Raw genomic sequence first — 72,089 nt, 5'->3', positions numbered from 1 at the left:
TTCCTTTGAAGTGTCCACCCTCAGCACCGAGATCACCTGTTTGATTACCCCTTTAGTGCAGGTGTCGAGGGTGAGCTGGTAGGCTGAGGCTGAGGACTTAGAAGGGGTCTTACTGTCTGTCTTCTGTACAGGAGACACTGCCAAAGTGGCCTCAGTTACAGGAGATTCCTGCACAGTGGCCTCAGTTACAAGTAGTCCAGTTGCAGAAAGCTCGATTTGCACAGGAGTATTTTTTCCCTCAGTGAGATGGTGGGAGGTGAACAGCTTCCTTAGTTTGTCCAGGGTTTTGGTATAAATCTTCTGGGAACCTGAACTCACTTCCACCCAGAACATTTTGCGACCTGATTTCGTACGCTTGGAGGCCTTATTGACCTCATATACCTCAAGCAGGTCGGAAATAATTCCACCAAAGAGATCAGAGGATGCCTCCTCAATATTCTCTGAGGAAACATGGACAGATAGGATTTCCGACAGTTTCCCACAAGTGTCGGTTTTATCCAGCGCAGCAGTATATGTCACAGCTGCATCCTGAATGACCTGAGTGATGCATTGCTCAGCTTTGACAATATACTCCTCCACTGGTTGACCATGGAGGATGTCAACTTTATCAGCAGGGAGCTCCTTCTGAATACTCACATTCTCCTCTGATGGGCATGGGTTGTTGAAGATAATGCTCTCAGTGACCATCTTAGAGGAGGCGAGAGATGAGTCGAGAAGCAGAGATCTGTATATTGTCGAGGTGGACATCTCTGGGTGCTTTATCACAGCAGCCACCTCCAAAATGGCCGACGGGCCCCGGAGGATGTCAGAGATATCCATGTCCTCAATGGTCTCTACCAGAGACGATAGTAGGTCTCTGGCTGCCAGGTTGGTAGGTCTCTGGTTCTCGAGCTCTGTTTTGATTGCTTGACAGGCAGTTACCAGAGCAACAACAGAGCGAGAACACAACTGCTTCAAGGTGGAGTCAGAAAAAGATGATGACAGATCTGTCATGGACATGGTGGAGAGTTGACTCTCAGAGACAAACGGGCTGAGTTTGACAGACACCTGTCTGACCAAGTCCCCAGCAAGAGCTCTCATATCTATTGCTCCACTAGCTGAGTTGTGGGAGCAGGCACTCTGTGGCCTTGACGGGTTCCTGTTATCCAAAAATCCTGTTATCCAAAAAACCTCAAGTACAAGATCCACAACATCGGATGACACTTCTATCATTCTGTTGTCGGACAGAAATGTACTTGGATGAATGGTGCCTGCATTCACAGTCCAGTCGCAAATGGAGTTGTTGGACTGACTCTGGACTAGTGGAACTAGACATGTTTCACTTGGACCTTGGCCAAAGAGCTCTGCCATTTTGAGCAGAACTGATCTTAAGACCTTCGACTTGGAAATGTTCAGCAGTGGGTCGTTGTTGGACAGTCTGGTGGATGGTCTGCTAGCCGATCTGTGAACCACTAGGCTTTGTATTTCTGCCGAAATGGCAGTTAGAAAATAGGTCAAGGGGCTGGTCGCTCTCCCCTCATTTCCTCCGTTGGTTTTAGCCTTGATGATGCTATCTATGATGATGACTATGACCTGTCCAGCCAGAGGACCCAAGATGGCCTCAAGCTCCCTCTCTAACTCAAGGGGAGACTTGTGGCCGAGCGCAATATGCTCTATGGCATGGGAATACATCTTAGAAGTCGCCATGCTTAGCATCTCTTGGGCAAACTGTTGACTTGCTGAGATACTTCCAGTCAGCAGAACTAGAGTTCCCTGACTGACACTTCGCATTAGCTCAGCCCATCTGGAGTTGAGAAGGTTTATAACCAACTCGACAATACCCATCATAAACTTGCCGTCCGTTGACATTTTGCTAGGTCTGTATTTCTCCTGTCTACTCCGTTTGGGCGGCGGTACGATGTCACCCTGCGACTGGCCGCTCTGGACCATGTCGAAGACAGAGTCCTCAGAGATGCCAAACACAGATCTCAGTGGTGCTGAGTGTGGTCTGTGTCTCATCTCTCTATCGCCACCCTCAGGTGAGGAGACATATCGCTCATTGTCCTCACTCAGCAAAGAGGTCAAACACCTGCAGAATGCACAATAGAAATGAATAATACATGGTAACAAAATAAAAAAATATGATCCAAGAATTTGGGACACAAACTCAACCTTGTTATTGTTATTCAAAGGAAGCATTGTGAACCATCTCAAACCACACTCAGTCCAAACATTAACATTTAGAGTAAACTTTTTAGAGTGGTTGTGTAGTATCTAAGTAGTATTTCTCACTAAGTGGATCTGGAATGGATATTTGTACCTATAACAGGAAAGACCTGCAAAAAGAGGAGGGGATAGAGCTAGGTATCTGTGAGAGGAGGGGATAGGGCTAGGTACCTGTGAGAGGAGGGGATAGGGCTAGGTACCTGTGAGAGGAGGGGATAGGGCTAGGTACCTGTGAGAGGCATGGATAGGGCTAGGTACCTGTGAGAGGAGGGGATAGGGCTAGGTAGCTGTGAGAGGAGGGGAGAGGGGTAGGTACCTGTGAGAGGAGGGGATAGGGGTAGGTACCTGTGAGAGGAGGGGATAGGGCTAGGTACCTGTGAGAGGAGGGGAAAGGCGTGGGAGTGCGTGTGCTGCAGGCGGTTCTGGCGCTGGTGCACCTGCTGGGTCCTCCACTACAGCTGAATCTGACGCTGCGGCCAAGAGAGGTCACCTCTCCTGCCTCATTACTTCCTGATCCAGAAGAGCTTGGCGAATCAGAGAGCTCTATCTGCATGGTGAGGTCAAGGGCGGGAACAACCACAGTGGATGTAGACTCCATCACCCATGCTACAATATCCATGCACTTGGCACTAAACTCATGTCTGCTCATCTGCAATGTTAAAAGACCATCCAGAGTTAGTTTGTTAAAGGGGCTGCACTGATATAAAACGTAGAACCATTTACTCAAGCTAGTCAATTAAAGCAGTGGTTCAGGATTAAAGGTCCTGCAGGATTTCCACAAATGAATGTTTGGTCCATTTTACCAACATTAACTACTTTAGAGGTGACTATAACTCACCCCGGCACGCATATTCTCACTCAGCAGATTCCAATGGCTGAAAAGTAAATAAATGCAAGTACACAATGAACTACATGACATTACCTCTATTATCTTAGACTACGTTATGGATGGACATGACCTCTATTATCTTAGACTACGTTATGGATGGACATTACCTCTATTATTTTAGATTACGTTATGGATGGACATTACCTCTATTATTTTAGATTACGTTATGGATGGACATTACCTCTATTATTTTAGATTACGTTATGGATGGACATTACCTCTATTATCTTAGATTACGTTATGGATGGACATTACCTCTATTATCTTAGACTACGTTAAGGATGGACCTCTATGGAACTAGGCCACACCCAGACATCCCTGATTGGTTATTTGGTCCGTTGAGTCCTTTGTATTGGCCCGAGACTATGGGAGACTCTCAATCTCCTCACCTCCTCCTCAAAACCCATTGGATGAGAAGGTCAGAAGGGCGGGACCTCTGGCTTTCTCATCCAATGGGTTTTGAGAAGAGAGGACACGAGGAGTATGCAATTGAGATAGGGAACATATCTAGGGGATGCATGGGGAAGCCAAAGAGCAACTTACTCGTCCTTCATGTCCTGCACAAAGGTGTGTAGGTCTGGGTAGCTTCTCTTTCCCCTGCTGAGGGTGAGGCTGGTCTGGGAAGTTTCATCCTTATGGGTCACGGTAGTGAAGGTCACCACTGCAGCCTGATGGCGACAACAGAAAGCAGAGTTAGGCTGGAATTCAATTTTGCGTCATTAAAACACAAAATATCTCAATGAAATGTCATCCATGTAATAGAAAAATACATCATACCTCCTGTGACTGAGATGGGATGGCAACAGCCTCGTCCAACTCACTCTCTCCTTCAACCTCCTGTGACTGAGATGGGATGGCAACAGCCTCGTCCAAATCACTCTCTCCTTCAACCTCCTGCGACTGAGATGGGATGGCAACAGCCTCGTCCAACTCACTCTGTCCTTCAACCTCCTGCGACTGAGATGGGATGGCAACAGCCTCGTCCAACTCACTCTCTCCTTCAACCTCCTGTGACTGAGATGGGATGGCAACAGCCTCGTCCAAATCACTCTCTCCTTCAACCTTCTGCGACTGAGATGGGATGGCAACAGCCTCGTCCAACTCACTCTGTCCTTCAACCTCCTGCGACTGAGATGGGATGGCAACAGCCTCGTCCAACTCACTCTCTCCTTCAACCTCCTGCGACTGAGATGGGATGGCAACAGCCTCGTCCAACTCACTCTCTCCTTCAACCTCCTGTGACTGAGATGGGATGGCAACAGCCTCGTCCAACTCACTCTCTCCTTCAACCTCCTGTGACTGAGATGGGATGGCAACAGCCTCGTCCAAATCACTCTCTCCTTCAACCTCCTGCGACTGAGATGGGATGGCAACAGCCTCGTCCAACTCACTCTGTCCTTCAACCTCCTGCGACTGAGATGGGATGGCAACAGCCTCGTCCAACTCACCCTCTCCTTCAACCTCCTGCGACTGAGATGGGATGGCAACAGCCTCGTCCAACTCACTCTCTCCTTCAACCTCCTGCGACTGAGATGGGATGGCAACAGCCTCGTCCAAATCACTCTCTCCTTCAACCTCCTGCGACTGAGATGGGATGGCAACAGCCTCGTCCAACTCACTCTCTACTTCAACCTCCTGCGACCGAGATGGGATGGCAACAGCCTCGTCCAACTCACTCTCTCCTTCAACCTGCTGCGACCGAGATGGGATGGCAACAGCCTCGTCCAACTCACTCTCTCCTTCAACCTCCTGCGACCGAGATGGGATGGCAACAGCCTCGTCCAACTCACTCTCTCCTTCAACCTCCTGCGACTGAGATGGGATGGCAACAGCCTCGTCCAACTCACTCTCTCCTTCAACCTCCTGCGACTGAGATGGGATGGCAACAGCCTCGTCCAACTCACTCTCTCCTTCAACCTCCTGCGACTGAGATGGGATGGCAACAGCCTCGTCCAACTCACTCTCTCCTTCAACCTCCTGCGACTGAGATGGGATGGCAACAGCCTCGTCCAACTCACTATCTCCTTCATCGTCCTGCGACTCAGATGGGATGGCAACAGCCTCGTCCAACTCACTCTCTCCTTCAACCTCCTGCGACTGAGATGGGATGGCAACAGCCTCGTCCAACTCACTCTCTTCTTCAACCTCCTGTGACTGAGTTGGGGTATCTGTGTCTAGAACAGCCTCGTCCAACTTGGTCAGTCTCTCAGCCTCTCTGTGATCTTTATGGGATCTAGATAGAGAAAAGGAATCTCTCTTAGGTCACTGCTATAATGTGAGTGTGAGGATGTGTAATTATAGAATTAGAATCACAGAATTAGAATGAATCATTCTAGAATTAGAATAGAATCACTCAAATTATATGGCTCCAATACTCTTGAGATGACTCGGCCTATCCAGAGCCAAATATTTAGAGAATTCTGCCAACTTTTAAAAGGACTCCATGTTAGCGCCTTGGAGCCTTTCATTTATCCTTTCATTATAAGTAAATTCTAATTATAGATGTTCAGTTACATAGCATTGTTTAAAATGTCAACATTGCCCATGGGGAGCAAGCTGTCATATGGATATCTACTGTGTCATGTAATGTATACATAAACTCAGCAAAAAAAGAAAACGTCCCTTTTTCAGGATCTTTCAAAGATAATTCGTAAAAATCCAAATATCTTCACAGATCTTCATTGTAAAGGGTTTAAACACTGTTTCCCATGCTAGTCCCCTGTAGCTCAGTTGGTAGAGCATGGCGCTTGCAACGCCAGGGTTGTGGGTTTGTTTCCCACGGGGGGCCAGTATGAAAATGTATGCACTCACTAACTGTAAGTCGCTCTGGATAAGAGTGTCTGCTAAATGACTAAAATGTAAAATGTTGTTCAATGAACCATAAACAATTAATGAACATGCACCTGTGCAACGGTCATTAAGACACTAACAGCTTACAGACGGTAGTTATGAAAACGTAGGACCCTAAAGAGGCCTTTCTACTGACTCTGAAAAACACCAAAAGAAAAATGCCCAGGGTCCCTGCTCATCTGCGTGAACGTGCCTTAGGCATGCTGCAAGGAGGCATGAGGACTGCAGATGTGGCCAGGGCAATAAATTGCAATGTCCGTACTGTGAGACGCCTAAGACAGAGCTACAGGGAGACAGGACGGACAGCTGATCATCCTCGCAGTGGCAGACCACGTGTAACAACATCTGCACAGGATCGAAACATCCTGCGGGACAGGTACAGGATGGCAACAACAACTGCCCGAGTTACACCAGGAACGCACAATCCCTCCATCAGTGCTCAGACTGTCCGTAATAGGCTGAGAGAGGCTGGACTGAGGGCTTGTAGGCCTGTTGTAAGGCAAGTCCTCACCAGACATCACCGGCAACAACGTCGCCTATGGGCACAAACACACCGTCGCTGGACCAGACAGGACTGGCAAAAAAGTGCTCTTCACTGACGAGTCGCGGTTTTGTCTCACCAGGGGTGATGGTCGGATTCGTGTTTATCGTCGAAGGAATGAGCGATACACCAAGGCCTGTACTCTGGAGCGGGATCGATTTGGAGGTGGATGGTCCGTCATGGTCTTGGGCGGTGTGTCACAGCATCATCGGACTACGCTTGTTGTCATTGCAGGAAATCTCAACGCTGTGCGTTACAGGGAAGACATCCTCCTCCCTCATGTGGTACCCTTCCTGCAGGCTCATCCTGACATGACCCTCCAGCATGACAATGCCACCAGCCATACTGCTCGTTCTGTGCGTGATTTCCTGCAAGACAGGAATGTCAGTGTTCTGCCATGAAGAGCCTGGATCTGTTGGATCGGAGGGTGAGGGCTAGGATTTAGCCATTCCCCCCAGAAATGTCTGGGAACTTGCAGGTGCCTTGGTGGACGAGGGGGTAACATATCACAGCAAGAACTGGCAAATCTGGTGCAGTCCATGAGGAGGAGATGCACTGCAGTACTTAATGCAGCTGGTGGCCACACCAGATACTGTTACTTTAGATTTTGACCCCCCCCTTTGTTCTGTTAGTCACACGTCTGTGGAACTTGTTCAGTTTATGTCTCAGTTGTTGAATCTTGTTATGTTCATACAAATATTTACATTACATTTTTACATTTTAGTCATTTAGCAGACGCTCTTATAATAATAATAATATAATATGCCATTTAGCAGACGCTTTTATCCAAAGCGACTTACAGTCATGCGTTCATACATTTTTGTGTATGGGTGGTCCCGGGGATCGAACCCACTACCTTGGCGTTACAAAGCGCCGTGCTCTACCAGTTGAGCTACAGAGCGACTTACAGTTAGTGAGTGCATACATTGTTTTATTTGTTTATTTTATTTTTATTCTTTTTTTATATATATATATATATATTTTTTTCATACTGCCCCCCCGTGGGAATCGAACCCACAACCCTGGCGTTGCAAACGCCATGCTCTACCAACTGAGCTACATCCCTGCCGGCCATTCCCTCCCCTACCCTGGACGACGCTGTGCCAATTGTGCGCCGCCCCATGGGTCTCCCGGTCGCGGCCGGCTACGACAGAGCCTGGATTCGAACCAGGATCTCTAGTGGCACAGCTAGCACTGCAATGCAGTGCCTTAGAACACTGCGCCACTCGGGAGATGCGTTATTTACACGTTCAGTTTGCTGAAAATAAACGCAGTTGACAGTGAGAGGACGTTTCTTTTTTTGCTGAGTTTATATCTCAATGTCCCAACTCTCTAAATACATGGCTCTGGGCCTACCTCTCCATAGGCGGTGACCTTTGACCTACTACTGAATCTGTATCTGTAGGCCTATGTGATCCTGTAACCAGTCACAAATGTGTCATTAGTGTAAATCACTTACCTGACTTCCTTCATAACATCAGCTTCATTGATGGGGTCATCCAGGTCTATGAGGGTGAGGTCATTCCCATTGACCTCTGACCTCTGAAAGACAGCACAAAGTCATGTTTAGATGTCACCTACTGTGTCGCCTTTTGCCGTGTTCAAAACAACTGGGAAATCTCTGACTTCCGACTTCAGTGCGTTCAAGACAACTGGGAAATAGGAAAAAAAAACAAGCTCCGACTGGGAAAAATCGTTTTGAACAGTCATCCAACTCGGAATTCCAAGTCGGAAGCAGCGCGGCTTGGCGGGTCATGTTTTGGAGGACGCCTGACTCAACCTTCACCTCTCCCGAGCCCGCTGGGGAGTTGCAGCGATGAGACAAGATCGTAACAAGATCGTAACTACCAATTGGATATCACGAAAAATTGGGGAGAAAAAGGGGATAAAATAACCACCACAAAATGTAAAAAGGAATTCCAAGTCGGAAACTCTGGCATCTTTCTAGAGCTCCGACTTTCCGACCTGAAGATCACGGACGTCATGATTTGACCTAGTTATTTTTTTCGAGTTCCCAGTTGCCTTGAGAGCACCATTAACCCAACTCTCATTGTCACATCATAATGCATCATATTCAGAGAAATATAATCACCAGAACATCATATCAGGTGTGCAGTTCAGTTTACCAGTCAAATTGCCAAGGTCAGAGGCTCTATCCTTTCTAGTGATTCTATTTCTATGGTCACATAATAATGCATCATATCTATGCTTGTGTCCGAAATAGCACCCTAGTTCCAATATAGTGCACTTCTTTTGGCTGGAGCCCTATAGAGTCCCACAGTATGAGTCATAATACCCATAAAACCTAGTGGTCTGGCAGCCTCTGGAACTGCCGTTCTGCAGCCAACAAGGCAGAGTTAATCTCAGCCTATGCTACCCTCCAGTCCCTCGACTTCTTGGCGCTGACGGAAACATGGATTACCACAGAAAACACTGCTACTCCTACTGCTCTTTCCTCGTCTAACCATGTGTTCTCGCATACCCCGAGAGCATCTGGTCGGCGCGGCGGTGGCACAGGAATCCTCATCTCTCCAAAGTGGACATTCTCTCTTTTTCCCCTGACCCATCTGTCTATCTCCTCATTTGAATTCCATGCTGTCACATCACTAGCCCATTCAAGCTTAACATCCTTGTCATTTATCGCCCTCCAGGTTCCCTTGGAGAGTTCATCAATGAGCTTGACGCCTTGATAAGTTCCTTTCCTGAGGATGGCTCACCCCTCACAGTTCTGGGTGACTTTAACCTCCCTACGTCTCTGCCTCATTTCTCTCTGCCTCCTTCTTTCCACTCCTTTCCTCTTTTGACCTCACCCTCTCACCGTCCCCCCCTACTCACAAGGCAGGCAATACGCTTGACTTCATCTTTACTAGATGCTGTTCTTCTACTAATCTCACTGCAACTCCCCTCCAAGTCTCCGACCACTACTTTGTATCCTTTTCTCTCTCGCTCTCCTCCAACACTACTCACTCTGCCCCTACTCAGATGGTAATGTGCCATCACAACCTTCGCTCTCTCTCTCCCGCTACTCTCTCCTCTTCCATCCTATCATCTCTTCCCTCTGCTAAATCCTTCTCCCTCCGATCTCCTGATTCTGCCTCCTCAACCCTCCTCTCCTCCCTTTCTGCATCTTTTGACTCTCTATGTCCCCTATCCTCCCGGCCGGCTCGGTCCTCCCCTCCTGCTCCGTGGCTTGACGACTCATTGCGAGCTCACAGAAGAGGGCTCCGGGCAGCCGAGCGGAAATGGAGGAAAACTAGACTCCCTGCGGACCTGTCATCTTTTCACTCCCTCCTCTCTACATTCTCTTCCTCTGTTTCCGCTGCTAAAGCCACTTTCTACCACTCTAAATGTCAAGCCTATGCCTCTAACCCTAGGAAGCTCTTTGCCACCTTCTCCTCCCTGCTGAATCCTCCTCCCCCACCCTCCTCCCTCTCTGTGGATGACTTCGTCAACCATTTTGAAAAGAAGGTTGACGACATCCGATCCTCATTTATTAAGTGAAATGACACCGCTGGTCCTGCTCACACTGCCCTACCCTATGCTTTGACTTTTTTCTCCCCTCTCTCTCCAGATGAAATCTTGCGACTTGTGACGGCCGGCCGCCCAACAACCTGCCCGCTTGACCCTATCCCCTCCTCTCTTCTCCAGACCATTTCCGGAGACCTTCTCCCTTACCTCACCTCACCTCACCTCGCTCATCAACTCATCCTTGACCGCTGGCCATGTCCCTTCCGTCTTCAAGAGAGCGAGAGTTGCACCCCTCCTCAAAAAACCTACACTCGATCCCTCCGATGTCAACAACTACAGACAAGTAAGTATCCCTTCTTTCTTTTCTCTCCAAATCTCTTGAGCGTGCCGTCTCTAGCCAACTCTCCTGCTATCACTCTCAGAATGACCTTCTTGATCCAAACCAGTCAGGTTTCAAGACTGGTCATTCAACTGAGACTGCTCTTCTCTGTGTCATGGAGGCTCTCCGCACTGCTAAAGCTAACTCTCTCTCCTCTGCTCTTATCCTTCTAGACCTATCCGCTGCCTTTGATACTGTAAACCATCAGATCCTCCTCTCCACCCTCTCCGAGTTGGGCATCTCCGGCGCTGCTCACTCTTGGATTGCGTCCTACCTGACAAGTCGCTCCTACCAGGTAGCGTGGCGAGAATCTGTCTCCGCACCATGTGCTCTCACCACTGGTGTCCCCCAGGGCTCAGTTCTAGGCCCTCTCCTATTCTCTCTATACACCAAGTCACTTGGCTCTGTCATATCCTCACATGGTCTCTCCTATCATTACTACGCAGACGACATACAATTAATTTTCTCCTTTCCCCCTTCTGATAACCAGGTGGCGAATCGCATCTCTGCATGTCTGGCAGACATATCAGTGTGGATGTCGGATCACCACCTCAAGCTGAACCTCTGCAAGACGGAGCTGCTCTTCATCCCTGGGAAGGACTGCCCGTTCCATGATCTCGCCATCACGGTTGACAACTCCATTGTGTCCTCCTCCCAGAGTGCAAAGAGCCTTGGCGTGACCCTGGACAACACCCTGTCATTCTCTGCTAACATCAAAACGGTGACCCGATCCTGCAGGTTCATGCTCTACAACATTTGCAGAGTACGACCCTACCTTACACAGAAAGCGGCACAGTTCCTAATCCAGGCACATGTCATCTCCCGTCTTGATTACTGCAACTCGCTGTTGGCTGGGCTCCCTGCCTGTGCCATTAAACCCCTACAACTTATCCAGAACGCCGCAGCCCGTCTGGTGTTCGACCTTCCCAAGTTCTCTCATGTCACCCCGCTCAGTTGAGGCTCGCATCTACTACAAGACCATGGTGCTTGCCTACGGAGCTGTGAGGGGAACGGCACCTCCTTACCTTCAGGCTCTGGCACCCCAATGGTGGAACAAGCTCCCCCACGACGCCAGGACAGCGGAGTCACTGACCACCTTCCGGAGACACTTGAAACCCTACCTCTTTAAGGAATACCTGGAATAGTATAAAGTAATCCTTCTACCCCCCCCTCCCCCCCATAAAAAAAAAAAGAAGAAAAATAAGTGGTTGTCCCACTGGCTATCATAAGTTGAATGCACCAATTGTTGAATGCACCATTGTAAGTCGCTCTGGATAAGAGCGTCTGCTAAATGATATAAATGTAAAATGTAAATATACTGATAAAAGTCAACTTGTCCGAGAGAGATTTACATAGTTACAAAAACGTCACGCCAGGGTAAGCCTACACGAAATACAGCCCTTATTTTATGTGTTTCTAAAATCGGCTATGGGAAAAATGAATGGTGGAAAAACGATTGGAACCATGTCCCTGTTTGACCGCTAGGTTTTATGGGTATTATCACACCTCCACTGTGGGACTCTATAGAGGGGTTGGTTGTTAAGCAACAAAACTGGCATGCAACTATGGGGCAAAATAGACAGGGTTTGACTTAGACTGTTGACAACATGTAAACTATATTTAGTCTCTAAATGTTTAATGCAAACATAAATACATTTGAACAATGAACTCGTCTCAAATACATTGTTACAGTTGTTGTTGGTTAGCTAGGTAGCGAATTTGAGTCATTGCATAGACATGATATCAGTCAAAACACCTCAAAACAAGACATGGTATCAATAACACCATACAACAAGCTGAAACATGCCACAGAGCTACGATTCCCCACATGGCAGCTTGTTGTTAGCTGAGGTTCAGAATCATAACAAGATACACGACTTCCGGCCATCGATGCGCGAGCATCATTTTCGTGACGTCAGCCAACCCTTCTATGGCTCCTGGTCAAAAGTAGTACACTAGCCTACATAGGGAATAGGGTGCCATTTTGGACGAATTCATGAAGGTGCTGTCATAACCTTTGACCCCCATTTGACCCTACTGTACCTTTAGCCAACTCTCATGACTCCCCGGCCATAGACTTTCTAGTTTGATATTACAGCATGAATAGCACATTATTTCATTTGTTAAACAATATTTAATCCACAGTAATTAATATAATTGAAGATTTAAAAATAAATAACATGCCTACCTTGAACTCTTTATTCTCCATCTCCTTGCAAAATCAGCACATTTCCTTGCCAAAATGAACGCGCATCCAGAGCGAAAACAAACGCAATCCTCCAGCACTAGGGAGGTTTAGACTGAACTGCTCCAGCGGTTTTTCATCAGTTTCAACGTTTATCAGTGATGACGTAACAATGACCTGTACAGATTTGACGCACTTTCGATCTCGTGCTGATGCAACACTCTGTGTTGTTGAAAGCTCATGTATGGAAATCCTGCGAGTTGTAAACAAATGTAGGCTATTGTTGCCCTTAAAACTGTAATGTTGAGGACGCCATGAAAAATAAAATACATAACCCACACCGTTAGGCCAAGGTACATGCAATATTCATCACTTTGCCAATAGACTTCTTGTTCCTTGTTGTATGTAGCCTTTCTTTTGGGATTAGCACCACTGTCACCTAGAAATTGATACTGCGGTTGTCACATAAAACAGATAACCCATAGTTCATTATTAAATAACATAACTCATTTCTTTATTTTATTACTCATAAAATATACAGCAATCTTCAGATACTGAAAGAATTCATGGGAGTTTCGATTCAGTCACTATTTCATATGTACATGCTAGTTTCATCCTTTTAAAGAAAAAAAGGACACGAAAAAACCTGTGAACCTCCTGATCCTGATTTGACGAACATAGCATATGTATTGTACATATTTCCAGTTTAAATTATTTAAAAAAAGAGACAAAACCATTGGTTTACAGTGTTTCTCCTCTCCAAGGGAGGCATGTTTTCCCCCTCGTATGCCTCGGAATAGTATCAGTGCTTTTCACAAACGCTGGATAAGAGCGTCTGCTAAATAACTAAAAATGTAAAATGTAAAATTGTATTACTTAGTGTGCATCATTGTTTTCGCTCATACAGCTGCCCCTACTCTCCTAACCTCCCCTCAGTAACTAAAGAAGGCACAAAATGATGACATAAATATCACAAGAAAGAATATATGAATTAATAATTTACTTTCTAAAATATTTTCTAGAGGGCAAAGGACAGGTAGGTTTAATAACGCAAATGTAAAAAGTCCTGTCGCTCACATACAAATGCAAAATCTAAATGGCACCCTATTCTTTATAGAGTACACTACTTTTGACCAGAACCCTATGGCCCTGGTCAAAAGTAGTGTACTATAAAGGGAATAGGGTGCCATTGGGGATGGATATTCTTTGAAATTACTCATGAGAGCAAATACTACGATTTTTTGGTTCCCACAGAGGGTCAGGAGCTTAAGACATGAATGATTTTATTAAAATGTTTGTTCATAAAAAATAAATGATTTCCCCTCCTCCCACATGGATTACAGACAAGAGGCTAGGTGCGTTCTGACTGTCTTAGTGTGCGGATAAACATGACCATCACTCTCATAAAACTTAAATGAAACATCACTCCTTATGTTTTTTCTCAGGCCAAAACGCTCAATCCCATTTCTACTGTCAAAACAGGTTTTGAAAAGGCTTCTTCCACATCTTTTGGTCCATGTCTGTTTTTCACTCAGTGAAGTGCTACTATCCCCTTGGACTACAGGTTATTGCCGTCATAAGGTGTCCGTCTGTCTGTTGGCTGGACAGTTTCTACCGTTTAGGACCTTTGTGGGTAAAGGTAAAGGTGGGGTATAGCAGCAGCAGTTCCTCTGAAGTCCAGTATCTGCTGGAAGGACACCTGGTGGTACGAGAGGATGAGTGTGGCCAGCCAGCCTGTTGTGCCTCCCCCTCTCCCTCCCTCCCTCCATTTCTCTCTCTCCATCTGCAGGACTCTTAAGGCTCCTGTGCGGACTGTCTCGGCTCGTGCCCTCCCAAAGCTGGCTGTGGTGATTTAAGACACGGTGTGTATGTGTGGATTTGTTTGTGGCCTCTGCCCCACTTCACTGTCCATCCGCCTACCCTTGGCTCCCCTCCTGGGCAGCGACCACCACCCCCCTCAGTATGTCTCTGAGTCTGAGTCGTTGAGTTCCTCATCCTTGTAGAAGCCTCCATCGTGGTCGCGGTGGCCGATGTTGTTGAAGCTGCAGTAGGAGCTGTGCTCGCTGCGCAGCACGGGCAGGCTGTCGAAGGTCACACTCTTGGAGGGGCTGGTGGTGTAGTGGTTAATGGCACTGAAGGACAGGCTGGGCGCCGGGTTGCAGGGGGACACGGGCATCATGGTGGCCAGGATCAGCGCCAGGCAGTCCGCCACGTCTTTGTTGGGGGCGCAGGCCAAGGCAGGCGTGTAACCTGAGGGGTTCAAACAGAACAGCAGAGGGTCACTTCAGGAGCATCACCGTTTACTATAACACTTTTGGTGAAAAACATGAAATAACAGCAGGCTAGGAGATACAAAGTTAAGACAATAACCAAGCAGTGGACTAGAGAGAAACATTTGTGGACACATTGAGAAGAGAAGTACAGAAGAAAACGGTGTTAGCGTTATGGATCTTACCATTGTCATCGACTGCTAGCACGCTAGCACCCTTCACTAGTAGCTCCTGAACCACCACCGTCAGACCATTTCTGGCTGCAACGTGTAACGGCCTGAGGAGAATGTACCGTCAGATTAGCCAGCAGCAAATGAGGATACCTCCCAAATGCCAGACTATTCCCTATATAGTGCACTTCTTCTAATTCTTCTGGCCCAATTAATACAGCTGAACCATACGTACGTCTGTAAGGCTGCGTTAGTCGAGTTGATGAGGTTCCTGTCTGTAATCTTCTCCAATATCAACAAAGCACTGGTTTCATGCCCCTTTAAAAACCAGAGTCAAACATGTCAGACCAAAATTTCAACCAGAGAGAGCCAACTGTTCAGATGAACGTCATCTTCATGTGGGGATGCTCACCTTACTGCAGGCCAGATGAAGAGCAGTGTTCTTGACTGCATCCTGCAGGGTGAGCTCTGCTTTGGCACTGCTCACCAACAGCTCTGACACAGACAGAGAAACATAAAGAAACTCAATTAGGAAATGAAGCGACTTATTAAAATGTAAAACAGACATGTTGAACTTAAGCCGGCTGGGCGAGGCAAAGCGGAGGAGAGGGGGCTGCGTACCGACAGCGTTGGTTTGTCCGTTCTCAGCAGCCATCATGAGGGAGGTCTTCCCGGAGGCATCGGGGGAGTTGACCTGGGCGTTGTGGCCTAGCAGCAGCTGAAGACACTCCACGTGGTCCGTGAAAGCCGCCGCATGCAGGGGGGTCCTGGAGAGAGAGGAAACTTATTTCACCGATATCATGTAGGACTGTTATAAACAAGTTTGTTCAATTAACCCTGTTTATACCATAGAAATATAAAATCACTAATAGATGTATTAAAAGTAATCTACAATCCCTCATCCAACCCCAGAGGTCATTTTATTCCCAAGACAACATTATTCTCCAGAAGAAAAGGACTTTGTCATGTGCTGTAGTTACCGGTTCTTGGTGTCAGTGGCGTTGACAATGGCCGGCCCCAGAGTGTCAATCAGCATCTCTGCAGCCCCCTCGTTGTCATTGATCACAGCACAGTGGAGGGGGCTGAACGAGTTGCCCTCGGTGACATATGCTATGACAAAGTCCTGTTTCAGTGTAAGGTCCTCCACTGAGAGTCATAACCCCTAATTCTGTTGTAGTCTTGTTCATTCCCCCACATGGCTCCGTCCACACCAATCGAATGCTTTTCAAGCCACAAGAGGGAGTGAATGAGTGTACACTTCATGGAGGAGAGAACAGAGCTACAGTCCAGTTAGTCAGTACGTACCGTTGTATGTAGGGGTGTAACGATCCATCTACTACATCGATGTATCGATTTATATTCCTATGATCCAACTACATCGATCTGTGCTCGGTGAGTTGGCCTTTTGGACAACATATATCACTCTAACATCGTTTTAAAATGTAATAAATCGATTGTATCGATTCTAGGAAATAACCCATTGGATTTAAGCACGTCAGACTTTATATGGATGTTTTTTCTTAGCACTTTTAATGATAAAGGCTTTAAACATTACTCGATTCAGTCTGCCTATCCGTGACGTCATCGCCCCACGCCAGCAGCAGCGCAAAGGCGCAAAGACAACAAAACATAGCATGGCGGACGACAGAGGAGAAGCCGACGAGCGAGAAATTATCAAGCCACCATTGCGGTCCTTACAAGAAACAGGAATCTAGGAAACTTCACCTGCACTGTCCAGTATCCAGGTATTTATTTCAGTCACACTGGTTGAATTTTTGGCTAAAAGGTTACTGAATCGATTTCAAGTCACTGAATCGTTTCGGATCGTATCGTTCTAAATGAACCAATATCGTCCTTGAATCGTATCGACAACCACGAATCGTGATACAAATCGAATAGTTACACCCCTAGTTGTATGGCCTGCCTAATTCAGGGACATGTTTACGGTGCTGAAGAGAGAAAATCAGAAAATATCTAGTGTTCCGTTAGTCCAGTACGTACCGTTGTAGCAGGCCCAGTGTAGTGGCGTGTAGCCCTGGTTGTCTGTGATGACGGGGAGGGTCTCCACTGACTGGGCGGCGTGTAGGAGTCCCCCCAGCACCCCGATGTGTCCGGATTCCGCCGCCAGGTGGACAGGGGTCCGCCCCTTACAGTCCCGAACCAGGAAGCTGGCGCTGTGCTGCAGCAGGGCCTCCACACACTCCTCATGACCCGTCAACGCCTGGGAGGAAGGGCAGGGAGACAAGAATGGATTTGAATAACTAATAATCAATGATATAATAATGAATCATCAATTATTACAAATGATGTCTGGAGGCAGGTCCCCCTACAGGGATGAATACACCACTACCCATGGACAACTACTTTTCTGAAGATAATATGTATATTTGAGCCTCCCCGTCTCTTTCTGTGTGTGAGCGTATACACACAGAAATCTCCTCTCATATCTCCTCCTCACCCCTCTGTGTAGCGCTGTTCTGCCCCACTTGTCTTTGGCTTCTACGCTGGCTCCCTTGTTGAGTAGTGAGTACACACAGTCTGTGTGTCCGCTCAGCACCGACAGCATCAGAGGGGTTCTGATACACAAGACAACAAGGTCATATTACAAACTGGTAATAACCAGGCTGAGTCCCAAATGGCAACCTATTCCCTATATGGTACACTACTTTTGACCCGAGCCCATAGGGTTCTGGTTTAAAGTAGTGCACCAAGTAGGGCATAGGGTGCCATTTGGGACGTAGAACTAGTGTCAAAATCTCTTTATTTCAGGAATTGTATCCAAAACCCAATTGACTTACTGTCCATTCCCGTCTTGAACGTCCACTGCACTCTGGAGGTCAGCATTTCCAATCAGCAAACGCAAACACTCCGAATGACCGTTGGTAGCTAGAGGAGGATAAACAGAGAGGATATAAGAATGTGAGATGAATGACCGTTGGTAGCTAGAGGAGGATAAACAGAGAGGATATAAGAATGTGAGATGATTGACCGTTGGTAGCTAGAGGAGGCTAAACAGAGAGGATATGAGCTGATTGCTGGACGACTATTACCTTCACATGAACAGACAGATTTCTAGAACAGTGGTATTGGTAGATGACATCCTCATGATGTTAACACAGCAGATAATAAAACATTTTGGGGCTGAGGCCCTCGAAGCCTGTCACCTGCTAGCTGTGTACCTGGCTCTGGATAGAAGTCCCCCTGTGCACTGATCTAGGATCAGCTTACCCTCCCCAGATCCTCAGCAATAATGACAAAAAATGACCTTAGATCAGTGTGTAGTGGGCATTTTCACACTATGCTATATAATATCCCTAGAGTGGACATTGGCGTCCTAGCAACATGACCAAACAAATGTCCATCTTGGTAAGGAAAACTTTTGAATTACAGAATCTCTAGGTCTTACGTGATATCCTATGCGTACCTGCAGCGTGGATGGGGGTCCTCTTCAGGGTGAAGTCTTTAACCAGGATGGAGGCTCCCTGGTTGATGAGGACGTCAACACACTCCACATAGCCTTTAAAGGCAGCCAGGTCCAGAGGGGTGCGCCCCTGGCTGTTCCTCACGTCTAGATCCAGCAGAGACTGAACCAGGACCTCCATAGCATGGTGGTGGCCGTGGTACGCCTGAATGGAAACAAACACACAGTCTGAAGCAAAGTCCAGTGGTATGCCTGAACAGATATACACTCCTAATATAATCAATGTCCTATAGTAGACCAGTGGTATGCCAGAACAGATATACACTCCTAATATAATCAATGTCCTATAGTAGACCAGTGGTACGCCTGAACAGAAATACACTCCTAATATAATCAATGTCCTATAGTAGACCAGTGGTATGCCTGAACAGATATACACTCCTAATATAATCAATGTCCTATAGTAGACCAGTGGTATGCCTGAACAGAAATACACTCTTAATATAATCAATGTCCTATAGTAGACCAGTGGTATGCCTGAACAGATATACACTCCTAATATAATCAATGTCCTATAGTAGACCAGTGGTATGCCTGAACAGAAATACCCTCTTAATATAATCAATGTCCTATAGTAGACCAGTGGTATGCCTGAACAGAAACAGTCCTAGACCTCTAAAGTAGACCAGTGTCTCTCAAATCGGGTGCCCATTTTTTCTCCCGCCCAGCATCAACATCGAAGGTCCCTGCCAAGCGTGAGATTTAGAAACACTCTACTTCTCCTCTGTTGGAGGTTGATTAACTCAAATGGCAAAATAAGGAAATCATCCTCATCATCACCGTGTCAAAATATGCATGTATTTTACACTAATCAGGAACAGATAGGAACATGGTGTGTGAGTGTCTGGACAATCAACTTTTCGTGGAAAAACAACACAATGCCTGCATCCCAGATAGCACCCTATTTCCCATGTAGTGCAGTACTTTTGATCTGGGCCCATAAGGTTCTGGTCAAAAGTAGTGCACTAAATAGGGAAGAGGGTGCCATTTGTCATGTGGCGAGACCCCTACAGGAGCAGGTAGGCTTTACTCACAGCTAAGTGTAGGGGGCTGATGGGAGCTCTGACATCAGAGTCGTTCAGGATGTCTGTCCCTGAGGTTTCCATTAGCTGGGGAAAGACAAGGACGGGCCAGTTTAGACTTGTAACATGTTTACTTTGAAGGTTAGTCTAGTAGCATGTTTCATGTTGTAAATCTCAGTGACCAGCCCCTGCAGACATACTGGGGTGTTGCATTCGTATCTTAAACAAGCTAGTGTGAGGAAAAGTAACCAACTGGTACTTACCACATCTAAAGGTGTTTCACTTGCAATCTGGAAAAAGAACATCAAGAGTGACGATGCGGCCACGACAAACATGCAACCACACCTTAAAACCTACTGAATATCAACGTCTGTCCCAAATGGCACCCTATTCCCTATATAGTGCATTACGTTTGACCAGAGCCCTATGGGCCCTACATCCATTTGTGACGCAGACAAAATGGTCTGTGAATGCAGGGCGTCTAGTCCCCTGTGGTTCTGACTCACCAGCTCCAGACAGAGGCGGTGTCCGTACGCAGACGCGTAATGGACTGCGTTGTAGCCCTGATTGTCCCTGATCCCTGGGTTAGCGTCGTTTCGCAGCAAATATTCCAGACACCTAGAGGTCAGAGGTCAAGAGTTCACTAATCATTATACCAACATCAAGACAGACAGATAAGCAAGCAGAGACACTTTCCCAAAGGAGACGTGGCCAAGCTTTCACACTGCAGATTTAACACTAGTATGTATTCAAACACGACCAACAACATACTCTAGACTACAGTGAAATGTGAAAGGTCATGGCACCACAACATACTCTCCAGACTACAGTGAAATGTGAAAGGTCATGGCACCACAACATACTCTCCAGACTACAGTGAAATGTGAAAAGTCATGGCACCACAACATACTCTCCAGACTACAGTGAAATGTGAAAGGTCATGGCACCACAACATACTCTAGACTACAGTGAAATGTGAAAGGTCATGGCACCACAACATACTCTCCAGACTACAGTGAAATGTGAAAGGTCATGGCACCACAACATACTCTCCAGACTACAGTGAAATGTGAAAGGTCATGGCACCACAACATACTCTCCAGACTACAGTGAAATGTGAAAGGTCATGGCACCACAACATACTCTCCAGACTACAGTGAAATGTGAAAGGTCATGGCACCACAACATACTCTCCAGACTACAGTGAAATGTGAAAGGTCATGGCACCACAACATACTCTCCAGACTACAGTGAACTGTGAAAGGTCATGGCACCACAACATACTCTCCAGACTACAGTGAAATGTGAAAGGTCATGGCACCACAACATACTCTCCAGACTACAGTGAAATGTGAAAGGTCATGGCACCACAACATACTCTCCAGACTACAGTGAAATGTGAAAGGTCATGGCACCACAACATACTCTCCAGACTACAGTGAAATGTGAAAGGTCATGGCACCACAACATACTCTCCAGACTACAGTGAAATGTGAAAGGTCATGGCACCACAACATACTCTCCAGACTACAGTGAAATGTGAAAGGTCATGGCACCACAACATACTCTCCAGACTACAGTGAAATGTGAAAGGTCATGGCACCACAACATACTCTCCAGACTACAGTGAAATGTGAAAGGTCATGGCACCACAACATACTCTCCAGACTACAGTGAAATGTGAAAGGTCATGGCACCACAACATACTCTCCAGACTACAGTGAACTGTGAAAGGTCATGGCACCACAACATACTCTCCAGACTACAGTGAAATGTGAAAGGTCATGGCACCACAACATACTCTCCAGACTACAGTGAAATGTGAAAGGTCATGGCACCACAACATACTCTCCAGACTACAGTGAAATGTGAAAGGTCATGGCACCACAACATACTCTCCAGACTACAGTGAAATGTGAAAGGTCATGGCACCACAACATACTCTCCAGACTACAGTGAAATGTGAAAGGTCATGGCACCACAACATACTCTCCAGACTACAGTGAAATGTGAAAGGTCATGGCACCACAACATACTCTCCAGACTACAGTGAAATGTGAAAGGTCATGGCACCACAACATACTCTCCAGACTACAGTGAAATGTGAAAGGTCATGGCACCACAACATACTCTCCAGACTACAGTGAAATGTGAAAGGTCATGGCACCACAACATACTCTCCAGACTACAGTGAAATGTGAAAGGTCATGGCACCACAACATACTCTCCAGACTACAGTGAAATGTGAAAGGTCATGGCACCACAACATACTCTCCAGACTACAGTGAAATGTGAAAGGTCATGGCACCACAACATACTCTCCAGACTACAGTGAAATGTGAAAGGTCATGGCACCACAACATACTCTCCAGACTACAGTGAAATGTGAAAGGTCATGGCACCACAACATACTCTCCAGACTACAGTGAAATGTGAAAGGTCATGGCACCACAACATACTCTCCAGACTACAGTGAAATGTGAAAGGTCATGGCACCACAACATACTCTCCAGACTACAGTGAAATGTGAAAGGTCATGGCACCACAACATACTCTCCAGACTACAGTGAAATGTGAAAGGTCATGGCACCACAACATACTCTCCAGACTACAGTGAAATGTGAAAGGTCATGGCACCACAACATACTCTCCAGACTACAGTGAAATGTGAAAGGTCATGGCACCACAACATACTCTCCAGACTACAGTGAAATGTGAAAGGTCATGGCACCACAACATACTCTCCAGACTACAGTGAAATGTGAAAGGTCATGGCACCACAACATACTCTCCAGACTACAGTGAAATGTGAAAGGTCATGGCACCACAACATACTCTCCAGACTACAGTGAAATGTGAAAGGTCATGGCACCACAACATACTCTCCAGACTACAGTGAAATGTGAAAGGTCATGGCACCACAACATACTCTCCAGACTACAGTGAAATGTGAAAGGTCATGGCACCACAACATACTCTCCAGACTACAGTGAAATGTGAAAGGTCATGGCACCACAACATACTCTCCAGACTACAGTGAAATGTGAAAGGTCATGGCACCACAACACACACAACAGTAAGAGAGGTGTGAGACGTACTTTCCGTCTGTGTCGGAGGCAGCAGCGTAGTGGAGCGGGGTGCAACCCCTTTTATCCAGATCGTTCACACTGGCCCCAGACCCCACCAAGGCAAACAGACACTGGTAGTTACAATTGGCTGCCGCATAATGCAGAGGACTCCTAGAAGAACGCACAGAAACCATTCAACATCAACAACAGAAACAGCTTATTGGAGCTGTAAAACATTTACATTTTACATTTACGTCATTTAGCAGACACTCTTATCCAGTGCGACTTACAGGAGCAATTAGGGTTAAGTGCCTTGCTGCAGTGCACATAGACACATTTTTCACCTAGTCAGCTAGGGGATTTGAACCAGCAACCTTTCGGTTACTGACCCAACGCTCTTAACCGCTAGGCTACTTGCCGCCCAATATTTCCCATAATAATTCCTATATGCCCCTATACTATATTCCCCATTATCATAAAGATCACATATGAAAGTTATTTGATGCCACAGACAGACCTTCCGAAGCTGTCCTTTCTGTTGAAGTCTGCCCCTGTGTTGAGCAGCAGATTCAGACAGTCCAGGTTCCTGGTAACAAGATATCAAGTTCAGAAAGGCCCTCGTACATCTGAGCTATCAGGTGAATGGTAACAAGATATCAAGTTCAGAAAGGCTCTCGTACATCTGAGCTATCAGGTGGATGGTAACAAGATATCAAGTTCAGAAAGGCTCTCGTACATCTGAGCTATCAGGTGGATGGTAACAAGATATCAAGTTCAGAAAGGCCCTTTCACATCTGAGCTATCAGGTGGATGGTAACAATGAGAACCTTAAAGAAAAGAGAAACCCGTACACTGCTCTTGCTAGTATCACTGTTTTTATAATGCTAATAAAAGCAATAATAAAAAGTGATACTAGCAAGAGCAGTTTGCAGGTTTCTCTTCTCTTTCAAGAAGATATAAAGACAATTTAGACCAGAGCGCAAGTCAATACCACCATGGCATGGAACCACAATATACAGAAATGATACCGCACTAATGATCTATACGATTTTTTTATACTGCTAAACAATGTGAAATGTAAGAGTGTGAATATGTGTTTGTTCTTTCTGGTGGCTTTCCAGTTCATGAACTAAATATTCCTTGGTGTAAAGCCTGGACCAGTCCACTCACCCAACAGCTGCTGCAGCATGTAAACAGGTCCTTCCAAAGTCGTCAGGGGTGTCTATATCAAAGCCTGATGAGAGGAGCTTCCGACAGCAGTCAGAGAACCCACTGAGAGCAGCCAGGTGGAGGCGGAACATCCCATGGACGCCTCGCCTGCAACACATTTTTACATTTTAGACTTTAAGCAGACACTCTTATCCAGAGTGACTTACAGTTGATTCAGCTAAGATTGGAAACAGCACCACATCACAGTCCTCATTAAACCCCACAGCAGATCAACACATCAGCATGCTGCAATGCCCTGTCTATCAACCCCCCACACACCACAATGTGTTGAGCATAGTCTCCAAGCGGGAATTCGGTCAATGACAGAATTGCAGATGCATGTTGCATTATTGCTGGAAACTGTGTGTGTGTGTGTTCTCACTTGGCTGTGTCAGCTCCGTTCGTGATGAGTGTATTGATGAGTAACTCGTGGCCGTAGCGAGCAGAGATGTGCAGGGGTGTGTTTCCATTCTTATCTTCACAGTCGATCTCAGCACCTACAGAACACACACACACACACACACACAGACACACACACACACATACACACACACAGACACACACACACGTCAACCACTTGACCCTAGAGGCCTCATGAAGCTTCATGTTCAACCACATTGCAAGTAACATTGCTCTGTGCCAGTGAATCATGGTTTGAAGACAAAAGACAATGCTGAAGAGCCTACTGGTTCATATATATTCAGTTGAGAGCATTCACAGCGACTCACCATTCTGGATGATGGCTTGAGATCTGGAGAAGCGTCCGTGGATGGCCGTCATGTGGAGGGGGGTCTTTCCATCTTTACTCTGCAGATAGAAAGACAAAGATGGTTCACACGGCAGTCTGTGCTGCTGACCACAGGCAAAATCAAACACGTATTGGAGGAGCGCTTGATGGCATTTAGTTTGCATTGTTAGGCCTATTCCATTGGTATTTGAATGTAGACCAGGGCCAAATACTAAGCCATGTGCTGCGTCAGTGTGTAAGTCCCAAATGGCACCCTATTCTCTTCATAGTGAACTACTTTTTGAACCAAAGTAGTGTACTTATAAAGGGAACAGGGTGCCATTTGGGACACAGCCAGTGTCACCACGGCTCCTTGCTCTATGGGCCCCTGGTCAAAAGTAGTGCACTACATAGGGAATAGGGTGTTATTTAGTTCAGACACAGTGTTGGTCATCCGGTCTCCTCACCTTGATGTTGACGAGGGCCCCGTTGCCCACCAGCAGCTCCAGGCAGAGCGCCCCATGGCGCAAGGCGGCCGTGAAGTGGAGTGGGGCGAAACCCTTCTCGTTCACCTGGTTCACGTTGGCGCCGCACTCGATCAGCTCATTCACCACCACGTCCTGCCCGTTGTAGCATGCCACGTGGAGGGGGGTGTTACCGTAACCATTGGGCTCATTTATCTGGAGGGAGCAAGGGAGGGAAAAGAGTGGAGAGAGAGAGGGGGGGGGGGGGGGGACAAAACAATACATTCCTGATCAGGTCACTTGGTTCTGAAAACCCCCTGGCCCAAAACACTGGCTCCAACCTCCATCTCTTCATTACTTGAAAGGAAATCATTCGCCAACCCACTAGAGCTCTGTATTTTCATTGAGTTGTAATTGAACAGTGACTACACATTTGAATGCGTGTTGACTCACATCCACTCCAAGGTCCAGGAGGTACTTGACCACACTGATCATTCCACTGGAGGCTGCAGAGTGGAGAGGGGTGTAGGCCTTCTTGTCTTTACAGGACACCTCTGATCCATGAGAGGCCAGCAGTTTCACCACCTCAATGTGCCCTATGGTAGAGAGAGAGGGGGAGGGATAAATAGAGAGAGAGAGAGAGAGAGAGAGAGAGAGAGAGAGAGAGCGAGAGAGAGAGAAGGGGAGGGAGATAGTAAGGGGGTTAAGAGAGAAACAGAGATACAAACACAGAGAGATAGGCAGAGAGAGGGAGAGATAGATTAGTTTACAGTGGTACACAGCACCATAAGCAACACCTACATCATGTTAGTACAACTGAAAACATCTAATCAACCTACTTAGTACATGATTCTGACATAATAACACACTAGACGTGGCTCATACAGCTGAGCTGTGAGACTAACACACAGTCCATTCATTCATTCATTCATTGGTATAAAGGACATTAGTCAGAATGTAAATGATGTGGTAAACTCATCACCCATGTAAGCAGCCCAGTGGATTGCTCGGCGATCCTTCTTGTCAAAGGCATTAATGTTGGCTCCTCTGGAGAGAAGCAGCCTCACCATCTAACAGGGAGAGGAGAGAGAAACAAAACACAGGTTGAGGAAAACTAAACAGCAAAATCCGCTAAATCTGGCTTCAAAGCCTTCCCTTTAAAATTATATATTTTGTATTCACAATGAATGAAAGATAACATGTAAAGACATGGTACATTTCTCCCCTTTTAGTCCCCCTTTGACCTCCCCCTCCCCCCAGAATGCCTCCAAACACATTTAAAAAGAAAGGGAAAGTAATTGAGTTACATGTCAGAAAACAAAACAAAAGTATACAACAACGTTACTTCAAGCAAAAATGTAATAGCCTAACAATTTCAGGTGATTAAGTGATTTTATAGGCCTATATAGCAGTAATCTCAAGGTGGGGCCAAGAGTACGTTCAAAATAGGATATCATCGGGTCCCAGGAGGAATAAAATGAGTTGGTTGACCCTCGAATGGTAACTTCATTTTTTCTCATTTTAGGAACAGCTTCAGATCTTTGAGCCAAAGAGAGGCTAAGGGAGGATTGATAGATTTCCAATCCAATAAAATCCTTCTGCGGGCTAACATGGAGGCAAAGGCAATGGCATCTAGCTGTCTATTGGTCAGAGAAGGATTGTTGTTTGGTACTCCAAAAATAGCAATTTCTGCACTAGGCTGCAACTTTATATCAAATGCTTCAGAAAGGGTTTTAAATAGTGGACAAATAATCTGCCAGACGGGGACAGGACCAGAACATGTGGGTCAAGTCCGCCAAGGAGCTTTTACACCTGTCACATGTACCATCAATATTTGGGTAGAATTTGGACAATCTGGCCTTACTGAAATGGATACGGTAAAGTACCTTAAACTGTATAAGGCTGAGCCGGGCACAAGAGGAGCTTCCATTTACCCTCAGTAAGGCATTTCACACTCAGATCGGATTTTATTCAAAGCCTCCTCTGAACAAACTCAAGCATACAACTAGGGCTGTGATGGTCATGGAACTTCAGGTGTCGGTGATTGGCGTGTCTTATGTACGTGGTCATCGACAAAACTGACAGCTGACAGGGGGGCGGGACGGACATTAGCAAAGGAAAACATTAGCGCGTTTAGGCCAGTCTTGCTCTCAAGTTTGGGGAAGCTAATTTTCTCCATGAAAAATATCAAGCATTCCATGCATCATCACATTTGCAAACTTATTTTTAAAAAAAATAATTGTTCACCTTTATTTAACCAGGTAAGCCAGTTGAGAACAAGTTCTCATTTACAACTGCGACCTGGCCAAGATAAAGCAAAGCAGTGCGATAAAAATAACACAGAGTTACATTTGGGGTAAAAAAACATAAAGTCAAAAATACAACAGAAAATATATATACAGTGTGTGCAAATGTAGCAAGTTATGGAGGTAAGGCAATAAATAGGCTATAGTGCAAAATAATTACAATAGTATTAACACTGGAATGCTAGATGTGCAAGAGATTATGTGCAAATAGAGATACCGGGGTGCAAAAGAGCAAAATAAATAACAATATAGGGATGAGGTAGTTGGGTGGCCTAATTTCAGATGGGCTGTGTACAGGTGCAGTAATCGGTAAGGTGCTCTGACAACTGATGCTTAAAGTTAGTGAGGGAGATAAGAGTCTCCAGCTTCAGAGATTTTTGCAATTCGTTCCAGTCATTGGCAGCAGAGAACTGGAAGGAATGGCGGCCAAAGGAGGTGTTGGCTTTGGGAATGACCAGTGAGATATACCTGCTGGAGCGCAGACTACGGGTGGGTGCTGCTATGGTGACCAATGAGCTAAGATAAGGCGGGGATTTGCCTAGCAGTGATTTATAGATGGCCTGGAGCCAGTGGGTTTGACGACGAACATGTAGTGAGGACCAGCCAACAAGAGCGTACAGGTCACAGTGGTGGGTAGTGTATGGGGCTTTGGAGACAAAACGGATGGCACTGTGATAGACTACATCCAGTTTGCTGAGTAGAGTGTTGGAGGCTATTTTGTAAATGACATCGCCGAAGTCAAGGATCGGTAGGATAGTCAGTTTTACGAGGGCATGTTTGGCAGCATGAGTGAAGGAGGCTTTGTTTGCGAAATAGGAAGCCGATTCTAGATTTAACTTTGGATTGGAGATTCTTTATGTGAGTCTGGAAGGAGAGTTTACAGTCTAACCAGACACCTAGGTATTTGTAGTTGTCCACATACTCTAGGTCAGACCCGTCGAGAGTGGTGATTCTAGTCGGGAGGGCGGGTGCCAGCAGCGTTCGATTGAAAAGCATACATTTAGTTTTACTAGTGTTTAAGAGCAGTTGGAGGCTACTGAAGGAGTGTTGTATGGCATTGAAGCTCGTTTGGAGGTTTGTTAACACAGTGTCCAATGAAGGGCCAGATGTATACAAAATGGTGTCGTCTGCGTAGAGGTGGATCTGAGAGTCACCAGCAGCAAGAGCGACATCATTGATATACACGGAGAAAAGTGTCGGCCCAAGAATTGAACCCTGTGGCACCCCCATAGAGACTGCCATAGGTCCAGACAACAGGCCCTCCGATTTGACACACTGAACTCTATCTGAGAAGTAGTTGGTGAACCAGGCGAGGCAGTCATTTGAGAAACCAAGGCTATTTAGTCTGCCAATAAGAATGCGGTGGTTGACAGAGTCGAAAGCCTTGGCCAGGTCGATGAAGACGGCTGCACAGTACTGTCTATTATCAATCGCGGTTATAATATCGTTATCCTATGTTGATTTATGACAAGTTCATTGACTAGGGCCCTATAAAATAAGCGTTGCGGACCGAATCACGGAATCCAGACATTAAACCGAAATTCAACAATATTCAAACATTTATTGAACTTAGTAAGAAATCAACTAAATCTATTCAACTTGTTAGAAAACACATTCATTTGCCCAAGTCAATCATAAGACATGAACAAAATGCATCAGTGATTCGTATTTCCATGAACTTTCTGAAACGGCACAGGAATGCCCCTGTCTGTGTGCATGTGTGCGGTGCGCGCGTATGTCTACACTTTGTGTAGCCGTTAGCGATGATGCTAATGATAACCTTCTTCTGGTAGGGAAGGAATGGCTTTCCCCAAAACCTTCGCAAGTAAATGTTAACTACAAAGTAGCCTATGCCTGCCTGGCAGAATTATACCGTGATCATTTGCATCACTCCAGTGGCCATTTGTTCTACAGCAACACCGCTTAACCAAACAAAGGTCTCTTCCTGGTGCACGCTTGCATTTAAGGGTAACTACACCCCAAAATCTAAATGTCTTACATTTTTCCCAGACCTCACAAATGGTCACCTGATAGGGTTTAAACATTGTTGTGGACATAGAACATCCAATTGTGCTGTTTTGCTATTAAAAAGGTGTACTTTTGAGAGCGAAAACCTGCCAAAACAGGGACAAACGGTCAACGGGGAAATCTAAACGGAGAAAAGGGAACTTGGGAATTAACGGAATCAGGCAAAACATTGAAGGGATTTTATAGTGCCCTAATGGACTACAGACATTGACTGTCTCCTAGACTAAAAACTAAGATTGCATGTACTGCCTATATTTTGAGGGAAACGCACTGTCCATTATTTGATTTGATCAGGGCAGGGCAGGGCAGCACACAAACTGCATTTAGTCCAATAACAATCCATGATATTATTAGGGTGATAAATAAAAGGCAGTTGCTCCATGACACAAGAGCACGCTCTACTGGGACAAAAAGCTTACAGCACCTGGTATTCCCAGGCGGTCTCCCATCCAAGTACTAACCAGGCCCAACCCTGCTTAGCTTCCGAGATCGGACGAGATCGGGCGTATTCAGGCTGGTATGGCCGTAAGCGAGGGAACAACTCTTGGTACACTATATAAAGTAAATGTGTCACTCACTCTGAAAGGGACACAGAAACTTATCCACTTTGTGACACAAACTGAAGAAGCTCAACCCTTGCTTACATTTCCTATATATATATATATATATATATATATATATATATATGAGTCTTGTGGGGGGGGGGGGGGGGAAGAGGGCCTATCCTATGTTGATTTATGACAAGTTCATTGACTAGGAATCCTCATCTCATTCCCAGACCCAGTGTAACCCCTCTTCTCTAGGTAGACTTCCATTAACTCCTCCCACTCCAGGACAGAGTACTTATCTGAGCCATCACCCCTAAAAAGAGGTGGAGCACTAACATCTGACTTCACAACCAGATTCAGCTTGGACGCATCAATAAAGGTTGACCCACACTGCTCAGGCAGGGGAAACTGCTGGGGTTGGTGAGGGGGACGGGCAGGAGAAAGACTTGAAACCCCAGGCTGCAGTAAACTCGCTCTGATAGATTCTCCTATCTCTGAACCAATCTGCTTAATAAGGTCACTAAGCTGACTCGGAGGCGTCCCATTATCACCGAGTACTGTGGATGATGGTACATCAAAAGACAGAGGTGGGATACCCTGGTCAGGTGGAACAAACAGCCTACCCCTCCCAGTGCTTGCAAACTCAGGACTAGCAAACGCTCTACTCCCAGGAGCTGACTGTACAATTGGTGTAAATGGAAGGACACCCCTCCCTCTACCCACACTAAAATCCCCAGCATAACACGGGTGCATTTAGTGCATTCAAATACCCCCCCCAAAAAATGCAATAAACAAATTCATCCAAAACATACAAATAAGCACGAATACCTGTATCTAATGAATATGCTACATTCACTTTCACTGTTTACAGTATATATTCACTTACAGTAAACCATCAACAAATTCACATGCGCATGTCGTGCACCTCATCCACATGCACAGCTCCGGCGGTCGGCTTGAGCTGACCAGTCGGCAGGTCACGTAATTAGGACACTGCCACAACTGGAATTCTGATGGTTGGATAATTTTTATTCGACCTGCACACGAAGAGACAACACACAATATGTTAGCTCTTGGTGCAGCCACAGCTCTCGGGCACCTTGCTAGTTGAAGGTCAGGCAAAAGAGAACAGGTGCTGCATGCACACATTCAGTGCCTAACAACACACTATACAATACAAGTAAAATGATATACAACATAATTCTGACAAAATAAATGACATACCTGTACACGAAGAGACAACACACAATAGTTTAGCCCTTGGTGCAGCCACAGCTCTCGGGCACCTGCGTGAGCACATAGACACTCACTCAAACACTGCCCCAAATACTCCCGAGTTACAATAGGTACCCTAATTAGCGAGCTCGGTGAAAGTTGTTAACATACATCTTTATATTGTCCACATTGTGTTGGGTTTTATTTTTCTCATAATTGGATCTGTATGAGATGACTACCTTGGAAGGAATGCATTGATGATTAGGCGTGAAGGGTTTGTGCTGTGCTGATCAATCAATCAATCAATTTTATTTTATATAGCCCTTCTTACATCAGCTAATATCTCGAAGTGCTGTACAGAAACCCAGCCTAAAACCCCAAACAGCTAGTAATGCAGGTGTAGATTGTTTCACTTGGCAAGCTGTGATTAATGTGAGGAGCTGTTTTAGGGAGTAGGGGGAGATAAGAACTTGTGTCTCAAAGTACTAGACCTCACTGCCTCTTTGTATTCTGTGAAACTGTCCTTGAACCTGGATACAGTGGATATTGTGTATTCTCGGTGCTGGCTCTGCAGGTTATTATCATAGCAACCAGACCTGGCAACAACTGGGGTGCCAAGGAGTTGAGACCAACCCCCGCGCCAACGGATTGGCTGAAATGGAGTCTGGACCACACTCAGTCCTTTGCTCTGGTTGGCCAACAGAAGAAGTGAAGGCTTTCTGTCAGAGTATTTGAGAAAGAATCTGAAAACAGATTCTTAGTTCTCTGTCGGCCCTGCGTGGTTTGACAGTGAGCCCGTATACGAACTTTCATACTTATCATACAATACATTTTGCATATAATAAATTAAGCTTGGATTGAAGATCTCTTGATTCTTATTCCAATACCAGATTTGAATTACGCAATCTCGACAATTGGTGACCTCCGACTGTGATCTGGTGGCGGAACTTCGCTGGAATTCACCCAGCCTATTGGACATCACTGTCATCGAACTGTGTTTCACAAATTGCCCGGGCTTTTAAAAAGGTAAGCAAAACACCTATTGTAATATAACTGAAGTTTTGCACATTGGCTTTATCCAAATTAATTTTGTGAAGCACCTGTTTGATGTAAGTGAACCCTATTGTACTATAAATAACGATTACAGTATACTATTTCGATTTCATAATATACTATGCAAATGTTTGATAAATGTGAGGGTTAAAAGCCATGGTATATTGAGTATTGTTCCACAGAAGAGCGGTTCTGGGAAAATACTGAAATCCCCAGACTAGGTACCACCAGGGGTGGGCTGGGGATATAGGGAATTATTGGATAAAAGTGTGTACGCTATTTGTCACTATATTCCATAAAAAGCTATTGTCATTGTATCAGTCTAGGCTGAATATAATTGGGAACATAGACTAATGAATCTATTGTCATTGTATCAGTCTGGGCTGGATATAATTGGGAACATAGTCTGGATATAGTTAGGATCATAGGACAGCACTCGAGTGTGTACGCTATTTGTCACTATATTCTATAAAAATCTATTGTCATTGTATCGGTCTGGGATGGATATAATTGGGAACATAGTTTGAATATAGTTGGGATCATAGGACAGCACTCCTAAAAACTTAGAAGACAGTATAAATCGCCATTTGTCGTTGTCCGGGACAACTGGGAACATGGGTAGATACTGCAAATTAGTAGAGAGTATTAACTTATTGTCTTTGCACCAATAGGGTGAAAATGGGAACATAAGTGAGATACTGCAAATTAGTAGAGAGTATTAACTTATTGTCTTTGCACCAATAGGGATTTTACTGATCTGGGGTCTTTGTGCCCAGTCAAATAACTAAGTGCTGTAACTCTGTAAGGACTGGTTTAACCTTTCTAATCCATGCCGTGTTAGGCCTGGACGTGGAGACAAGGCTGGGGTTTGAGTGGACACCACTGATGTGTGCTGTGCACGTGGCTCACTATGACATCGCCAAGCTGCTGCTGGGGGGCCAGCGCTAACTTCAGCAGAGGTAAGACAGACGTGTCATATTATGTAAGCTACATACCATGCCCTCACCAGCACTCGGATGTTGACTATGTCCCAGTGCACTACAGGTGTGAAATTATGTTGCATTGGAGTTTAACAAAAGTACAGTGCAAGTTAATAGGCCTAAACGTTGAATCATTCCGCCAGGGTGATATTTTTGGAACGTTGTGGTTTTTCAGGGTTTCACAGACAGGTGTGTGTGATATAGAATTTGACTGATTGCTGCTAGACACTTTCACATCTTCCAGTTTCTGCAAGTCTCTGCTTGTAGAAGAGAGACCATCTTCCCTACCCAGCACTGTAGAGACCGAAAACTAAGAGAGATAGAGAGAACACTGCCGCTGACTACATCAGCCCGTCAGAACTAGGACAGATGGAGGGTTACTGAAACAGAACAGCCACAATGGACAAGGAAAGGAAGGAATTCTGTGATATCGAACGACACAAGCCTTCCGTGGTCAGACTTAATCCTCCCGTCCTCCGACGGGCCACTTCTGCTTTCCATGAAGCACACACACACTGCACTTGAAGCACACACATGCACACCAACGCACACACGGTGATACACAGTGACCCCCCCCCCCCCCCCCGCATCTTCTTTCTATTTCCACACGTGCCCCGGCCAAAGACTGGAGAGCCAATTAGAAGCCCTCCCCACATAGCTTCATCTGCCATTACTTAATATCTATGACGTTAAAGAGGAACCGTCGAAAAACATGCCGCTAATCCACCGGTGTGTTTTCAGTTTACAGCTCCGACTCTCATATTCCTGTCCTCTCTCTCTCGTGGAGAAATTGAATGCATCTGTCGTCGTATCGGTGATCTTGGAAAGGGAGACGAGTTTAAATCATGGATAGACTGAGGACAGTGCTACCACGGTTGTGTGCTACGGGTGTCAAGGTCTGTGTGTATGTTATTCCAGTCAGTACATATGGGAGGGATGGTTGTGTACAATACGTGTGTGTGTGTGTGTTTGTCTGTGTGTGTGTGTACACACCGTGGCGGCGACTGTTGCCAGAGGCTTTGAAAGGAAACAATTAAACAGGAGAGCAGCGGTCATTACCTAATTTGTGTTCCGCCAAGAGAGAGAAAGAGAGGGGGAGGAATGCAGGAGTGATTGATAAAGCTGGTACACAGAGCGTGGCGCTGTCGTCATAGCACTGGGCCAAGCCCAGACTTGTATTTTTCCCCGGACCACCGCAGACACAAACGGTCAGTCTGGTTGCAACTGCCCTCAATGGTTTCTCCCCCCTAAAACATACTCACAGACACACACACTCCACACACGCACCCAGTCAGTGCATGCCGAAACAGGAATTAATCAGATTGCCATCACTCCTGAGTCCTTATCGTGTTCTGAGTCTGAGATGTAAGACAAGGCCACTGAAGTCAACCCCATAAAGAACACCACAGTTCCCGGGTTAAGATAAAAGGATATCGATCAAATCAACATTCACAGGGCCAATTTCGAAATTGTAATTATTATGCTGTCTCATCCTGCGCTGTTTGGTGTTTTTATTTTATTTATTTATTTAACCTTTATTTAAATAGGCAAGTCAGTTAAGAACAAATTCTTATTTACAATGACGGCCTACAAAAAGGCAAAAGGCCTCCTGCGGGAACGGGGGCTGGGATTAAAAACAAATAATACAAAATATATAGGACAAAACACACATCACGACAAGAGAGACACCACAACACTACATAAAGAGAGAAACCACAACACTACATAAAGAGAGACCTAAGAGCAGCACAAAGGGCAAGAAGAAGGTAGAGACAACAATAAATCACGCGAAGCAGCCACAACTGTAACTCTTGTGACTCTTGATTGAATGTGTAATGTGAATTATCCATTGACATGGTCATTGGTTTTGTTTGTCATTGAATTGTGTCTAGTTAAATGATAGTCATAAGATTATGCATGGACTGAATATTCTGTCCCAGTACTAATGCTCTTTGTGTGCGTCACACATGGTCCTCTGTAGCTCAGCTGGTAGAGCACGGCGCTTGTAACGCCAAGGTAGTGGGTTCGATCCCCGGGACCACCCATACACAAAAATGTATGCACGCATGACTGTAAGTCGCTTTGGATAAAAGCGTCTGCTAAATGGCATATTATTATTATTATTATAGACCAGTACACGGTACTAATGGCTGCATGCACAGCTTCTGCCAGCGAGGACAAGATCGTCCAGTGTGTGGAGCTGCTCTTGTCCAGAAATGCTGACCCCAACACATTCAACAGGTGAGAGACTCTGTTTGTGTGCATGTCTTTGTCTGTGTCATGATGTGAATTTCATGTCATTTCATCATAAGACATGGTACATGTTATACTCTGCAGCACAGGGACTGGTATGATATAGCCTCTGATGGCCAAGCTTGTGAAACACTACTATGTTGGCATCGCATAATAGACGTGAACAGCAACATGTTATTACATTCATTAAGGGTTGGAGTTCGCATTTATCCACTGTTTTGGTGATGCTGATATAAATTGTGTAATGGGTTATGCTAATTCTGTTATTCTTGATTTGATTTTTTAATGTGAACTTTTTATTACTTTAGACATTATTTACTTTGATGGAAAGTACCAGGACTGAAGCAGTGTTTCCCGTTGCCTGGCAACCATGTCTTGACCCTGGCTTTGACCACCTTGTGACTTCCTCCTGTGCTGTCCAGTGTCCCTTTTCACCACTACACCACATGGAGTACAGTGTTTGTGTGTGTCTCGGTACAGTGTGTTGGTCTGCATTTATCTTTTGTGTGGAATGCCCTGTTATGGCATCTGCATGCACACATACCCAGATTCCCTTCAGACAGACAATAAACACTTATAGAGGGGGGGGACTAAACAAGAGTAAGAGAAGCCCTCCTCCACACCACCTAAACTCACTGTACTGCCTGATGCTACCCAGGCACAGAGTGAGGGAGGTATGGAGAGAAGCAGGGAGGGAGGGAGAGAGGAGGGAGGATTCTGGAACCACTTACCCGTTGTCATTATCTCTGGACATTTCTCATGGCAAGCCAAGGATAAAGCCCCGAACTTAGCCTTCTCCCCTCCACCTCCGTTGCCCTTCGCCCACCCCTCACAAACTCTCCGCTACCCTTGTCTCATGCCCGCCACCCGTGCCACACACCGCCCCAAGCACTTCAACACACACACACACCGTCCAGAAAGAGAGTGAGAGCAGGCGGTGGAAATTGATTGTTTCCTCTCCAGACAAAATATTTGAAGAACGGTAACGAGAGACAGAAGGGATGCGGTCGAGAGGAAAGGGGGGAACAACGGAGTTACAGCAACAGGGGGAAAGAAAGGGGACCAGGGGTGCTTGTGGGAAACATGCCCCCCCTTGGCCTTAACGTCTGAGTATTTGACCAGCAATTCACACCAGATGCATTTCTTTCCCTCAGCCTTATAAACAAATGAACCTTTTAAAGATGGTGTGTTTTGTTCAGGAGCAAGATGTGTTTTGTCCACTCTCTCAGCCTACGGCAGGGATCATCAACTAGATTTTGTTTCTTTTCTTGAGCAGATGGTCAGGGGGCAGGAACATAATTTGTAGAATGCAAATGGACCGCAAGAAGCCCGAACAGATATATTATTTGACTAAAACATAACCTTTTCAAACCTTGCTTACATTTCTATATTATGCCTGGCAATACTTTGGAACAGATGTGCAAAATTAAAATAATTTGGAGCTGATGTTTTTGTATTTTTATATATTATTTAAATATATGTATATGCTCAGAAAACTTGGGGGGCCATATAAAATCAGTTTGGAAACCATGGCCTACAATAACCTGGACCATTGGATGGTGCAGCAAAGTGAGGTCCTTTTGCATAGACAACAGGCTATACACTGAGTATACCAAACATTAGGAACACCCCCTCTTTTGCCCTCAGAACAGCCTCAATTCGTCAGGGCATGGACTCTACAAGGTGTAGAAAGCGTTCCACAGGGATGCTGGCCCATGCTGACTCCAATGCTTCCCACAGTTGTGTCAAGTTGGCTGGATGCCCTTTGGGTGGTGGACCATTCTTGATACACACAGGAAACTGTTGAACGTTAAAAACCCAGCAGCGTTACAGTCTTGACACAAGACTGAATGGCACACATACACAATCCATGTCTCAATTGTTTCAAGGCTTAAAAATCCTTCTTTAACCTGTCTCCTCCCCTTCATCTGTGTGTGTGTGACTGACATTTATAAGGGATCATAGGTTTCACCTGGTCAGGCTATAAATGGAAAGAGCAGGTGTTCTTAATGTTTTGTATACTCAGTTTATGATCACATCTCTGGTTTGTCCTCTGCATCCTCTACTGTGTCTGTCCTCTTTTGAATACCAGGTGAAAGTCGAGCCTTTTCCTCCAGTCTAATGACCTGTCAGTTGGATTAGAGCTGGAAATCAGTTTCAGCTGAAACCTTTGAGGAGATAAGGACTGTTTGGGATGCAGGATGAGAGTAGGCAGCCTCTGTGTGGTGTGGTCACCCTCTCCAGAGGTTATGAACAGGATATGTACTGATTATAACCTGTCACAATGGTTTCATAGGGCTTCATAAGAAGGGGACTTTGATCGTTTTATCTAGTATGGTTGTTTTATCTCTCAAGGCCATTGTTCTCAGAGTTGTGACGTCGGAGTTGTGTTTGCTCAAAACCGTCTACGTATCGATTCTCTGCTCGTCTGGAACTGGTGATCAAAAACACATACAGTACAAACACACACTCTGGCTGTACCCCCGCCGCGAGCGAATGACCTTGTCACCTGTTTGCCACTGAGAACAATACCTGGGGAGAAACAGGTTTGCAGGACACTAAAACACTCAGTGACGCTCAGTAGCCTGTCTCCTGCGGTCAGAGGAAGTAAAAAGTGAATACCTGGAATGTGTCAGGATGATAGATTACTACGCCCCAACTCACCTAGATGTCACCAATACACACAGATTTACCAACTCTCGCTCTCTCACACACACACATCCTCCCTCTCTGTCCCTGGGAAACGTCACATATTGTGATGAATGGCCACAGGGCATTCCCACACCTCTGGACTGATGCAGTTTCTCACCCTCTGTTCTGTCAGTCACGGGTGATAAAGTTGAGTTGTGTCAATGGTTATTGACACTTGCTGGTTTGTTGCTCAACACAATAGGATGGGTGACCAATGGCATGGGCTGCCTCACTCTTGCCCAATAACATTGTGTTTTGGGTGTTCCCCAATGATAGAAGGGGGGCCCCAGTGAAAAAGTTTGAGAACCACTGACCTAGAGCAGGGTTTCCCAAACTCTGTCCTGGGGCCCCACCTGGGTGCATGTTTTGGTTTTTGCCCTAGCACCACAGCTGATTCAAATAACCAACTCATCATCAAGCTTTGATTATTTGAATTAGCTGTGTAGTGCTAGGGCAGAAACCAAAATGTGCACCCATGGGGGGCCACAGGACAGAGTTTGGGACTGACTTAGAGGACAGCTTGTTCGGGCCAAACAGTGTGGTGAACCACTTATAGTTGAAGTTGGAAGTTTACATACAGTTAGGTTGGAGTTATTAAAACTCGTTTTTCAACCAGTCCACAAATTTATTTTTAACACACTATAGTTTTGGCAAGTCGGTTAGGACATCTACTTTGTGCATGACGCAAGTAATTTTTCCAACAATTGTTTACAGACAGATTATTTCACTCATAATTCACTGTTTCACAATTCCAGTGGGTCAGAAGTTTACATGCACTAAGTTGACTGTGCCTTTAAACAGCTTGGAAAATTCCAGAAAATGATGTCATGGCTTTAGAAGCTTCTGATAGGCTAATTGACATCATTTGGGTCAATTGGAGGTGTACCTGTGGATGTATTTCAAGGCCTACCTTCAAACTCAGTGCCTCTTTGCTTGACGTCATGGGAAAATCAAAAGAAATCAGCCAAGACCTCAGAAAAATAATTGTAGACCTCCGCAAGTCTGGTTCATCCTTGGGAGCAATTTCCAAACGCCTGAAGGTACCATGTTCATCTGTACAAATAATAGTACTGTTTGGAGGAAAAAGGGGGACGCTTGCAAGCCGAAGAACACCATCCCAACCGTGAAGCATGGTGGTGGCAGCATCATGCTGTGGGGGTGCTTTGCTGCAGAAGGGACTGGTGCACTTCACAAAATAGATGGCATTATGAGGAAGGAAAATGATGTGGATATATTGAAGCAACATCTCAAGACATCAGTCAGGAGGTTAAAGCTTGGTCGCAAATGGGTCTTCCAAATGGACAATGACCCCAAGCATACTTCCAAAGTTGTGGCAAAATGGCTTAAGGACAACAAAGTCAAGGTATTGGAGTGGCCATCACAAAGCCTTGACCTCAATCCTATAGAAAATGTGTGGGCAGAACTGAAAAAGCGTGTGCGAGCAAGGAGGCCTACAAACCTGACTCAGTTACACCAGCTCTGTCAGGAGGAATGGGCCACAATTCACCCAACTTATTGTGGGAAGCTTGTGGAAGGCTACCCAAAATGTTTGACCCAAGTTAAACAATTTAAAGGCAATGCTACCAAATACTAATTGAGTGTATGTAAACTTCTGACCCACTGGGAATGTGATGAAAGAAATAAAAGGTGAAATAAATCATTCTCTCTACTATTACTCTGACATTTCACATTCTTAAAATAAAGTGGTGATCCTAACTGACCTAAAACAGGGATTTTTACTAGGATTAAATGTCAGGAATTGTGAAAAACTGAGTTTAAATGTATTTGGCTAAGGTGTATGTAAACTTCCGACTTCAACTGTAAGTAATACAGTACTTACAGTAATTGTTTAACTTAGACTACTTACTCTAAGTTACAATATGTTTTATGTTACCCTAGAGGTGTCAAAGCCAAGTGCTGCAGTGTGAAGACTGTCTGTTTTGAAATATGTTCTCCCTTACAGCATGTTTCCATAGAGAACATAACCTGGCCAGGTCTACTGTAGCTGGTCACTGAAGAGTTGAGGGCTTGGTGTCTGTCTCCCTCCAGTGGTTTTAAGTGTTCAGAGGTTCTACCACGCATTCTGTCTTACCTAGATAGGCAGAAGACAAATTGAGATTGGGAGAAGACAAATGTCAGTTTGTAAACATTTTTGACAATCTATTCCATTTCATTCTAGGGTGTCCAATCAAAAACTCATATTTTGGCAAATGGGTAAAATAAGGTTAATTGTGTAAATACTCCTATAAGAAAACCAATGGTCCAAATCTCATGTCTCTATCATAATCTTTTCAAAAGTTATTGGAGTTTTTTTTTTTTTACCCTTATAGGATGGCCAGAATTAGGGTGACTAAACCAATGGAGGCCAGATACAGTGCATTCGGAAAGTATTCAGACCCCTTGACTTTTTCCACATTTTGTTACATTACAGCCTTATTCTCAAATTGATTAAATAAACATGTTTCCTCATCAATCTACACACAATACCCCATAATGACAAAGCAAAAACTGGTTTTTAGAAATGTTTGCTAATTTATTAAAAATAAAAACAGAAATATAACATTTACATAAGTAACTAACTCCTGAGTGGCGCAGTGGTCTAAGGCACTGCATCGCAGTGCTAACTGTGCCACTAGATCCTGGTTCGATTCCAGGCTCTGTCGCAGCCGGCCGCGACCGGGAGATTCATGGGCGGCACACAATTGGCCCAGCGTCGTCCAGGGTAGGGGAGGGAATGGCCGGCAGGGATGTAGCTCAGTTGATAGAGCATGGCGTTTGCAACGCCAGGGTTGTGGGTTCGATTCCCACGGGGGGCCAGTATAAAAAAATATGTATTCACTAACTGTAAGTCGCTCTGGATAAGAGCGTCTGCTAAATGACTAAAATGTAAATGTAAATGTAAATGTATTCAGACCCTTTGCTCAGTACGTTGTTGAAGCACCTTTGGCAGCGATTACAGCTTCGAGTCTTCTTGGGTATGACGCTACAAGCTTGGCACACCTGTATTTGGGGAGTTTCTCCCATTCTTCTCTGCAGATCCTCTCAAGCTCTGTCAGGTTGGATGGGGAGTGTCGCTGCACAGCTATTTTCAGGTCTCTCCAGAGTTGTTTGATCGGGTTCAAGACCAGGCTCTGGCTGGGCCACTCCTGCATTGTCTTGGCTGTGTGCTTAGGGTCGTTGTCCTGTTGGAAGGTGAACCTTCACCCCAGTGTGAGGTCCTGAGCACTCTGGAGCAGGTTTTCATCAAGGATCTCTCTGCACTTTGCTCCGTTCATCTTTCCCTTGATCCTGACTAGTCTCCCACTCCCTGCCGCTGAAAAACATCCCCACAGCATGATGCTGCCACCACCATGCTTCACCGTAGGGATGGTATTGACCAGGTGATGAGCGGTGCCTGGTTTCCTCCAGACGTGATGCTTGGCATTCAGGCCAAAGAGTTCAATCTTGGTTTCATCAGACCACAGAATCTTGTTTCTCATGGGCTGAGAGTCCTTTAGGTGCCTTTTGGCAAACTCCAAGCAGACTGTCATGTGCCTTCTACTGAGGAGTGGATTCCGTCTGGCCATTCTACCATAAAGGCCTGATTGGTGGAGTGCTGCAGAGATGGTTGTCCATCTGGAAGGTTCTCCCATCTCCACAGAGGAACTCTGGAGCTCAGGTTCTTTGTCACCTCCTTGACCAAGGCCCTTCTGCCCCGATTGCTCAGTTTGGCAGGGCGGCCAGCTCTAGGAAGAGTCTTGGTGGTTCCAAACTTCTTCCATTTAAGAATGATGGTGCAAATTTACACAGGTGCACATTTTTGGTACCCTTCTCCAGATCTGTGCCTCGACACAATCCTGTCTCTGAGCTTTACGGACAATTCCTTCAACCTCATGGCTTGGTCCTTCAATCCAGGCTCTGTCGCAGCCGGCCGCGACCGGGAGACTCATGGGCGGCGCACAATTGGCCCAGCGTCGTCCAGTGTAGGGGAGGGAATGGCCGGCAGGGATGTAGCTCAGTTGATAGAGCATGGCGTTTGCAACGCCAGGGTTGTGGGTTTGATTCCCACGGGGGGCCAGTATAAAAAACAACAACATATGTATTCACTAACTGTAAGTCGCTCTGGATAAGAGCGTCTGCTAAATGACTAAAATGTAAATGTAAATGTTGGTACCTTATATAGACAGACAGGTGTGTGCTTTTCCAAATCATCTCCAATCAATTTAATCTACCACAATGGACTCCAAGTTGTAGAAACATCTTGAGGATGATCAATGGAAACAGGATGCACCTGAGCTCAATTTCGAGTCTCATAGCAAAGGGTCTGAATACTTATGTAAATAAGTGTGTATATATATATATATATATATATATATATACAGTGATCCCTCGCCACTTCGCGGTTCACTTATCGCGGATTCGCTATTTCGCGGATTTTCATAATGCATTTTTTTTTTTTTGGTGCATTGTGCTCTGCATTCTGATTCGCTAAAAACTCACTCCCGCTTCTTGTATCAAAACATGCTACGAATTGTGCTATCATTTTGTCGTCTCGTGCAGTTATATGTACGTACATAAAACAGCTTGGCAAATTTACATTAAGTTGGCCAAATGATCTTGTAATTTCGAACATCTCCTAAACCCATAATGTCGACGAAACGGCCTGGACCGACAAAAGCACCTGCGGATGGGCCCAAACGGCGGAAGATGCTACCTATCTCAGATAAAGTTAAACTTCTGGACATGCTAAGGGAAGGTAAATGACAAAGCCACAAAGCGACGATGAAAGAGAAGAGGGAGAAGAGGACACGAGAGATGAGGAGGAAGGACTAACGCTTGGTCGCTTAGCAACCATGGTGCGAATGGCCACTGAACTTAAGCGAGTAGCTGAGGAATGGGACCCTTTGATGAGCCGTTCATTACAGTTCTCCAACGTAATCGATGGTGGCATGTCGGTGTACAAGGATCTTTTTGCAAAGAAGAAAAAAGAGCGACAACAGCTGCCTATCACTATGTTCTTCTCCCGAACAAACACACCTGCACCGCGGGCTTCAGAAGAAGAGAACACTGCAGAGCGCAGTCAGGATGCAGCGGCCCAGTCTGAAGAGCAGTGAAACGGCCTACACGTGAGTCACTGTATTTGTATACATGTAATAGTTGCTAATTGTAAAAAAAAAAAGTTTTCTATTTCGCGGATTTCACTTATCGCGGGTCATTTTCGGAACGTAACCCCCGCGATAAACGAGGGATTACTGTATATATATATACACACACACACACACACACAGTGGGGAGAACAAGTATTTGAAACACTGCCGATTTTGCAGGTTTTCCTACTTACAAAGCATGTAGAGGTCTGTAATTTTTATCATAGGTACACTTCAACTGTGAGAGACGGAATCTAAAACAAAAATCCAGAAAATCACATTGTATGATTTTTAAGTAATTAATTTGCATTTTATTGATTGCATGACATAAGTATTTGATCACCTACCAACCAGTAAGAATTCCAGCTCTCACAGACCTGTTAGTTTTTCTTTAAGAAGCCCTCCTGTTCTCCACTCATTACCTGTATTAACTGCACCTGTCCACACACTCAATCAAACAGACTCCAACCTCCACAAAAGCCAAGACCAGAGAGCTGTGTAAGGACACCAGGGATAAAATTGTAGACCTGCACAAGGCTGGGATGGGCTACAGGACAATAGGCAAGCAGCTTGGTGAGAAGGCAACAACTGTTGGCGCAATTATTAGAAAATGGAAGAAGTTCAAGATGACGGTCAATCACCCTCGGTCTGGGGCTCCATGCAAGATCTCCCCTTGTGGGGCATCAATGATCATGAGGAAGTATTTGATCCCCTGCTGATTTTGTACGTTTGCCCACTGACAAAGAAATGATCCGTCTATAATTTGAATGGTAGGTTTATTTGAACAGTGAGAGACAGAATAACAACAAAATATTCCAGAAAAACGCATGTCAAAAATGTTATAAATTTATTTGCATTTTAATGAGGGAAATAAGTATTTGACCCCCTCTCAATCAGAAAGATTTCTGGCTCCCAGGTGTCTTTTATACAGGTAACGAGCTGAGATTAGGAAGTCACTGAGCTCTTCATTAAGGCCATTCTACTGCCAATGTTTGTCTATGGAGATTGCATGGCTGTGTGCTCGATTTTATAAACCTGTCAGCAACAGGTGTGGCTGAAATAGCCAAATCCACATACTTTTGTATATATAATTTAAAAAATAACACAGATCTGATTCCTACACAGGCTCAAGGGGAACCTGGGAGGGCTGGTCTTCCAGTGCCAGTACCTCTTGCAAGTCTTCAGATGTAAAATCCTGAAGTCCCAAAAACTTCTCTGCCTCAGCCACAATAATGTCCAGTTTCTTAGACTTCTTTGAAACGTGGGCCGTACAGTTTAGAACTGTGGCAATGAACGCCACAAAATACACCTTTTTAACACACAGGGTATCTTTTAACTGGCAGCAAACATTTACTACAGGCTGTGGTGCATCCACTACCATATCTTCACTAGCATCACTTGTTTTCTCAATACTGTTAAAATCACCTCCGCATAGGAGATTCGATTAACCTCTAACTTTTGCCACCTCAATCTCCTTCACCCTTACAGGGCACTCCATCTGGCCCGTCATTGGACACTGTGTTAACAAACCTCCAAACGAGCTTCAATGCCATACCACACTCCTTCCGTAGCCTCCAACTGCGCTTAAACACTAGTAAAACTAAATGCATGCTCTTCAATCGAACGCTGCTGGCACCTGCCCACCTGACTAGAATCACTACTCTCGGCGGGTCTGACCTAGAGTATGTGGACAACTACAAATACCTAGGTGTCTGGTTAGACTGTAAACTCTCCTTCCAGACTCACATTAAGCATCTCCAATCCAAAGTTAATCTAGAATCGGCTTCCTATTTCGCAACAAAGCCTCCTTCACTCATGCTGCCAAACATGCCCTTGTAAAACTGACTATCCTACCGATCCTTGACTTCGGCGATGTCATTTACAAAATAGCCTCCAACACTCTACTCAGCTAATTGGATGTAGTCTATCACAGTCCATCTGTTTTGTCTCCAAAGCCCCATATACTACCCACCATTGTGACCTGTACGCTTTCGTTGGCTGGTCCTACATACTAGTCGCCAAACCCATTGGCTCCAGGTCATCTATAAATCACTGCAAGGCAAATCCCCGCCTTATGTTAGCTCATTGGTCACCATAGCAACACCCACCCGTAGTATGCGCTCCAGCAGGTATATCTCACTGGTCATCCCCAAAGCCAACACCTCCTTTGGCCGCCATTCCTTCCAGTTCTCTGCTGCCAATGACTGGAACGAACTGCAAAAATCTCTGAAGCTGGAGACACTTATCTCCATCACTAACTTTAAGTGTCAGTTGTCATAGCACCTTACCGATCACTGCACCTGTACACAGCCCATCTGAAATTAGCCCACCCAACTACCTCATCCCCATATTGTTATTTATTTTGCTCATTTGCACCCCAGTATCTCTATTTGCACATCATCTCTTGCACATATATCATTCCAGTGTTAATACTAAATTGTAATTATTTTGCACTATGGCCTATTTATTGCCTTACCTGTTTTGTTTACCCCATTTGTAACTCTGTGTTGTTGTTTTTAATCGCACTGCTTTGCTTTATCTTGGCCAGGTCGCAGTTGTAAATGAGAACTTGTTCTCAACTGGCTTACTTGGTTAAATAAAGGTGAAATAAAAATAAAACTCCAGATCATGATCCCCCACCACAATTGCAACACTGTCGTCCTTCTACACACCGTTCTTCATTATACTCTGTCCATCTGCACATTCTTGGCCAAATCCTTTACAACTCTTACACTGAAGTGGTTTGAACATCCGTCGTCACTCCTGAGATGACTCCTTTGACGGGTGCTCTACTCCGAAGTTCAAACCACAAAACTTATGTTGTCCGGATTATTTAGTGGTTCTCTGTAGCTCAACTGGTAGAGCACATCCCTTGTAACGCCAGGGTAGTGGGTTCGATCCCCGGGACCACCCATACACAATAAATGTATGCACGCAACGTAAGTTGCTTTGGATAAAAGCGTCTGCTAAAATGGCATATTATTTATTATATTATTTTGAGGCCCATTGCAATGTTCCTCTGTTCCTCAGAAATACAATGAATCAAAATAAGACCACTCCTGGTCACTCTGACAGACCTTTCCCAACGCATACTTCACCATTTCCGACAACTCAAACGGGTCTCCCACATTTGCATCCTTACTCAAAAAACGCATCCCAACAAGAAGTGATTGATTATCATTCATACACGCATTCTCCACTCCAATTTTTGACAATTCACTTTTTGTTCCAGTTTTCGATACTACCGTTGTCCATTCAGAACATTCGTCTTCACCAACTTTGCTACTTCCGCCATCTTCTCCAAATTCCGAGTGGTTTTTGAGCTGCGTTAGTTTTAACAGGACATGCACCCTCATCTCTCCCCTCTCGTGAAATTGATTTCAACGTGGTAATTGATGAGTGATTGACAAAACAATGTTGCGTTTCTCTTTCGGTTTAGGTGACCCCAGTAGCAAAGCGCGAATGGTTATTGATTTGGACACTTTAAAAATGTGTTGACATCGGGATATTTATCAATAGGTATTGTCAACTGGACGCAGCTACATTATTTCCAATGGTATTGTACTCAGGTAAACACTGCTGAGTCCAAAAACGTGCTGTGATTCATTTATTTTGATGATATACCAGAAATCATCAAAACGGGTTTGCTCTGCCTACTATTGATGAAGGTACAGTACTACATTTTCTTACCGGGGACTTTTGGTAAGATATTCGATGCTTGCGTTAATTGCGGTTCGGTTTTGGAAACATAAGGAAGGTATCTTTCATATCAGCGATAAATCATTTTCAAAAAACAAAAGTTTAAATTACTACACACCTTTATATAGTTAGGGCTAGTGTTCCCACACGGCCATATCTCCATGTTACAGCGCGTGTTTATGGAAGACAGCTAATTAGCACAGGTGGTCGTCTATCTAGCATGCTCTGAACACATTCCTATGTGTAACGGAAGAAGGCGGCCAGAAACGTGTTGGAACTGAAAAATACTTCTGGCTGCAACTGTAATAGCAGGTTAAAAGTTTACAGTGACTGTATATTTTGCATTTGGGAAATTATTTTGTTGTGATATGAAAGTAAAGGGCTTTATGTTTCTAGAACCGGTAGGACACTCCATATGGGGTAGCTGCTCAGGAGACGAGAGCACTGTAGTTAGTTAATGCATATCCGGCTAGTTAGCTAACTAATAGCTTCGTGTCAATGAACCCAATGGATTTCACAGGCCCTAGTTAGCAATATTTGGCAGCTACAGTAGCTAGCTACTTGGATAGCAACCCGTAGAATGCCGAGGTTTTTCTTGACAAAATAACGTTAGTCAGAAATCAACAACACACACTCACTGCGCCAAGAAAAATGTCTTCTCCGTCATCACTGTCTTGGTCTCCAACTTCGTCAGGCTCCGGTTCCAGGTCCTCGGGAAAGGGAGGGGGACTACGCTCTGAACTGGTCGCCATCTTCATTCAACGCAAACAGACAGACAGCATCATATAAAACTTTTGAGACGGAGGGGTGGCAGAAAAAAAGAACACCACCTACTGGCTCAAACAATAGTGTGCAATTCGAGGCGTTCCTGTATCTGCGGAACACCCCCGTCATCGAGTATCCCATTGGTTCCTTCATGAACACCCCTCCTCGAGTATCCCATTGGTTCCTGCATGGACGCCCCCCCTCTAGTACCCCTTTGGTTCCTGCAAGAGTATTCTTCAAATGTCATAGATATGCTAATAATTTAGCATTTCTTTGAAATGTCAATGTATTCAAATAAGAGCTTTTATTTTGAAGGCCAACCAATTGCGGACCGCCATAATACAACACATAGAACAGTGGTTCTCAACTGGTTTTGCCTTGGGACCTAAATTGAACCAGTTTGTCTCAGTCGTGACCCAACATTCGCATCGCGAAAAATAATCGGCAAAATACAATCTGGAAAACTATTTCTAATGCTTTGAGAGTAAATGTATCAACTCTTTCGTTGTCAATGATACAATTTTGCCCATATTCTTGATGAAGAATCAACCAATATAGTGCTGCTAATAGCTCTATTGAAATTACTGTGATAAAAAATAAATAAAATAATCTGAGATTCAATTATTTAAAAATGTGAATTCATTATAATTTCTACACACTTTCTACCTGGTTTAAGTTGATTATGTTCAGACTGAAGTATTTTTTCATTGTAAAAAAAGTACATATTTATTTATATATGTTTTTTTTAATCAGACACCCGCGACCCATTCAAAAACTCCCGCGACCCAAATTTGGGTTGCAACCCACCAGTTGAAAATCACTGCCATAGAAGAAGGCCAACCAGGTCCGTGACACTCGCAGACCCAGTGGCGAGAGTGCTGAAACAGAAGACTCAATGTCTGTCTGTCCTTTTGAGTTTTGATGCTGAGTTGTAACCCAACAAAGTAATGTTAGTAATCAGTTATCCCATACAAGTTTTTGTGCTGAATCCACTATGGTGTTTCAGGTGCCAAGTTTATGGTCATGTTGCAGAAGTGTGTAGGAGGGAGATTCCTAGATGTGAGAAGTGTGCATGCAGGCATGGGAAAAAGGAATGTGTAGTATTGGTGAAAGAAGCGGTATTTGTGTTAACTGTAGGGGTGCCCATGTTGCTGGGTATCAGAAGTGTCCGGTGTGAGAGAGGCAGGTTGAGATTGCCAGAGTCAGAGGTGTACAGAAGGTGTCCTATGCTGAGGCAGTGAAGAAAGTAGAGGAAGATGGGTCAAGGGTGAGGGATCCTAATAGGCTCCCGGTGAGTAGTAGACTTTTGCCAGTACAGAGTGATAGGCCCACGAAAAGAAATGTAAGGTTGGCTTTTTAGCATTCATTGCCATGGTTATCAACTGTACCCCAGGAATGGAATGGAAATCATAGAAAATAGGTGTTGTGGTGGCAGAGGCAGAGAAGTACTTGGGATTGCGAGATCTTACTGCAGAAGAGTTACATGGGGTGTTGAATGGTAGTGTCCCGTCCTTCCAGGACGTCAGCCTGGTGTAGGATCAGATTGGGTTAAATTAGTGCAATTGGGTGGTGGGTTTTTAATGAGTGTAGGGTTAGTTGGCAGGCAACATTTTTTTCTCTCCCTTTTTCCATTTTGTGTCACAAAGTATAATGGATTTGTACTCCAGTTGATGGCGGTAATGCAACATTATATTGGATGCCAACGCCGTTAAACCCCACCGAAGAAGAAGGCTAACAGCTCATCCATTTCTTAAAACAGGAAGTAGGTTCAGTTCACTCAGAGAAGAAGAGGCGAAGCAAGAGGGATAATATAGGCCAAAATCTGTCTACTCCGGCAGGTGGCGTTTTTCGTTTTTTTCGCTCATCAAGCGAGGAGTTTTTGTATGGAGGTCAATGAGAGTGTCGAAAAAATTGAATGATTTATTTGCTACATGTGGCTTATTTGATAGAATCGAAGTTTTGTAATGCTTAGGTTGTTATGAGTGTACTGATATAAGTAGGACACGTGACAACCCGGCAACCTTGAGAAAAAACACCTCATATCGGAGTTGTGCTTGTTGTTCATGAACGTATAGCCCTCTCATTGGCTAGAATGGTCCCATCTGATCTTGCCTCCCCCTCCGACTGCCTTTCTTTTTTGAAGACATTTCTTTTCATTTTTTAGAGCGGCAACTAGAGTATCTAATCAATATAATGGATAATCTTGCGCTTCACTCCATAACTGTGTGTGGATAAATATGTGGTTCTCTGGTAATACAGTTACTATGCATCAAGAAGTATCCACTGACATGTAGTCTCGACAAAACAAGAAGTCGTACTGGAGTTTTAGCTTGCTGAAACAGCCGGCTATGTCTCGACAAATCCATATAGAGGCGTCCGGAGATGATGCAGCACGACCGCCACTTCTCACCAGCCACCCGGAGCTAGCTAGCCTTGACTCAGATGAAGGTACATGCGTAAACTCCACCTGGTAGACTTTGAAATGTCATGCACCCACCCTATCCGTAAACTAGTCCAACGTCTAGTCTTTACTAGTATACAAATGTAGTCCTGATGTCAAATGCAATATGTAGTAGGTGTAACTGCATTATCAGACTTGTGTTTTCCATGAGATGTTTTTAGTAATTAATGCTCATGCATTTTAAATGGCTTTGTAAATTGTCTGTTGTTTTTATTAACATTTCAGGTGAAGTTCTTTTTGAGAGGAGTAGTGGAGATAATGCAAATGATGTTCATGGACGTAGACAAAGAAAACTAACATATGAGGAAGCTGTTGAAGAAGCAGGTAGACTTTACTGGTATTTTGTGTTTGATGTGTAACACGAGGTGTATTCATTATTATAAACTGGGTGGTTTGAGCGCCGAATGCCTATTATTATAATAATAATAATAATAATAATAATAATAATAACTTTTTACTGCTCTAATTACCATGGTAACCAGTTTATAATAGCAATAAGGCACCTCTGGGGTTTGTGGTACAGTGCATTTGGAAAGTATTCAGATCCCTTGCCTTTTTCCACATTTTGTTCAATTACAGCCTTATTCTAAAATTGATTAAATTGTTTTTTTCACCCTCATCAATCTACACACAATACCTCATAAAAAACGTAAATATCACATTTTACATGTGTATTCAGACCCTTTACTCAGTACTTTGTTGAAGCACCTTTGGCAGCGATGACGCTACAAGCTTGGCACCCCTGTATTTGGGGAGTTTCTTCCATTCTTCTCTGCAGATCCTCAAGCTCTGTCAGGTTGGATGGGGCGCATCGCTGCACAGCTATTTTCTGGTCTCTCCAGAGATTTTCGATCGGGTTCAAGTCCGGGCTCTGGCCGGGCCACTCAAGGACAGTCAGAGACTTGTCCCGAAGGCATTCCTGCGTTGTCGTGGCTGTGTGCTTAGGGTCGTTGTCCTGTTGGAAGGTGAACCTTCGCCCCAGTCTGAGGTCCTCAGCGCTCTGGAGCAGGTTTTCATCAAGGATCTCTCTGTACTTTGCTCCGTTCATCTTTCCCTCGATCCTGACTAGTCTCCCAGTCCCTGCCGCTGAAAAACATCCCCACAGCATGATGTTGCCACCACCATGCTTCACCGTAGGGATGGTGCCAGGTTTCCTCCAGACGTGACGCTTGGCTTTCAAGCCAAAGAGTTCAATCTTGGTTTCATCAGACCAGATAATCTTGTTTCTCATGGTCTGAGAGTCCTTTAGGTGCCTTTTGGCAAACTCCAAGCGGGCTGTCTGTGCCTTTTACTGAGGATGGCTTCTGTCTGGCCACTCTACCATAAAGGTCTGATTGGTGGAGTGCTGCAGAGATGGTTGTCCTTCTGGAAGGTTCTCCCATCTCCACAGAGGAGCTCTGTCAGAGTGACCATCGGGTTCTTGGTCACCTCCCTGACCAAGGCCCTTCTCCCCCGATTGCTCAGTTTGGCCTGGAGGCCAGCTCTAGGAAGAGTCTTGGTGGTTCCAAACTTCTTCCATTTAATAATGATGGAGGCCACTGTGTTCTTGGGGACCTTCAATGCTACATAATTGTTTTTGATACCCTTCCCCAGATCACATCACACCATATTCTCATTAGAAAATAAACAGTATTCCTGTCTAGTGTCTGGTCTCTGCGCCCCACCTTTTAGGTTTTGGTTTGTTCCATGGGCTCCTGTTGGTGGTGTGTGGATGGGCCAACGCCAGTGACGCGGTGGAGATCCTGTGTGTTTCCTTTCTGCTGCCCACGGCCCGCTGTGACCTCCATCTCAGCTCCTCAGACATGGGGTTACTGACGGCCAACATTTTCCTCGGTAAGGAATAGCTTATATGGGTAAATAGTTGATATAATGTCAACTAAACAATTCAGTCATCACATTTAAAAAAGGCCTAAATATCAGTTCACTTGATTACAGATGCTGCTGTAGTACTGATATGTAAGGACAGACTTAATCTGGGTTCTATTAGTGTGAGAAGGCTCATGTGGTTAACAACCAAGTCATTCATCAATCACATGTAAAACCACATTTCACGTCAAGTTCAAGGTTTATGAATAACAACGTTGTTCGTAAGAAATCTGTGCATAAGAACCTTTTCTAAATGAGGCGTCTGAATTTTCTATGCTCTGTTTTGCACTTTGTTCCCATAGGAATGATGATAGGTGGGTACATGTGGGGTTACCTGGCTGACCAGAGGGGGCGCCAGAAGGTCTTGGTGATTTCCCTGACAGTGAACGGAGTGTTTGGGGCGCTGGCCAGCTTCGCCCCGAGGTTCTGGCTCTTCCTTCTACTACGGTTCATCAGCGGTGTAGGGTAAGCACTTTGTTACATACCCCTCTGTTTGGACCTAATGAAGATGGTACACGCAAACACACACACGCACACATCCACAAAGACACAAACACGGAAATGCAAAGTGAATAATTTCACAAACACTCAAAGCTGCATCTGCTCTCTTCATTTTTAAAGGATGAATTTCAACTTTCACCGGAACGTCTTTCCAGGGCATAGGCTAGTCATATGTTTCCCTCTCACCCTCGCCAACAGGCAGTTGTCATTGAAATACCTAGACTCTGCTCAGTTAACACTTTGGAAATCTACTGTGTAGGACTCTTTAAGTGTGTAGTGGATTCTAACAAGTCTTTTCCGTTTGCCTTTTCCAGGGTGGGAGGTTCAATCCCAGTCATCTTCTCCTACTTTTCAGAGTTTCAGCCCAGGCTGAAGAGAGGGGCCATGATAAGTGCTCTGGCCACCTTCTGGATGGCAGGGAATATCCTGGCAGCAGGTGTGCAGTGGACGCCATTAATACACATTGTCTTCTGTCACAGTCAGATGATGCTTGTCCTCGTATCAAATGTTTGAGGGAGGTAGAGATGATTACTGTTGCATGTGTCTGTAGGCAATGTTTAGGTGCACATGCTCATTAAAACCATAAAATATAGGCCCATGTCCAATAATATAATTTTTCTGTTTTAAGTGTCAATCATTCGTGAGACGTGTACGTAATGGAAATACATTGACAAATATTCTAGCCACACACTTTTGCTCCAATGCAAATGTATTTATTGAAAGTCACAATATGTGATGCTAATGAACATTTGGTAAGCGTCTGGGTGTGTGTTTGCCTACAGGCCTGGCGTGGCTGATCATTCCCCGGACCTGGGTTGGCTTTTCTCTGGGTGGGCTGGACTTCCAGAGCTGGAGGCTGTTTGTGGTGCTGTGCTCTGTCCCCAGCCTCACATCGGCACTCATCTTCAGTCTGGCCATGCCCGAAAGCCCCCGGTTCCTCATGGAGGTACACCAGTGCTTACAGGCCACCAATCTTTAAAATCCAAAATGCTTTCTTTAAAGACCACCTTTTTGTGTAACAATAGGCCGTACAGTATAGCTCCGATAAGTGTTTCTGAATAATCCAATAGGACCCTTAGCCTTGTATACAAGTCCAACCAAGTTCAACAAGTTAGTTTACAAAATAATATCCGTAATTTGGTTTGTTTCATCATTAAACACACTTCTCTTTCTTTGCCAGGCTGGCCGTGAGACAGAAGCCCTACATGTCTTCTGCAGGATGTTTGGCAATAAACCACAGAGGCAGTCTCAAGACATTCCCAGTATGTACCTTAGTGCAGGAGTTCCCAAACTGTGGGTCGGGACCCAGTGGGTCGGGGCAGTGGTGCAGATAGGTCGCCGGTTCATCCGATTGACATTTTTTTGCCCATAGATACACATCATTGAATTATTAGTAAATTCCTTAACATTAGTCACAAGAGTTAGATGTTTTGAATGTTATTGTTTTATTATATTTTGGTCTGAGTATGTTTTTTCACTGCTCAGAACCGGCCCTTTTGTTCTGGGGGCCTTAAGATTATTAATAATAATGTATGCACTCACTAACTGTAAGTCGCTCTGGATAAGAGCGTCTGCTAAATGACTAAAATGTATGTAAATGTAAGAACCTTTTGGTCGGGGGGAACCATGTGTTGCTTTGCGTCACAGCTCAACCCTTATCGGGGGTTTGTCAGTCAAAAGAACACGTCAATTAGAGGGTTATGAAGCAAAAGGTTTGTGAACCCCAATGTATACCATCCCATAAATCTCCAGGTATAACAAACTTTAATATATCAGATATTGGTTTTGTTAAAATGTTTTACTTTTTAAAGAAATACTTACATAAAATGGCATATTATTTCATACAAAATTAATTCAAAAGTGGAGTTCAGCAGGCACATTTATTGAGTATAAAGATTACAATCTAAACATAAAGGTATCAATTTAGAGTTATTAAAGTGACTTACTAATAACTTCCATTAAATAAGCTGTTAATGCTTGTAAATGCTTGATAAATGGTTTGTAAATGGTTATAATAGTTACAAATGCCTACGATGCTTATAAGTGTTGTAAATGTTGAAAATAATGCTGGACTACTCATTTATTGATAACCTATTATTTTTTGATACTTGCTAAACAAGTTTCAGTAATTAGAAGTGATTCATCACACTTACAAATCATCAAATATAAACTAAAATATTCTACTTTATTACATCCAAAATTGTGGACCTTCATATTCTATACAAACCCAGATAAATGTACTATGTTACTGTAACATGAATAGTACAGGTCATGAAACCTTTCCCTCAAGGACTCTTGATACATGGGAGTTTCCCATCCCTAAGGAGTTATAGGAGGGGCTGCACAAACCCAGTCACAACTACAATGGACAAACTAATGGCCCTGGCAAGAATCCCCTGTGTGAATTCTAAGTAATCTTGCATAACTATTACCACTATCATCGGAAGATAGTTAATCAGCATTGTGACTAGAATAATCAAAATGATCCTGAAGACCCTCATCTTCATGTTCTTTGTCCCTTCTCTCTCCCTGTCCCCCTCCCGCTGCCCAGTAGGTTTCAGAGCAATCAGAACTGTCAAACAGCAGAACAACTTCATAGAGAACCAGACCAGGGAACTACTTAAGATAAATTCTACTGTATCACTCCTATCAGCAAAGGTCAAGCAGGCCAACCCTGAACATGCTATCTTATATCTCAGGTGTTTGTACTTCAGGAAGACCACAGAGCGGACCACCGCCAGGTAGCACTCCACACCGATATAGGATTGGAACACGGGCTGGCCAGTGAACATGAAAACTAGGAAAAATGCAGTAGTATGTCGAAGAACACCTAGAACATGTTGGTCCAGATAGGCTTAGGCAATGCACAAGCAGACAAAGATTTCAGACACAACGAGGTTGAGAACGAAGAAGTCTGAGGCCACCAAACCTTCCCCTCCCCTCACTATCAGAGGACATAGACATTAGTGGGGAGACTCAAAATGATGTTGGTTACTAAAGAAACAAGGAAGACTAATGCGGCTGCTCCAATGTCAGGATCCAAAGTGACAGTGGAAGTAGTAGTTGCGGTTTTTGCAATAGACCTGTTAATCCCTTCAATATCTGTGGCTTCAGTGGACACTGTAAAAAGTGTGAAAAAGGGTCAGGGATTTCTATTGTCGAGAAGCAGATGACTACTAAATTGTTTTTTATCGAAAAGGTTTAGAATTAAACTGACTGCATGTGGATGGAATTTACATAAACTCTTAAGCCAAAACTAATTCAAAACGTACAGTGCCTTCGGAAAGTATTCAGACCCCTTGACTTTTTACACATTTTGTTACGTTACAGCCTTATTCTAAAATGGAAAAAAACTAGTTTTTCCCTCATTTGCTATGAGACTCGAAATTGAGCTCAGGTGCATCCTGTTTCCGTTGATTATCCTTGATGTTTCTACAACTTGATTGGAGTCCACCTGTGGTAAATGCAGTTGACTGGACATGATTTGGAAAGGCACACGCCTGTCTATATAAGGTCCCACTGTTGACAGTGCATGTCAGAGCAAAAGCCAAGCCATGAGGTCGAAGGAATTGTCCGTAGAGCTCCGAGACAGGATTGTGTCGAGGCATAGATCTGAGGAAGGGTACCAAAAAATTTCTGCAGCATTGAAGGTCCCCAAGAACACAGTGGCCTCCATCATTCTTAAATGGAAGAAGTTTGGAACCACCAAGACTCTTCCTAGAGCTGGCCGCCCGGCCAAACTGAGCAATCGGGGGAGAAGGGCCTTGGTCAGGTATGTGACCAAGAACCCGATGGTCACTCTGACAGAGCTCCAGAGTTCCTCTGTGGAGATGGGAGAACCTTCCAGAAGGACAACCATCTCAGCAGCACTCCACCAATCAGGCCTTTATGGTAGTTGCCAGACGGAAGCCACTCCTCAGTAAAAGGCACATGACAGCCCACTTGGAGTTTGCCAAAAGGCACCTAAAGACTCTCAGACCATGAGAAACAAGATTCTCTGGTCTAATGAAACCAAGATTTAACTATTTGGCCTGAATACCAAGCGTCACGTCTGGAGGAAACCTGGCACCATCCCTACGGTGAATCATGGTGATGGCAGCATCATTCTGTGGGGATGTTTTTCAACGGCAGGGACTGGGAGACTAGTCAGGATCGAGGGAAAGATGAACGGAGAAGAGTACAGAGAGATCCTTGATGAAAACCTGCTCCAGAGCGCTCAGGACCTCAGACTGGGGCGAAGGTTCAACTTCCAACAGGACATCGACCCGACGCACACAGCCAAGACAACGCAGGAGCGGGCTCTGGCCAGAGCCCAGACTTGAACCCGATCGAACATCTCTTGGGAGACCTGAAAATAGCTGTGCAGCGACGCTCCCCAAATACAGGTGTACCAAGCTTGTAGTGTGTCACAATAATTTTGTTATCTTAATGGTTGAAGTTAAACACTTCTTAAATCTTTGAATAATTCCCAGAGGTATAAATCTCTAGTTTTAAATAAATTAAACAAAGATTTCTTACTGCAATGGTCAGTCTTTATTCATTGAGAGCGCTCTGCCCTCTCAAGTTCAGAGTCCATCTTTTATACACACACACCAGAGTAAAAATCCCACCCCGCTTTAGGCAGGCTGTATTTTTCCACTGTACACATATATATCATTATCATATTCTGCAACATGTTTCATAATCTCCTCCAAGCCTAACGGTGTCTTCCCGCCCTAAATTGGGAGGCCTATTTCCTTATCTTGGTTTCACAGTTGTAAGTTGACTGTCGACAGTTCTCCTGCTCCTTTGTTGTTTGGCCTAAATCCTACTCATATGCTAAATAGTAACACAATGTCATAATCTTTACTTGTCCTATGCACACACATTATTATCTTATTATTCTTAATACATTTCACACCGTTACATAGTGACATGGTGGAATATTTTAGTCACTACAAATTCTCCTATCATAGTGTCATACCCATGAAGACTCAAGGCTGTAATCGCTCCCAAAGGTGCTTCAACAAAGTACTGAGTAAAAGGTCTGAATGCTTATGTAAATGTGATATTTCATTATTTTTATTATTTTTACCTGATTTCGCTTTGTCATTATGGGGTATTGTGTGTAGATTAATGAGGAGAAATACAAAACAATTTAATCCATTTTAGAATAAGGCTGTAACATAACAATGTGGCAAAAGTATGAAAATGTATAAACTCACTAACTGTAAGTCGCTCTGGATAAGAGCGTCTGCTAAATGACTAAAATCTAAATGTAAAAGTCAAGGGGTCTGAATACTTTCCGAATGCACTGTAGGTGCTTTTAAATAGGAAGACACACCACTAGCTAACAATCAATGGAAGTGATAGGGGCAATCGTCTAATGTTTTTTAAAGAATTGCCAAATCACCTTTGAGTAACGTCAAACCAAATATTGCGTTGATTTGACTCTTTTCTTTAACATTGCATGATTGCCCCTATCATTTCCATTGATTGTTAGCTAGCGCTGGCTAAAGATAGCAGAAGTTTCTAGTGGCTGTTTAAAGAAACCATGGATTACAGTTTCTCCTTGCACATGTCATAGACTACTTTCAGGGGATAGGAACCATCTAACATCAAGTTATAAAATCCTGAACTTCCCCTTACATAGTACTTCATTCATTTGTTAACATTGATGGTCTGTAAAAACCAATTACTATATGAATGGACAAAGTCATCGATCACGTGACACTGTTCATTCCTATGTCATGATCTCATCAGTCCATTCGAAGCTTTCAGGCCCCGTACACACTCCGGTCGTGCAACGGATATACAACCAGACCTGGGTTCAAATACATGATTTTGTATCACATATCAGTATAGGATTAGGTATGCTTCATATTGTGGACCCTGCTCAATATACATATCTTGGAGGGACCAGTTAGACAAGGGGTGTCATGTGGCTCATGGGCAGTGGCGATTCTAACATGTAAATCTTGGTGAGGCAAACCCCAAAACTTTTTTTGCTGCAATGCACAACACCACCCTAAACAATACATTAATTGCACTATAACGGTGACAAACGGTGCCCACAAACTGTTAGGGCCTACATAAAGCTGTCCCAACAGAAGTCCCAACAACTTACCACTGCTACACCTGGCTATCAGCGGAGCCTTGTCTGGCAGCGAAACAGTTTATTCAGCCTCATTTACTGCCTTTTTAAAAACATAGCTGATATGGCTGACTTGCATAAGCAAATGTGGTTTCTACTGACAATTGAGATGTACAAACTATGGCATAAGGGGACGACGAGCGGATAAGAGGCAATCCGTAATTTCGATTAAGACATTAATGAGCGAGCTAGGACGGATGTAGTCAATATAACAATTTGTTCAGCACTTTTGAAATGTACAGCGACAGAATTCAAACATGGGCCGTTCTTACAGTATTTTCCCTCTACACCAAGTCAGAACCGTAGAATAAATAAAGGGGGTATATAAGCAGACAATGAAAGCTCTTACAATATTAAATGATTACATTTTTCCCTGAGTTCCCAGTTGTCTTGAACTCACTGAAATCAGATTTCCCAGTTCCGAGTTAATTTTGGTTTGAGCGCGGCCGAAATCATGCTGGATTGACAGCATGGCCAATGTTGAATGTTTATCATTTTTAGCTTGGAAAAGAGACCTTTTAAACCCAGACTTGGGACCACACACCCACTACACTGAATAGCAGGCTAGTGATTGCTTTGCAATGCTTGCAGTTAGCCACTGATTCCGTCCAAACCACTCATTGTTGAATTTGCAATTTCCAACTTGGAAATGAGCACCGATACGTTTTATCTATAATTTCTCTTAATTATTTATCTTTATATGACAAGGATAAAAAAATATTTGCCAGTAGATTGTCGACTTGATTCATGATGACGACTGCTTGCTAAGATTTTGAAAGTATGACGTTGACTGTCCCCCCCCAAAAAAATTGTAAAGTGGTTATCCCACTGGCTATAGGGTGAATGCATCAATTTGTGAGTCGCTCTGGACTAGAGCGTCTGCTAAATGACGTAAATGTGCCCTTGAGCAAGGCACTTAACCCTAATTGCTCCTGTAAGTCGCTCTGGAGAAGAGCGTCTGCTAAATGACTAAAATGTAAAATGTAAAAAAATGATCAGTCCAGTCAAAGCTACTGTAGATTTGATGTCATGTTATTTGTGGCCAATGACCTTGAGCCTTCTTGGATGGGCACTTCTAATGTAACTCTATGGCAGCACCCAAGGGATTGCATTTTCGAGCTCTACCCTTAGATTTGGCGGTGACGTAGTGTCCCCATGAGTGACAGAACACTGAGCCAATCAAGGCACAACTATAGAACATTACCAACTCCTATGCTCCGTATTTTCCGCTGGCTGCCCCACCACCACAGAAAGCACTGAGCTAGGCTGAAACGCCTGCATTTTGGAGCTGCCTTACTCAAGAAAGCTAAAAAGAGACCATGTTTGTATGCTGCTTTATTAACTCAATGATATACAGTGAGGGGAAAAAAGTATTTGATCCCCTGCTGATTTTGTACGTTTGCCCACTGACAAAGAAATGATCAGTCTATAATTTTTATGGTAGGTTTATTTGAACACTGAGAGACAGAATAACGACAACAAAATCCAGAAAAACGCATGTCAAAAATGTTATCAATTGATTTGCATTTTAATGAAGGAAATAAGTATTTGACCCCTCTGCAAAACATGACTTAGTACTTGGTGGCAAAACCCTTGTTGGCAATCACAGAGGTCAGACGTTTCTTGTAGTTGGCCACCAGGTTTGCACACATCTCAGGAGGGATTTTGTCCCACTCCTCTTTGCAGATCTTCTCCAAGTCATTAAGGTTTCGAGGCTGACGTTTGGCAACTCAAACCTTCAGCTCCCTCCACAGATTTTCTATGTGATTAAGGTCTGGAGACTGGCTAGGCCACTCCAGAACCTTAATGTGCTTCTTCTTGAGCCACTCCTTTGTTGCCTTGGCCGTGTGTTTTGGGTCATTGTCATGCTGGAATACCCATTCACGACCCATTTTCAATGCCCTGGCTGAGGAAGGAGGTTCTCACCCAAGATTTGACGGTACATGGCCCCGTCCATCATCCCTTTGATGCGGTGAAGTTGTCCTGTCCCCTTAGCAGAAAAACACCCCCAAAGCATAATGTTTCCACCTCCATGTTTGACGGTGGGGATGGTGTTCTTGGGGTCATAGGCAGCATTCCTCCTCCAAACACGGCGAGTTGAGTTGATGCCAAAGAGCTCAATTTTGGTCTCATCTGACCACAACCAACACTTTCACCCAGTTCTCATGCGTTTTTCTGCATTTTGTTGTTGTTATTCTGTCTCTCACTGTTCAAATAAACCTACCATTAAAATTATAGACTGATCATTTCTTTGTCAGTGGGCAAACGTACAAAATCAGCAGGGCATCAAATACTTTTTTCCCTCACTGTATATATTTCTTAGCTAAAAAGTTGGGGCTCAAAACAGTTGGCACTCATGATCTTTCTCATCAGTCCCTCTTCACAGTAATGGCCCCAAATGGCAAAATCACACTTGCAAGTTAGACAGACACACAGTATATTTTTGTCTCACATATGTTTTAGCTCCCCATATCCCTGTACTAAAAGCTGCACAATTCTGTTGATATCATCTTTTCAAATCCCTTTATGTTTTGGCCTCAAGTAACTGCACATACTGTATTAGCTCATATACCAGAGGTGATCAATCTTGGGACTCTATTCAATCTGTATCGCTGAGGTGCTACAGATTGCGCGATAGAAATGTAAAGGTCATTTCCAATTGAGCCGATATATGCAGTGTTTCCGATGAATGCAGTCTCCGCTAACGCGGAAACATTGCCTTTCAATTTAAATCACACTGAACTTCCGTGATACGGATTGAATAGAGCCCTTACCCTTCACGTTTCAGTGTGGTTGAAGGCTTTTGCTCCAGCCAAGCAGTAAACATACTTGATTCTACTAATCATAGTCTTCCATCATGGCCTTGATTAGTAGAATTAGATGTGTTAATGATGCTACTACTTTTCACTTGATGTCATGTTAAATATGGTGTGTTGTGTATCGTTGACAGATTTGTGGGCTGCATGCCCCTTCTGAGAAGAAAGAGAGGGAGACTATGAGAGGTGGAACACACACTCAACGCTTTGTCAACCTCCTCAAACAGGTAACACCATGCATACATGTACACGTGCTCACAGACATAGGAGACAGGCACATACACAAATAGGCGCACACACACTCGTGTTTTTTTTTTTTTCAAGACTGAAGCGCCCTCCGATGGGATATAACAGCTTCAGAACTAATGGATTTGCTGAAGGAAATGTTGTACTGTACTTAATGCTGCATCTCAGATCCCCTATATATATATATATATATATATATATATATATATATACATAAATACATACATACATACATACATACATACAGTGGGGAAAAAAAGTATTTAGTCAGCCACCAATTGTGCAAGTTCTCGCACTTAAAAAGATGAGAGAGGCCTGTCATTTTCATCATAGGTACACCTCAACAATGACCGACAAAATGAGAAAAAAAATCCAGAAAATCACATTGTAGGATTTTTAATGAATTTATTTGCAAATTATGGTGGAAAATAAGTATTTGGTCAATAACAAAAGTTTCTCAATAGTTTGTTATATACCCTTTGTTGGCAATGACACAGGTCAAATGTTTTCTTTAAGTCTTCACAAGGTTTTCACACACTGTTGCTGGTATTTTGGCCCATTCCTCCATGCAGATCTCCTCTAGAGCAGTGATGTTTTGGGGCTGTCGCTGGGCAACACAGACTTTCAACTCCCTCCAAAGATTTTCTATGGGGTTGAGATCTGGAGACTGGCTAGGCCACTCCAGGACCTTGAAATGCTTCTTACGAAGCCACTCCTTCGTTGCCCGGGCGGTGTGTTTGGGATCATTGTCATGCTGAAAGACCCAGCCACGTTTCATCTTCAATGCCCTTGCTGATGGAAGGAGGTTTTCACTCAAAATCTCACGATACATGGCCCCATTCATTCTTTCCTTTACACGGATCAGTCGTCCTGGTCCCTTTGCAGAAAAACAGCCCCAAAGCATGATGTTTCCACCCCCATGCTTCACAGTAGGTATGGTGTTCTTTGGATGCAACTCAGCATTCTTTGTCCTCCAAACACGACGAGTTGAGTTTTTACCAAAAAGTTTCATCTGACCATATGACATTCTCCCAATCCTCTTCTGGATCATCCAAATGCACTCTAGCAAACTTCAGACGGGCCTGGACATGTACTGGCTTAAGCAGGGGGACACGTCTGGCACTGCAGGATTTGAGTCCCTGGCGGCGTAGTGTGTTACTGATGGTAGGCTTTGTTACTTTGGTCCCAGCTCTCTGCAGGTCATTCACTAGTTCCCCCCGTGTGGTTCTGGGATTTTTGCTCACCGTTCTTGTGATCATTTTGACCCCACGGGGTGAGATCTTGCGTGGAGCCCCAGATCGAGGGAGATTATCAGTGGTCTTGTATGTCTTCCATTTCCTAATAATTGCTCCCACAGTTGATTTCTTCAAACCAAGCTGCTTACCTATTGCAGATTCAGTCTTCCCAGCCTGGTGAAGGTCTACAATTTTGTTTCTGGTGTCCTTTGACAGCTCTTTGGTCTTGGCCATAGTGGAGTTTGGAGTGTGACTGTTTGAGGTTGTGGACAGGTGTCTTTTATACTGATAACAAGTTCAAACAGGTGCCATTAATACAGGTAACGAGTGGAGGACAGAGGAGCCTCTTAAAGAAGAAGTTACAGGTCTGTGAGAGCCAGATCTTGCTTGTTTGTAGGTGACCAAATACTTATTTTCCACCATAATTTGCAAATAAATTCATTAAAAATCCTACAATGGGATTTTCTGGAAATGTTTTTCTCAATTTGTCTGTCATAGTTGACGTGTACCTATGATGAAAATTACAGGCCTCTCTCATCTTTTTAAGTGGGAGAACTTGCACAATTGGTGGCTGACTAAATACTTTTTTCCCCACTGTATATATATATATATATATATGTATGCTGTTGGCCTTTAGATTCAGGTTTTTCTTTATCACATGAGGTTCAGCACAAAGTAAAATACAAACCCTGTATGTGAATTTACAACAACGCTTCTTGTATGTAGAACATGTTTATTTTCACTTAAATCAATGTTGCTTGTGTTGTAGGGCCTGACACCAATAAGACAGCTGTTTGTTGGAGAGTTGGCCTCTAGAAGTGTATGTCTGGTCGTCATATTCTACTGCATCTCATTTGGGTGGGTCTCAGCTCTCCTTAATACAATATGTCTGTCTTCAGCTGTCCTTGTTATCCATACTGCATGTACGGATGACTTTTGACACATAAATATACATAAACATTGACAGTTTATACCTGGGGGTAGTTATCCTGTGTCCTAATCCCTCTCTCTCTGTGTGTGTGTGTGTGTGTGTGTGTGTGTGTGTGTGTGTGTGTGTGTGTGTGTGTGTAGGTACTATGGGCTGTGGATGTGGTTCCCAGAGCTTTTCAAGAGAGCAGAGGATGGAGGCTCTCCTTGTGCCAATGTGTCTCGCTTCCAAAGCCATGACAACCAAAGCTGCTACCCAGTCAAAACGGCAGGTGTGTACCAAACACAGGAGCAATGCACTTCTCAATAAAATGCTCACTCCTGCCAGACTTCAGAAATCGGTTATGTGTAAACAGTAGCTATGTATGTTAAATCTGTGGGCACCAGTTTCTCTTTAATGATGAAATATTGTGCTATCTTTAACATTTTGCTAAGTTTGTTATTCAAGTAAAAAAGTATATTTCATGGGACTTTAGTGGCACTTTTATTTATTGAAGACTAATTGTGTGTGTGTGTGTTGGACTGCTTCCTTTCGCAGTGTACATGGAGGGCTTTGTCACTGCAGCCTCCAACCTACCAGGGAACATCTTCACCATTCTCCTAATGGACGTCATTGGAGGAAAGGCCCTGCTTTGTGAGTTGTTTTTCCCTCCCGTCTTAAAAGACAGAAGAGCATGATCGAAAAAATGCATTTAGTTATTAGAAGTTTCAGTGACATATTGTTGCTAAATCAGGATAATTATGCAGCATTGGGAATGGTGTCATAAAATGGCCATTTAGCAGACACTTTGATCCAAAGCCACTCACAGTTAACCCATGTTTGTGGTCTATGCAGGAATCAAACCCACAAGTCGAAGCCTAGAACCATTCTATTCCCCTGTGTGTGTGTCATCTGTTTTTTTTTTTTATGTATGTACTGTGCTCTCTGTCCCAGGTTGCAGCCTATTGTTGTCCAGTGTGAGTGTGTTCCTCATCTACGAGGTGAAGACGAAAGCTCAGAGTCTGCTCATCTCCTGTGTGTTCAGTGGAGTGTCTGTGGTGGCCTGGAATTCCTTGGATGTGTTGGGCACCGAGCTCTACCCCACCCAGCTACGGTAACCGCTCCATCACTGCATACACCAACATAATAGCCCCGGTCCCAAATCTGTTTGTGTTGCCTTCCCAACTCCTATTTACTAGAAGGCTTCACGGATCCACCTGTACCCGAATACCCGAGACCCGAGCGGGTCCGGATCCAGAATTCGAAATAATGTCACGGGTCTGGGTCGGATCTATTATGATTGTCACTGGTCTCGGGTATGTGTAATTTTAGCGGACTTGTCCGGAAGGGCCCGTACAGATCAGAAAGGAGACATTTTGTAATTTATGCTGCTGCTCTTGCTTTTCACGAGAGTAGAGCGTGTAGCTTGTTGTTGACCAATCATAAGTCATCAAAGCGGCATTAGGCTAAAGTCATAGACCCTCGCTCGGTGTGAGGCAAAAGTTAGGAGATATCTAAATCAATGTAAGATGGAATTAAAAGTTAAAGGAGAAGGCTACAACGACCAAGATCCAACAGGTAGGCTGCTAATTAATATTCTTAATGGAGTTGTTGTCATTCGTAACTGTAGGATGAGGAAGCGCATGCACTGCGGCCTCAGTTAGCCTAGCTAGCTAATGTTAGCTAGCTTCTCCTGGTTTGATGCAGTCCAAGACAGGTACTACGTAATCATATTGGATGATAAATAACCTAGCTGTGGCAGCTATTAGTCTACTATAGCGCAAGTCGGCTTGGTTGGTTGCTGTCTCTCGTCTCTTCCTCCCTGCTCCCCATGTCACTCATTCACAGTACAGCCTCTCCCCCGCCTGCTAGAGTGACACCCCTCTCCCTCCTCTCGCTTATCAGCTCTTTTTAATATACACTACTGGTCCAAAGTTTTAGAACACCTAGTCAGTCAAGGGTTTTTCTTTCTTTCATTTTACTATTTTCTACATTGTAGGGCCCCGTGTAGCTCAGTTGGCAGAGCATGGCGCTTGCAACGCCAGGGTTGTGGGTTCGATTCCCACAGGGGGCCAGTATGAAAAAAGTATGGAAAAGTATGAAAATGTATGCACTCACTAACTGTAAGTCGCTCTGGATAAGAGCGTCTGCTAAAATGACTAAAATGTAAGACATTAAAAACTATGAAGTAACACATATGGAATCATGTAGTAACCAAAAAAGTGCTAAACAAATATATATATTTTATATTTGAGATTCTTCAAATAGCCACCCTTTGCCTTGATGACAGCTTTGCACACTCTTGGCATTCTCTCAACCAGCTTCACCTGGAATGCTTTTCCAACAGTCTTGAAGTAGTTCCCACATCCGATTTATCCCAAACCATCTCAATTTGGTTGAGGTCAGGGGATTGTGGAAGCCAGGTCATCTGATGCAGCACTCCATCACTCTCCTTCTTGGTCAAATAGCCCTTACACAGCCTGGAGGTGTGTTGGGTCATTGTCCTGTTGAAAAACAAATGATAGTCCCACTAAGCCCAAACCAGATGGGATGGCGTATCGCTGCAGAATGCTGTGGTAGCCATGCTGGTTAAGTGTGCCTTGAATTCTAAATAAATCACAGACAGTGTCACCAGCAAAGCACCCCCACACCATAACACCACCTCCTCCATGCTTTACGGTGGGAAATACACATGCGGAGATCATCCGTTCACCAAGACACAGCGGTTGGAACCAAAGATCTCAAACTTATCCTCTGCAGCAGAGGTAACTCTGGGTCTTCCATTCCTGTGGCGGTCCTCACAAGATCCAGTTTCATCATAGCGCTTGATGGTTTTTGCGACTGCACTTGAAGAAACTTTAAAAGTTCTTGAAATGTTCCGTATTGACCTTCATGTCTTAAAGTAATGATGTACTGTCATTTCTCTTTGCTTATTTGAGCTGTTCTTGCCAGCCCCCCATACCTTGTCACAACACAACTGATTAGCTCAAGCGCATTAACTTTTAAGAAGGCACACCTGTTAATTGAAATGCATTCCAGGTGACTACCACATGAAGCTGGTTGAGAGAATGCCAAGAGTGTGCAAAGCTGTCATCAAGGCAAAGGGTGGCTATTAGAAGAATCTCAAATATAAAATATGTTTTGATTTGTTTAACACTTTTTGGGTTACTACATGATTCCATATGTGTTATTTCATAGTTTTGACATCTTCACTATTATTCTACAATGTAGAAAACAGTAAAAATAAAGAAAAACCCTTGAATGAGTAGGTGTGTCCAAACCTTTGACTGGTACTGTACATAACGGGTCTAGTTGTCCTCGGGTCCGTTTGGAACGGGTCTCTATATTTAAAAAATGAATTTATGCATGTTGAGTCCGGGTGGGAAAGCCCCAGGTCCACTTGGTCCTCTATTGTCACGACTGGTCCAAGATCTGTTTCTGCTGTCTTGCCAACTCCTGGGACCAAGCTACCAAACAGCCATCTTTTTAAAACATTTCCCAGCAAAGGCTCTTTGCCAGGCTGATTGTCTTGTCTCTCACACTGTGCTCACTGTCAATCTTGGTTTATTTTAGGTCCTCCGCTCTGGGCTTCTTCACAGGAGTAGGCAGAGTGGCAGCCATCATGGGTAATATAGTCTTTGGCCAGTTGGTGGACACCAACTGTGTGATACCAGTTCTACTTGTGTCTGCTTTGCTGCTGACAGGGGGGATCACTGCCTTGCGCCTTCCAAGCACTAAACAGGCAGAGCTCACCTGAGGCCTCTGTGAAATGAAGTCCAGAAGACACATTGTTTATTCCTGCTTGTAGTCCTCGCCAAGGGTTATTCCCTGAACCTAGTCTACCTAGAGATGCCTTTTTCCAATCATGACCAAAGATATCAGATCTAGAAGACATTTTATAAAACGGATGTTATGAAATGCTGGATTGCACAAGTGCACTTTTAGAAACCGTGTACCTTAATGGTTTCTCAGTCATTAACAAGTCATTGACCAGAGCTAATACAGTGAGGGAAAAAAGTATTTGATCCCCTGCTGATTTTGTACGTTTGCCCACTGACAAAGAAATGATCAGTCTATAATTTTAATGGTAGGTTTATTTGAACAGTGAGAGACAGAATAACAACAAAAAAATCCTGAAAAACGCATGTCAAAAATGTTATAAATTGATTTGCATTTTAATGAGGGAAATAATTATTTGACCCCCTCTCAATCAGAAAGATTTCTGGCTCCCAGGTGTCATTTATACAGGTAACGAGCTGAGATTAGGAGCACACTCTTAAAGGGAGTGCTCCTAATCTCGGCTTGTTACCTGTATAAAAGACACCTGTCCACAGAAGCAATCAATCAATTCGATTCCAAACTCTCCACCGTGGCCAAGACCAAAGAGCTCTCCAAGGATGTCAGGGACAAGGTTGTAGACCTACACAAGGCTGGAATGGGCTACAAGACCATCGCCAAGCAGCTTGGTGAGAAGGTGACAACAGTTGGTGCGATTATTCGCAAATGGAAGAAACACAAAATAACTGTCAATCTCCCTCGGCCTGGGGCTCCATGCAAGATCTCACCTCATGGAGTTTCAATGATCATGAGAACGGTGAGGAATCATCCCAGAACTACACGGGAGGATCTTGTCAATGATCTCACGGCAGCTGGGACCATAGTCACCAAGAAAACTATTGGTAACACACTACGCCGTGAAGGACTGAAATCCTGCAGCGCCCGCAAGGTCCCCCTGCTCAAGAAAGCACATATACAGGCCCGTCTGAAGTTTGCCAATGAACATCTGAATGATTCAGAGGAGAACTGGGTGAAAGTGTTGTGGTCAGATGAGACCAAAATGGAGCTCTTTGGCATCAACTCAACTCGCTGTGTTTGGAGGAGGAGGAATGCTGCCTATGACCCCAAGAACACCATCTCCACCATCAAACATGGAGGTGGAAACATTATGCTTTGGGGGTGTTTTTCTGCTAAGGGGACAGGACAACTTCACCGCATCAAAGGGACGATGGACGGGGCCATGTACCGTCAAATCTTGGGTGAGAACCTCCTTCCCTCAGCCAGGGCATTGAAAATGGGTCGTGGATGGATATTCCAGCATGACAGTGACCCAAAACACAAAGGAGTGGCTCAAGAAGAAGCACATTAAGGTCCTGGAGTGGCCTAGCCAGTCCTTTCTGTGGAGGGAGCTGAAGGTTCGAGTTGCCAAACGTCAGCCTCGAAACCTTAATGACATGGAGAAGATCTGCAAAGAGGAGTGGAACATAATCCCTCCTGAGATGTGTGCAAACCTGGTGGCCAACTACAAGAAACGTCTGACCTCTGTGATTGCCAACAAGGGTTTTTCCACCAAGTACTAAGTCATGTTTTGCAGAGGGGTCAAATACTTATTTCCCTCATTAAAATGCAAATCAATTTATAACATTTTTGACATGCGTTTTTCTGGATTTTTTTGTTGTTATTCTGTCTCTCACTGTTCAAATAAACCTACCATTAAAATTATAGACTGATCAGTTCTTTGTCAGTGGGCAAACGTACAAAATCAGCAGGGGATCAAATACTTTTTTCCCTCACTGTACAGTGAGCTCCAAAGGTATTGGGACAGTGACACATTTTCTGTTGTGTATTAAAGTAGTCAAAAGTGTAGTATTTGGTCCCATATTCCTAGCACGCAATAATTACATAAATCCTCTGACAAAGTTGTTGGATGCATTTGCTGTTTGTTTTGGTTGTTATTATTTTGTGCTCAATAGAAATGAATGGTAAATAATGTATTGTGTCATTTTGGATTCACTTTTATTGTAAATAAGAATAGAATATGTTTCTAAACATTTCTACATTAATGTGGATTAGTGTTGCATGGTATACCGGTACCACGGTAATATCACGGAACCAAAACCTCATGATACTTATGATCCCAACGTTATAGAATATTTAATATAGTTTCATATAATACTAAAATTTTTCGGTCCTATCGATCTAAAGAAGGTGCTGGCGCCTGGTCATAAAATGTTTATAAAGTCAGTTTTGTTTATAAATTCTGATAAAAAAATCTCTTGTATGTGCCGGTCCAATAATGTCCACTTGACTTATGTCCTCATGCCATATCAAATCAAATCAAATCAAAATTGTATTTGCCACAAAACAACAGGTGTAGACATTACAGTGAAATGCTTACTTACAAGCCCTTAACCAACAATGCATTTTTTTAAGTAAAAAAAAAGAAGAAGAAAAGTGTTAAGTAAAAAAATAAAAGCAAATAACTAAAGAGCAGCAGTAAAATAAAATAACAGTAGGGAGGCTATATACAGGGGGTACCGGTGCGGGGGCACCGACTAGTCGAGGTAATTGAGGTAATATGTTGGTAGAGTTGTAAGCAGCAGCTGTAATCCGCCAGCCGCATCCCCTTCCAGCCATCACTCACCTGTTTCTCTCTGTCCGTTCTTCCTGCGCATCCATTCCTTCATCAGTTTTTAAAATATAATTTAGCCGTGATGGCTAAATTAGTCTTCTGTTGTTACATTTGTACATTTAATACGTTGGAGTAGCGTGTGCAGAGTGAGCAAAGTTGATACATTGTATATAATTTCATCCCTGGTATAACCAAGAGCACAGGCCAGTCTTATAGGCTTTGCAAGTTTGCTGTCAGTCAGCAGTGCCAGAGAGGAAAAACAGCTTTGACAGTCATACGTGTAGCTTTAAAGCAAAGAAAACGGCTTGTCTCTAGATCAAATGGTAAAACACATTACTCAGATTACCGGAGCTACCGTTTTTTCTTCCTGTGTGATTTAGCACATATTTGATATATACTGAACAAAAATATGAACGCAACATGCAACAATTTGTAAAGGAAATTTTACTTTGTGCATCTTTTCTTTGGTGTCATAAACAATCCTTGGTTCCTGCCTGTGTCTGGTCAAGATATGAGGGGGGGACAGTCATGACCCCCTCCGGAGGACCATCTGGCAGAATTCCCAGAATATGTTCTTTAAGTTAAGCTAGGAGACGGAGCCAGTCACATGTAGGAACCAATACAATGAATCATGTTTATGTAGGTTTATGTAGCTGTATATAAGGCTCTATGTAAGGAACGCCCTTTTAAAGCTCACTTCAGAACGGTACTTTATGCAACTAAATTTGACTGTGACCTCTCCAGCTTGCTGGCAATAAAGAGTGATTCATTTAATATTGACCTTGAGTGTCCTGTGTAAGAATTTCCACAACAAACTTCAAAGATTTTATTGAGTTACAGTTCATAAAAGGAAATCAGTCAATTGAAATAAATTCATTAGGCCCTAATCTATTGATTTCACATGACTGGGATTACAGATATGCATCTATTGGTCACAGATACCTTTTAAAAAAAAAAGTAGGGGCGTGGATCAGAAAACCAGTCAGTATCTGGTGTGACCACCATTTGCCTTTGAATAGAGTTTACCAGGCTGTTGATTGTGGAATGTTGTCCCACTCCTCTTCAATGGCTGTGTGAAGTTGCTGGATATTGGCGGGAACTGGAACATGCCGTCGTACACGTTGATCCAGAGCATCCCAAACATGCTCAATGGGTGAGTGAGTACGCAGGCCATGGAAGAAATGGGACATGTTCAGCTTCCAGGAATTGTGTACAGATCCTTGTGACATGGGGCCGTGTGTTATCGTGCAACATGAGGTGATGACAGCGGATGAATGGCATGACAATGGGCCTCAGGATCTCCTCACGGTATCTCTGTGCATTTAAAATTGCCATCGATAAAATGCAATTGTGTTCGTTGTCCGTAGTTTATGTCTACCCATACCATACCCCACCGCCACCATGGGGCACTCTGTTCACAACGTTGACATCAGCAAACCGCTCGCCCACATGACGCCATACACGTGGTCTGCGGTTGTGAGGCCGGTTGGACGTACTGCCAAATTCTCTAAAATGACGTTGGTGGCGGTTTATGGTAAAGAAATTAACATTCAATTCTCTGGCAACAGCTCTGGTGGACATTTCTACAGTCAGCATGCTAATTGCATGCTCCCTCAAGACTTTAGACATCTGTGGCATTGTGTTGTGTGACACAACTGCACATTGTAGAGTGGCCTTTTATTGTCCTCAGCACAAGGTGCACCTGTGTAATGATCATGCTGTTTAATCAGCTTCTTGATAGGCCTCAGCTGTCAGGTGGATGGATTATCTTGGCAAAGCAGAAAGGCTCACTAACAGGGATGTAAACAAATTTGTGCACAACACTTTTGAGAAATAAGCTTTTTGTGCATATGGAACATTTCTGGGATGTTTTTTTCAGCTCATGAAACATGGGACCAATACGTTACGTGCTGTGTTTATATT

At 44.3% G+C, this 72,089-nt stretch overlaps 1 protein-coding gene and 1 pseudogene across 2 annotated transcripts; one reads left to right on the top strand and one right to left on the bottom strand.

The window, feature by feature from the left end:
- Positions 1-14,474: 14,474 nt before the first annotated feature.
- On the bottom strand, positions 14,475-47,681 carry LOC311143882 (serine/threonine-protein phosphatase 6 regulatory ankyrin repeat subunit A-like; the record flags this gene model as incomplete). The annotated part of the gene is made up of 22 exons (XM_084179752.1): positions 47,466-47,681; positions 25,911-25,998; positions 25,382-25,524; positions 24,932-25,144; positions 24,466-24,544; positions 24,120-24,234; positions 23,699-23,845; positions 23,046-23,114; positions 22,559-22,699; positions 19,967-20,078; positions 19,724-19,750; positions 19,473-19,547; positions 18,382-18,583; positions 17,756-17,843; positions 17,416-17,533; positions 16,959-17,178; positions 15,938-16,103; positions 15,579-15,724; positions 15,370-15,452; positions 15,193-15,275; positions 14,973-15,064; positions 14,475-14,767 (listed from the first exon to the last, which is right to left on the bottom strand). The coding sequence occupies exons 1-22, from the start codon at positions 47,583-47,585 to the stop codon at positions 14,475-14,477; spliced, it is 2,820 nt and encodes a 939-aa protein (XP_084035878.1). The 5' UTR covers positions 47,586-47,681.
- Positions 47,682-50,034: 2,353 nt separating this feature from the next.
- Positions 50,035-67,842, top strand: LOC311143881 (synaptic vesicle glycoprotein 2B-like; annotated as a pseudogene). The gene is made up of 13 exons: positions 50,035-50,040; positions 50,279-50,377; positions 51,725-51,886; positions 52,222-52,384; positions 52,735-52,856; positions 53,203-53,366; positions 53,601-53,682; positions 61,504-61,596; positions 63,620-63,708; positions 63,922-64,049; positions 64,316-64,411; positions 64,712-64,871; positions 67,331-67,842. The product of its transcript is annotated as a synaptic vesicle glycoprotein 2B-like (transcript).
- The last annotated feature ends 4,247 nt before the right edge of the window (positions 67,843-72,089 follow it).

Source organism: Coregonus lavaretus (genome assembly GCF_964263955.1).
Source record: "Coregonus lavaretus genome assembly, chromosome: 16".
Classification (NCBI taxonomy): domain Eukaryota; kingdom Metazoa; phylum Chordata; class Actinopteri; order Salmoniformes; family Salmonidae; genus Coregonus; species Coregonus lavaretus.
Note: the sequence above shows the minus strand (reverse complement) of the source record. Positions and strands in the feature narration are given on the sequence as shown.